We start from the raw sequence: 72,089 nt of genomic DNA, 5'->3' as shown, positions 1-72,089 counted from the left end.
ACATCGAAATTATTGAACGAAAAGCCATTATCACGTGAGCATAGGTCGGAATAGAAATTTTCAATTTTGCTTATCCGAATATTATAATCAATTCGGATAGAAAATCCTAAATGATTGACAACGGCATTTAGTATGCGGTTTATTTAGCACCTACTCGAATGATACGCAAATAATTTAATAATACAAAAGACGTGACAAAATAAAATTCAAATTTACCGAGATTTACTCTGTTGCTGGTAATAAATTTTCCACCTTGTTGCTGTAAAAATAAAGAACGGAAAAAAATAACTTGAACTTGGGTTAGCAAATGTATGCAGAACATAACGAAACCCTTAAATCAACTTGTTTCGTACATTTTCTTTGCATAATAAATATATATTCGCACCTTTCTTGAGTTTCATGCACTTGAGCTACAAGCTAAACAACATCCCTTTTACCTTTCGAAGAAACATTGCTCATGCATAATGTATAAAGTGCTAAGATTACACATTGATATTGGGACACCATTTTCTGCACACATTTTTTTTTTGTTTTAAAAGTTTGATCAAGTAAAGATTTTACTGATGCATATCGTTGATGGAGATCTACCTTCATGGCCAATTAAATAGGCGATTGAATTAGCTAGAAACATTTTAATTGCCCTTATCGTGCTTATCCCTAATCGCGTTGAAATGAAGATGTTGAGTTAGTGTGTTAGTGAGCATGCAACTTCAAAGAACGATTGGCGCACGAGCGTGATCCAGGTTCTACTTTAAGAATTTTTTCTTTAGATTTTCGGGAATCGTCAAAAATTCTTCAAATTCTAAAATTCAGGAACTTTTAAGAATAAATTTCATGAAAATAGGCCCTGTGATCCCCAATCAATTAAGCTACCGTGCGCACTTTTCACTTGTTATTGTTAATGTATATGCCGTGGTCCTCCAAAAACTCCAACGATTGATGATATATAGTTAAGAGACTATTCTCATCAAACGATTGGAACTGCACGAGCAAAAGATTTTTTTTACTACCCGTTTACGTACATCCCGAAAAAGTTATCTTATAAATTCTCCATGTGGCAGACTGGCAGACAACACGTAATCATTGAACTTCATTTTTATAATCGTAAATGTTCAGCACCTACTAAGGTATGGTAATCGTCGGCGGATGCTTCAAATAAAAAATTATAATAAAGTGGTTAGGGTTACAGGAATGGTTAGATGGAAGTACAAATAGCGACGTTGTAAACCAGATATTTTATAAGCGAATATTTCTCGAAGATAATAAAAACTTTTGACAGCGACATGGCGACGAGACACGAAGTAAATAAAGTATTTCAATTAAAAATTTTCTTTTTTTTTCTTCTTCTTCTTCATTCAACAGTGTGTTTTGCACATCATGTGAATTAATTTTATTTTTCTTCCACACTTCAATCAATTATTCGGCATATAAAAAAACAGCCAACCCTTAGGGATCCTATATATCGGAATTGAGAAATTGATACACTTCTAGATGTGTAGAGTAGACGTAGGCATCCATAGACATAATATTTAAATTCGGATAGTGAGTGGAATATATAAAATGTAATTCCCACTGGTGACTGACTTTTGTCTACCTTATGCAGTGGAAGTAAATAAAATTTTCGAAACTTGAAACCAAAACTATCAACGAAAGACTTTCGGTCTTTTTCAGCCAATACAATTTTTTCAGTACAAATTTGAAAAGATTTTTTCTGACGGTTCATTAGCCGTTGAACAGACTAATTTAGAAAAATTATGTTTCAATGATAATATGTCTGACGGGGGTACATCAGAAAAAGAAAATCTGCACTTCAGTGTTGCCAGAAAAAGTATTTCCACGAGAAGTTTAATTGATGCTATTTCGGGGGGTGTTTAGGGATCGGCCATACTTCAGACACTTCAGAAAAATCATATTTATAAATGATTTAAGACATGTATGGCAACACTGATTGCGGAAGTCCTTTCTGGATGTCACTTGTAGTGCATGTAAGGTCGACTTTCAGAGCAGATTTGAAATATTCTCAAAATCGCCTTTGGAAGCATTTTTAATGGAAATACCTACAAAATGATCCATAACAACAAAATGTCCACTAGTTTTCCACTATATTTTTGAAGTTTCCAATTTGCTCGGAAATGCGACCATCGGGAACTTTGGTTACATTGTCACATACCAAAGTCAAGCTTTTACTTTTTCCAAACTTTTACATTTTATTTTGATAAGTGTGTACTGTTTAGAGTAGAAATAACAAAAAAGGGACAAAAATATCTTAAAGCTTTTTTTGGTGAACGTGAGAATGAGACTGGTCCAATGCACCGCTACTTAAAAGTTTTCAGTTTTTGTTTTTTCGCCATCTGAAGTTGTTCCATAGAAAGTGATTTTTCAGTGTCTATGCATCACTCGAATTTCTCCACAGAATCGACCACTCCTTGAAATTTCTATCAAATCACACAAAGATAATGAAATATTACACTTCGGTGTGGCTGTTGTGATTTTACAATGCCGGATACCCTAACGGCTATGTGTGTTATACATCAAAAAGCTAATGAGACCCACCTTAACTTAACCAGTTGTTATTTATATATAAAAAGCTATGTCCACACACAGCCACACATACACACACTTCCTCCGTTAGTCATGTCGTAATTTTGTTCTTTTTTTCCTTTTTAATAAGTTTATATGACAACCTGATAGAAAAAGTAACTTCATGAAATGTGATTAATGGCCACCTCCGGAGTGTACAATGTCCCAGATCCCTGAACACGTATGCAGTGCTCATAAAAAAATTATTTTTCTTTTTTAACCTGCTGTCAGCTTTTTATTATCAGGGGATGTGAGTAATAAAATTTTTCTTATATGTTTATGGTTTATAGGTCTCAACGTTGAATGGGAAAAGGATACATATAGGTATATATGAACTATGGGTACCTAGATTACAGGAGATATGAGTATTGAGTACACGGTGCTGGTGTTTTGTTCAAACTATACAATGTCCTACAATGTGTCGACGAATGTTATTAAATTTCCTTTTTTACTTATCCAGTCAATGGGTAATTAAAGTGTGTACGCTATAGGAAGAAGAACAAATGTGTATAAGTATATATACGAATCGTGTAAGCATATTGCTATAGCGACTTTGTTTTACGCTTTTTTGTGTGTACATCAACCCTAAAATTATAAAATTTATTCGAAATGAATGAGCAAAAATGTAAAATAAAATATCGAACAAAGGTAAAGCATATATCAAACGAAGCGACATCACAAACCAACAGATGAAGAAACACGTCAAATTAACAAGTGGTGGTAAAGATATATTTATACGTACACATAAAAAAATGAGAGAAATTCTGGCGTCAGGCTGACGGGCACTATATTATAATGCTTTACAAGTTATAAGCTGTATGTATGGATATATCTGTATACATACATGCCTTACTGATAATATTCAATGGGATGGTATATTATACTTTTGACAAAAGAAAGCATCTAGGTAACCAGTAGTAGTGATGCGGTATATAGCGTCAATATGGTGAAATGAGAAAAGATGGAAGGTCCATGATAGGGGGGTGAAAATTCGGTATATGACTTTTTGTATGTAGGTGTAGGTGTTACATGTGCATATACATGTCCTATGCGCCGTAAAATATGAAAAAGGGGGGAAACTAACCAATAAATTCTTAATTTTTATTAGGTAAAGTAAGTTCAAAGAATGGCGCATATGCTTTTGTGATTCACTCTGATTAAAACTGCTGATTGATGGACGAAAAATTCCGACCAACAACACAGAGTCATCAAAATCAATCCAATCTCAATGGTTATTGATTGCACGCAAGTAAGTCTAAAGGGGACAACCGGACATCTGCAAATCAGTGTTGCCATACTGAATTCCATGATAAGGGATCATTTATACATTACGTCACGTTTTTTTTCAGTGCTGTCATCAAAATTAAATCTTAAATAATTCGCAAAATACACGAAGTTCACTTTATGTTCTACCTCCCATTCTTCAAATTCTAAAATTCAGGAACTTTTAAGAATAAATTTCATGAAAATAGGCCCTGTGATCCCCAATCAATTAAGCTACCGTGCGCACTTTTCACTTGTTATTGTTAATGTATATGCCGTGGTCCTCCAAAAACTCCAACGATTGAATAATTCGCAAAATACACGAAGTTCACTTTATGTTCTACCTCCCATTAAGTGGAGTGTATTGGGGATTCCAATATAGTCGCAGTGAGATTCTAATTATTTAAGATTTCATTTTGATGGCAACACTGAAAAAACGCCACTTAATGTATGATTCCTAAATCCATAAATATCAATTTTTAAGGTGTCAAAAAACTTCAAAAAAAAAACAAACATATTTTTCCAGTTATAACTCTGTCTGACCTGACAACACAGAATTGCGAACGTCATTTATGGATGCACCCAAATCTGAATTGCATACTACTGACAACAATCTAACTAATATTTCGATCCTGCTTAACGCAGGTGACTGTCCGTCCGTAAATCCTAAATCGGAAATTTCTTGAACAATAATTCATTTTTTTTTAAAGTCTGTTGATAAATGCGTTGTTGCCACCGCTTTTGTATGGGGTGGTGTGTGTGGAGTACATATAAATAGATAGATATACGTAAGGACATATACGCCGAGTAACGGTTTGAATGGACAAATGAAATTCCCACCAGTGAATAGCAATTTGTATTTTAGTTAGATGCACTCGAGTATATGTTACAATTGTAATGTGCATTTTATGGGTAAATGAAAATCTAACTCTAAGGCTTTCAAATGCTTCTTGATTAACACAGGTATTTGTAAAACATATGGTCGTGATGGCCTGTCTGTCAATGTTTTGTTCGGGTCACATATCTGGCTGGTGTTTAATTACATTTTATGTCCCTTTTAGTGACATTTGGGGAAGAGTCGTAAAGCGCAAAATGTGATGAGTTTGAAATGTAATTTCTACGGTGAACTTGCTGACGATTACACATTGCATTTACCTATTTTCATAGACGGTATTTTGTACCATTTATGCTGCATTTAGCAGCATTCGCTTCGACTTTGCATTTATTTTCTGGCAAAAAAGGGATCAGTTTTTTGTGTGTGTAGGAAAAAATTGTCATGTTATCAAACGGAAAATTAATACTTGGATGCCATATACATACAATGTGCCAACACACATCCCATCTGACACATTCACTTCAAAAATGTTCATTGTGTAAATATTTTGTTTGATGTTTTTCTTGTAGACATGAATGTTAAAATGATAAGGCCGAGATTTACCTTTCAGATTAACAATTGGGGTTGGGAAGAGTACACTGCTTTGTGTTTATTTGATGAATTGTCTTTGTGCTGTTAACACTACGAAATATACCTTCAAATTGTGAAAGCAATTTTATAGAAATGTTTCGTAACGATAAAGTCACATAAAGGGAAACCTCCATCTCAATTTGTGTTTGGAGCTTAATGTTGTTCGCTGCATAATGTGTAGCTCCTCAGAGCTCACGCCAGACTCGTGTAAATTATAATATTTTGAAAACGTTGTAAGACGCACAAAAGCACACTGACAGAGTAAATCAGGGTAACAATAAAATCTAGGACATAGGAAATGACTTTCAGTTCACGGAGAACGGAAATCGGCCTACAAAACGTTATAGTGGTTCATTGACCGCAAAAACACTTTTCAGGCTATGATCTGAAAAAAAAGTTTGTAAAAGCTCCTTTTTTGGTGAAGGTGAAAATGGTCCAATGGAATCGAAGATTTTCATTTTTTTTATTTTTCGCCACCTGAAGTTCTTCCAGACCATAGTCTTAAAAGTGTTTTTTTTTCTTCAATGAACCACTATAATACTTTGTAGTCTCTTTCGTGCGCCTCAGCATCGACCACCCCCAATTTCCAGTTTATGGAAAACTGTTTCGATTTTAAAAGTGCGATAATGCAATAATGACGTCCACGCATTTCCCTCTACCTTCCTTGATATTGTTTCTGTTTCTTTAACCTGGTCTGCTTATCATATTATTATCATTAAAATTGAACAGCTCAATATTTCAATATTTGTCTATAAAATCCGAAACGCCATTCGTACTTCATACCGCTCTCCATATCTCTTTCTTATGCCTCACATCTCAATATTTTCAAATCTCCTCACACCAAATCACGGTCTAATTTCAAACAAAAAGGAAGCAACTGAACGTCTACTACTTCATATGTTAAAAGTAATATCAAATCTACAATCACACGATACGATCTACAATCAAATGAACGATAAAATAAACGAAATGTCTAAAATCTATTACCTCCCAGCATGTAAATCAATCAAAACTAATACACGAATTGAAATTGCCGCACATTGGAAATATCTAAAACGAGATACGGCAACTATTCATTCCATAGTACATATTTGAGTACATTAATGAATCACAGATTATCTTGTATGCTTTCTGTGGTGTTTATATATAAATTAGAGGTGTTAGGTCAGGCAGTATAAACCAGATACCACACAACGTGTGCACAGCGAATTTTCATGAAAATGTGTGCCAATATTGTTTCGGATGTCGTGTGTGGTTTGAAACAAGTTAATTTTGGTTGACAGGTCATATTCAAAGTGAACGGTAGCTTTTTAAATCGTTCAAAGCGCTATTAAAGCTGTGCAATCATTCTTGTAAAAAAAACGAATCTATGAAATTGAAAGCGAAATTGAATTATTGTTCTTGAATGAAATACCTTGTGTCTTAATTAAAGAATTTTTCGCATACGTATAACATGTCTGTCCTCAAAATTGCTAAACCTATTTTGTGGGTACTTGGTTATACCTTTTCACAATTATATCCTTTGCCATTAAAACGTTAAAACCTTTAACACTTCACATGTACGTATGTAGTATAGTATATATACATTGACCAGACCTTTGTAACACCACTTTGCAGCAGTTAAAATCTAATTGCAGCGGGAATACTTTTGACCACAATCCACATACTTTGGTTGATTATTTTAGTTGAAACAATTTACTTCACCAAATTTATAATGTGCGGAACAATAAATCTCATTTTCTATTTTATTATCGTATATACTTAATTGTGTAGATAGATAGACAGATAGATAGATACCCCATACACCACCATATATACCATACATTTATAAGAGAACATCATGATTCCCTTAAAGAGATACATATATATTGGGAACGACAACACAGCAAAAAGGACCACGTTTCTGGGTGAAACAAAAGTTAAATTATTTTCTGTGTATTTAGTTTAAGATAAAAGTTTTCATGTTGTCATTGTCATTATGTTACACAAATATTTTATTGTCATACAAGGTTGTTCGCATGAAGAATAAGAAAAGTTTGTACCTCAGCAAAATTGTAGAGATATGACGATAACGGGCTGGACATTGTTCGATAAATCACCGCACACAGATAACTTTCCGTTTCGAAATTTTCTCGTTTTTTTATTATTATTATTACAGCGAAATGGGCAGCGTAAGTGCGAAGGCTATGTATATTATACATGTTCGTATATGTCCGGTTGATATATGTGATGCTAAAAGTTTTTTGATAACGAAATGCACCTACAGACGTGCGAGCTGTTGAAAATATACTGGCGGCATTTAGACAATACAAAATTCTTGACAGCGGTTGCACTATCCGCTATCGAATCTATTACTTCTTTTGATTTTGAACAAGGATTTTCAGAGATACGAAGACTTTTCATTTACTTAGGTTTCGTACATTGATTGTCACGCACTCAATACCTCAATGGTCTGCTTAACACTATGAAATTGAGCTGCTAGTGCTAGGGGTTTAAAAAGCCCACAAATATTGATACATATAAGCGTGTACACTTGCATCTATTGTCTGTTTTAACGCACACCAAGAAAACATAACTCATGTCTTAACGAAAGAAATGTACAGCCTATTCTGATACCATCAGTTTCTATGTTTATCAAATATTTTTTTTTTATTAATGCAAAGAGCAATTCCACTTTGAAGTCTGTAAAATTTTTCGATTTAGTCACAAACTTTTGTTAATTGCATCTTATGGTAGTGATAGTTCAAATACAATCAGCGCCTATTGTTCAGTCGGTGCCCTTGAAATAAGTGACGCATTTTGTTTCAGCTGATCCACCCATACAAATAGAAATATTACCCAGCGCATGCGTGTAGATTTTATAAACAAGCATTAGCACAATTGTTTGTATGAGTGGATCAGCTGATAAGCAGCTGAAACAAAATGCGTTACTTATTTCAAAGTCACCGACTGTAATTTTTCGAAATTTTATTTTGGGAAAAATGAGTAAAAATGTGAGAAAATCTGGAAAGAAATGGAAAGAAATGGTAACATAGACCCTGCAATATATTGCATATATTGTACGTACATGTTCATGATACATGATTCTTTTGCAATATTTCCATTTGAGAGGCAGTGCATTTTGTGGGAAGCAGAGATTGTAAGCTTTACTGTAGAGGAAAAAAAATCATAACGCAGTCGACAAGAGAATGGAAGCGAACTTCTTATTCATTCAAATGTTGTTATTGTGGACAACAATAATTCAATGTGAAGTCTCGACTCACACACTGCTCTATTCTTTCATTGGAACGTAGACTCTGATTCATATATTTTTTGTCAGCGCAAAATATGTTGGATTTGAGTTGAGTGAAATATAAGTTTGGAATCCATTATCGGTGTGTATATCCTAATTATCCGTAGATTTATTTGGTTGTGAAAGACCTGAAAGATGTTACGTGAAACAAAGTGCGGCGGTGTATATTTGTAAATTTGATCATTAATCATTTGTGATGTCACAAAATTCTGTTTAACCAGTTTAAGTCTCTTTTATAATAGAAAGGGTACATGGTGAATACACGTTTTATACGTTCACTTTTATATTACCATTTTGCCATCACCTTTATACACTACACAACCAACATCATATGCTTTTACATCAAATTTATCTTTCTGCCAAAATTTAGATAGAAATCATAAATGGATCAGTTAAATAATACCTTAAGACATTTACACAAAGAATGTAACCCCCATTAAGCAAGTATGTAATATACGATCGAAAATGGCTTACAGTCTACCATAAGCATTATGATAAAATCATTTATATATTTACCTAAAATATGTCTATGGAAGTAGAAGAGAAAAGTTATGGTGAGGTACGTCATGCGAATCATTTAGACGAGAAAAGATGAACGTAACATTGCTCTTTAGTCTCATTCACTGGTAAACGATTATTATGTCGGATAATTTAGCAAATTTGGAAGAAAAATCACAAAAAGAAGGGAACTTAAAAACTTTTCTGTGTGAACTGTAAATTTAAATGATGGTTTAAGTAAAGACAGGTGTTTCAACTCGATTACCTTGATGTGCTCGTCGTATTTCTCGAAAAAAACTGTCGGGGAGATTTCTTTAAAATCTATCAAAAATGTTGGAATCCAATCGTACATTAGCTATTGATTCATTGCTGATAGTGTATTCGTGAGAAATTTTCATTGACATAAATGTCAAGCCACCCCGTCATGTTTCTCAAGCATGTAGAAATATGACATGATTGATAATCAAGTTTGTGGTCTGGATATGTTTCAGCGCAGAGTGTAGGAAAATAGTGAATATTAGGTGTGAGAACTTTATAAATTCAACCCATCATCTCGTCGAATAAAATCGTGGAACTGTATACGCGCGGTTAGGGTGTGCGATGGTTCGGAAGGGGTACACAAAAATTTCTTGTCTTGCCCAGATGTCAAAAATAAAAATCATTAAAAACTGGCACAAAATCAAAGAAGTAAGATTTTACAGTTTTCGTACCCTTACATAAGACTAAAAGAATTTAAGACCATTTCAGCAATAATCGTATAGTTTTCGTTATCGATTTAAGAACTTTAACTTTAAGATTCACACAATTTTTCATGGCTGGCGAGCTTTGACGACTCCCAAATACATACACAGTTTCGACATTATATCCAAATTCAATATTTTCAGGTTAAATAGGAGTCTAATTATGATATAGGTGATGGCTCAGTTTGCTACGTACTAACATTCCAGCAAAATGATCCGGGTTCGATTCCCGTGTCAGACAATTCCACATGGAACTTTTTTTAAGCGATTATATCGCATTGGTAACGTCCTACTAAAGTTCAATCAAGCTTCATAATTTGGGTAGTTGCCGTGTGTTTGGTGGCTGCAAGGAAGTGCATTCTGAATGGGACGACCCAACGCAAATACGAGGAATTTGTATTCATATGTGTAGCCTACATTTAGGCGAGATATCAATTAGCACCTACCTTTCCTCGGAGAGTACTTGCATACTTTGAGGTGTGATTCAAAACTGCTTTTTGGTAGAGGTTAAAATGGAAATGTTTAGTGGAACCGTTCCGATCCCCAAACTATCGCACACCCCTAATACGCGCCATATATGATGCATGCTCGCCTTTTGAATGTTCATATGTTTGTGTAATGATAAGGCGACCTTTTCACAGCTAATACTAGAGTTTAACTTGTTAAACAACATCAGACAGAAACAAACAAACTGTTTGGTGGGTGTATGTTCACTTGTAGTTCAGCAGCGACGCAACGTATATTAAAGGAAAAAAAAATAAATTCTTGAAGACATAGTGGTCATTTCCTGCAATTCCGTTTCATCCTTTCGTGTAAGTTACATCACTTTCTATATTAACGATGAGACGATATATTTTCCCTAATACGGCCATTATAATTGAAAGAAGTGGTCTTTCAGACGTTCATATATGACTCACGACTTTCGTAGCGTAGATGTACTACTTACATTATAACCGAACACAGTGGACAAATATTTAACTTTTTTTTTAGCAACAATCCATTAATGTACGTACATAATACCAAGTATGAAAATACCTATAATCATTTTTCTCGCTGAAAAGAAAATACAACACACACATACATACAAAAAGGCAGTTAATGATTTTCGAAAGTAAAGTAAATCAGAGTTGTTCAGCTAAACGATATATTTATTGAACATTAATGTGTGTGGGAAACCGCCATACATCAAGTTAAATGTACACATGTGAAACATGAGAAAAACATAAACGAATCTCGAAGGGAAAATGTTGTACAGCACAAAACGAACGAAAATTGAGGAGAAAAACAAAGGTGACAGCACAAAACGTTGCTTTTATGCTACACACAATGTACCGTACATGGATTTGTATGATTTGGATAATGTTCAAAATAAAAGTTTTTCTTTTTGTCGGATATGTCGGACGTATTTATTGTATCTTCAAAAGCGATATATTGTTGGTGAGTATATTATTGTGTACCACAGTACATCATCAAGAATCGCAACAGTTTCCACAACAGTTGCAGGAAAACTTACAAATTCCGTTGTAAAAACCCCAGAGCTTCTTTTCACTGCCGTTTTGTACTCAGGTAAGATATATCCGGTAAAAGAAAAGTTCAGTTGATTTTTATAGTGTATTTCCTTTCCGAAAACATCTAAGACTCCACATACACGTAACTTCCACTTTCTGTTTCGTATAGTCGAAACTTTCTCGAATGGAACTATAAAAATATAAGAATTTTTGTCTCTACTCTCGTACATACACTTTGCTTTGTACATCCGTTTCCGAACCGGATGACGTATAAAGAAAATGTACAAAAATTCCTTGTTCAACATTTTTATGGCTTTTCTTTTTTGGGTACCTTGAAAAAGATTTTCTTTTTCGATAAAATGAAGTTCTAAACAGAGGCGGTTTATTTAGATGTTTGTCAATTTTTTTTTTATTCTCCCCCGTTTTTTTGCTGGATGTACGCCAATAAATTTTCGAATTAATTGTTGATGTTTAAGTTGAACACATACATTTCTTGAGTTTCGGTAGATGGATACATTTTGATGATTGATTCAACGACAATAACACAAATTTTGGAATCTCATTACGGAGATGTAAATTTGGTCATATATGCAAATAGACCTTTGTGACTTTGTGACCTTCAACAGAAAAAAAAAAATTTGCATGGGAAATTCGAAGAAGTGGGCGAAAAAATTCGAATCAATCAAGATTTAAATCTTTTACATAATAAAGAGCACGTGACGAAATCTTTACCGGAATTACAATTTAATCCCCTCAGGAATTACTTTTATTATGCATTCGAACTGGTAAAACTACATTTTCCACGAAGGGATTGAAATACGTTTTCAATCTCTAACCGTCCCTATAAAATCGAAAGTATTACCAAACGGACCTAAAATTTTAATCGCAAATTTTTATATGTGATCCTTAGACGACAAGCATATCGCCAGTATAATTGTCTTTTTCCAAAAAATCAATGCAAACCCCTTAAATTCATTAGATTTAACATAAATTTTGTTAAAGAAAAGCGAAAACCAGAGTTCATCGTTTAATGTCGACATAGCTGTGCATAACAAATAAGGGGTTATTCGTAAACTATGTCACGCGTGCAAAATGGATACAAGATATGGTTTAAACGAAAATAGCCGTTATGCGTGATATACTTTACGAACGATCCCTAACCGCCCATAAGTAGTTATCGTCACAATTAAATCTATCTGAAAGAATCGTAAACGTTAGTGAAATAATTTGGGCAAAAAATTTTAAAATCTACTTTTCACCCTGAATCAGGTCATTAGGAATTAAATTTTTAAAGATTCCATAAAATTCTTTTAAAGAAAGTTTAACGAGGAGTCTTAAGGAATTTTGTAAAAATATTTATGGAATTTTTAAGAACTAATGGGACATTTTGGTGTAAAGTGTAGAAAATATAGTAGAAAACACCGTATGGCAAAACATGAGCTATCACGGCCTCATTGATTGAAAGTCGATTGAAAGAATGACTTGGTCAAAAAACTGTCTCTAACGTAGACGATCCTTTAACATTTCAGAAGGTGTAACTTTGATTTAATGACGAAGAAACGACAGAAACGGCAAGAAATACAACTGAAAAGCGCAATGCTAATTTTCATTTATAATATTTGTTGCTGATAATAAAAAATATTTCCCATTTAAGATACTCATTTTCCTGAATTTAACTATTTCTCCAAATTTATTTTATATGATGAACAATTTGGTGGAGTGTAGTGTAGTGAATGTGAAATGATCAACTTGTAAATAAAAGTGTTTTTTTTTTCGCTCATCCTGTTGGAGATGTCGACAAAAACAACAACAACAAAAAAAGTGAAAAAAAACCTAGAAAAATGTGCACACACAAAAAAAGAACGTAAATGAATAAACCATTACAATGCATACCTCTACATTTCCATTTGAAAACGTGAAAAGTACAAACAAAAGCTATAAAATCAAATTTTCAAAAGCTCTTTGTTATTTTTCAATCGACCGCGTCAATAACATTATGTTCAATAATACAGGAAAATTCACCCAACAAAACGCATCACCAATGTAAAATGTGCATTTTATTATTGATTTATGGTGCAATTGAAAATTTTATTGAGGTATCCTTTTATATTCATTTCAGAGCTATATTTTCGGCATATTTCGACATTTTATACACTTCAATCCAGAAATTATATAAAAAAAGAGAGTACAAATCCATTTATATAGGATCCGTAAATTGTACGACAAGTACTATATGTGTACGTGTATTATATGTGATGTGTGTACAGTGCATATACATGGCGTGTACTTAAACATTTATATTTATAAATACACAGATATTTAACATTCAATTCTTTTCCTATTTTTCTCTCGCAAAATGTTTGTACAATAAACATGCAAGCTTTTATAGAAAAACTTTAAGCAGCAAAATAAGTTAACTCTGGTTAAGTCAAAAAGCTAAACGTTGTACTCCCCGTGCGAAACATATAAAAACCTTTTGGCACCGAACAACTTTCCTGTGTTGCACAGCAGACATTAATGCATTCTGCTTGCTCACCTAAGAAGAGCATTTCGATGTCGTACACTTTTTTATTTATTTTTTCCCCATACATTTAGTTATCGATTCGGAAAAACAACGATGTTTAAGGGTGGTAAAACATTTCGGTTACATTGTCATATTAGCTTTAACGTCGGACCAAAGTGGAGGTCATAAGGTGATCTCATTTAATTAATTTCATATTTTTTCTATTCTTTTTTCGACGTTTCTGTGAACGTTATATTGTAGGTGTGTATGTCAGATTTTGTTTTTTTTTCACGTTTCGAGTGAAAACTTAGAAGTACTTTTCGGGAGTGTTGCTTTATGTTAGATTAGAGGTGGTACGAGACGGAGCGAACCACTACCACATACATTGTTGACCGTGTTAGCAAAACATTATACTCGCTATGCTTTCATAGAAATTGTTTGCTATAAAAATTTGGACGACGAACCGACACTATCTAAATGTGTCGTCGAAAGGGGGTGAATGTTTGCTGCTTATAATATATCAGTCAAAACACCCATAAAATAGTAAAAAGTGACGCAAGTCCCTGTGTATACTTGGAAAGATGGTGAACCATGCGGAGTGATGTAATTCTAGGAACGAACAAACTAACACCTCAATAATCCGATAAATTTCAGAGGAACCAAAAAAAAACCGAAAATTCTAGAATTTTACAGGTGCGAGCGGTGTGAAAAGTAAAACTTTTTTTTGCAATTCTTTCTCATTTGACCTCCGGAATATAGTTTCTACGAGAAATTCCTAAAATAACAAAATTGTTTGTCTCTTCCAACCCTATTCCCATCTCACGATGAGCTGAGAATCTACTCCATTTGGCGTCTGTTCTCCTCATTAAACTTTCTACCCGCTCCTGATCACCAAACACGTACCTTGAAAGTCAACAAGCTGGGAATAATTTCATCCTTCATTCCCTTGTAATTCCGAATTTCGGGAACAAGCTTATTGAGGAGAAGGGATTTCTCCACGTTTCAGAAGGTCCTCTATCCGAATCTGCAATTAAAAATGTTTGAATGCTTCCCACTCCATTGGACCTGCGTCCTGATCTACTCTTGACGCTGTGTTTGATTATTATTTGTTTGAGGAAAAAAAAAACTGGCAGTCTGCATATTATTGAGCACTTTCAACACAACATGAATTACATTTTAATGCATTGATAATTTAGTGAATATCGTTGAAATAAAAGAAAAGAAAATAATATTCTTAAATCGCAACCGTCAATATAATTAAGATAGTTGAATGGAACCGAATCGCTTTCATAATGCTACGATCAACCCTTTACGCTAATTTAACTCTCAAGACAGCATTTCATGCAAAACTTATAATAGAATGGTGTACTGGGTACTCTGTGTGTGTGTGAGATGCTTGGCTTTCTGCTAAAAGTTAAAATAAATTTGGTGAAAGAGTTATTCATGTTTAAATCAAAATTGAATTCTTTGCTAATTTATATGCATTCTCAAGATGAATAAAATTCATTTGCGAGCACAGAGCACAGAGCTGCAGATGTTTTGCTTTTCTATAATTTTTAATTAAAATTTTAATGATTTCATAACATAATTCTTATCTACAATTTCCTTTTTGGGGCTGAAAATAGAGAACCGAGATTTGCGGTTTTTCTTAAATTAATTTACAGTTTTATCGTTGTATACATACCCTATCTTTGTTCCATCTTTACCTGCCAATTATATGCTTTGTTGGAACGATCCGATTTGGATGAAAGACCATATTTAGCCAGACTCAAATCTTTTGAAAGTTCTTTTTTTTCGTGTTGACTGGCCTGTTTAAGGTTTAATTGTTTATAACCTGTTTAGATTTCGAAGACGAAGACGGTCGTAAAAATGATAAGAATATTGGTTGTAAAAAATAAAGTAATAGATTTGATAGCTATTTTTCAGAATTCTTAGATCCAATGAATTAATAAATCCGATAGTAAAACTGCTGATATTCTTGCCGTCTGCGAAAGGTTAATCCTCTATTGAACTAACAAATGAATTTGTAATCAGTTAAGTTAGTGGGCGCCAAGTTGTTTCCAACTATAGTTTTGAATAAGCAAAAATTTAAAAAAAAGACTGCGAACAAAGATTTTTGATGAAATGAATAGTCTTTTGCGAACGAACATTTGCCGTCAGCCACTTTACTATATTTATTTTTATGATACCTTGAATTTCCGTCCCTTTTCATAATATGATGTCGAATAAACGGTATTAAAATGTGCATTATACACAGTCCCTTGAATAATCAATTTTCTTCATGCGCTTGGCATTCATATATCCACCTCTACTCTATATATACCTATACATGATACGAATTTGTATGGAAAATCAACATTAATACACATAAATATTTCGAATACAAAGTGCAGATGTTACATCTGTGTTATTTGAATTGACGCAAAAAGGTACACATTTCTACATTAGACATAGAAAGTGGGTGGAAAAAGGGGTATAGTGAAACATGCACCATAGTTGTATATTGTCTCCTTGTATTTGACATTATCTGTACAATACGAATATACATAGGGACAACATATATATCCCAGTGGAAGACCACACAAAATAAGAATATAATTTTCGGATTTGCATATTGCACATATACAACCAAATAAAGCCTTTAAATTGGTGCTGACACAGAGGTAGAAGAACAAAAAATCGTCAACATTTTTGTACAAACAAAATTTATTTTTTACTTGACTGTGTTCACAAAATGTAACTTTCGTATACAAAGAAATATTTTGTACACAAAAAAACACTTGATTTTGTACACAAACTAATTTTCTGGTCATCAAAGCAATACTTTTTTTGTACAAAGCAAAATTGATTTTGTACATAGGTGAAAGCTATTTCGTCCGCAATCAAAAACGGTTCTTGGGCACCGAAGAAATATTTTTTCATCAAAATCAAATTTTTATGTACTAAAATTACGGTTTTTATGTACAAAATAATGGTTTTTGTGTACAAAATTCAGCAGCATTTTGCAATAACCATGTTTTAAAGACATTTTTTAAATGGTAGAAACTTGCTTATTACAAAATGGTGTAGTGGTTAATAATGGTTTTTATGTACAAAATAATGATTTTTAGCCCCGTACGAAGTACAAAGGGGCTTATAAGATTACCATGCCGTGTGTAATTGATGGAATTCGAAGCAGACGGTAAGGGCAAAGTGTTTGCCTATGTTCATAGATGACGAATCCGCAATAAAAATTTAAATTAATAAAAATCCGTCTGTCACGTCGATATATTGAGTAAATCAAATCCAATTTCAAAATAATAAAAAAAATCTTGAAACGTCGTACGGGGCTTCGTAATTGCGCTATGCACAATTTCTAAGATGTACACATTTCATAATTTTACTTTAACTACATTAACGGGCGCAATAGGCTTCCGGTCAAAGTAGGGTGACAGACGCACTAGGGTCACGTACGCAATAGATATACGGGTTTGTACGGGGTTCTGATGGTTCGTTTGTGTACAGAAGTCATTTTTTCTGTACTAAAAAAATTAAACCGATATTGTGTTTTCGTAATTCAAAAATTGCAATCCGAACACATATCATCTGACTTCAGTTTTTCTCTGTTGAAGGACTGGAGCTTCACTTTTTATTTTCTCGTTTAATATATATTTTTGAATGTGTGATCATGAATCTACCACGCGAAATGCAAATGTTATGTACGCAAAGCAACACACAGAAATAAAAAAGAAAATCTTCGCTTTTAATAATAATTAATAGCAAACCATAACGTATCATGGAGAAAAAAAAATATTTTTAATCTTCTTCTCATCAAAAGAGCCTTTGATATTAAAACCACCAACCCTATAGAGCGCACAGCTAACCTATGTGAAAATAGAAAATATAAGAGCATCCTCTGATATTAATTTTGTTTTCAGCTGGACCAAACCCGATACCTCTACAACACTAACGGGTTCTATATCATAAAACTTTAATATGAAAACTTTCTCATTCTCCGGTATGATGTTTATGATGAGAAATATAATATGATGGATGCGAAGTACATATACCAGAATCGTACATACATATATCATGTTTAAATTGCTTTCAGAATCAGTGTTGATGTGTGTATTGAGCGTTATCGCCGTGGTACACATATTCTCGTATGAAAATATTTTGTACGAATGGCTGATGTTACACGAATCTATCGATTCGGGCTACCTTAGCAAATCAAAAGTAAAACTGTTTTTGGAAGTTGCACAGCGTTCAACTTTTGTGGTTGATTTTTCTTCAAACTTTTAAAATAACAACCGTGGGTCGTTAATTACGAACTGTACTAAATGTTCAACATGTGAATTTTTGACATTGTTGGGTTTTAATTCCACCATAAAACTTCTTAGTATTCTATGCAAATAACCATCGCAAACATTAAGTTTTCTGACATTATAAGGGAAATAATTGCCCAAATTACTCAACAACAACCTTTTCTCTTTCTTATCTAATGATGTGTAATCGTTGAATTAGGTTTTATTCTTTTAAAAAAATTAAACATACAAAGGTCGGTCTGCATCCTTTACGACAATTTTTCTCCATTTTTCGGATTTTTTGCAATCTTTGGAAATCGAGAAAACAATTCCATGATACTGTTTTGCACCCATAAATTTAGTCACTTTGTCTCAGCTGTTCTTCTTCGTTTCTCTCTAATTGCTCTCTTTTATAAAAGGAAGCAATCAGTAAAAATAGTTATTTTACCAACGCATGCTAAAATGCTTTTTTAGCGAATGAGAGTTCAAGCCGGAGGAGAGTGCTGGAATCGAATTTGCTAAAAAAAGGGCCTCTAAGCATAAGTTAGGAACAACGTTTTTCCTAATCGACGTGGGAAATAAGAGATGAAGTTGCGATATTTCAAAACTACAATCGCTACATCAAACTGGTGTACATACGTTATTTTGCACCAGCTGGTCACATACAATTCCAAATGGGACCAGCTGGTGTCCATTTGGAATTGTATGTGACCAGCTGGTGCAAAATAACGAATGCGGGGCCGACCCGAATATGTCCATCTTCGAACTTAGCCTCACTATTTCAACTACCTTTCAGGAAAAAAGAAATTTTTAGACCCGTACGAAGTACTGGGGTCTTATGCGTTTACGCATACATCCGTAACACGTCGAATTGGACTCCCTGAGTAAGGGGAAACCTATTATGTGGTTGTCTAGAGATGCCAAATCAGTGAAAAAAAAATGTCCGTCTGTCCGTCTGTCCGTCTGCACGATAACTTGAGTAAAACGCATCCGATTTTGAAAATTCTTTTTTTTCCCGTTTGGTAATGTCAAAAGACAGGCTAAGTTCGAAGATGAGTGATTTTGGATCGACCCTTCCCGAGCTGTGGCCCAATAAGTGCTTTACGGTTTTTTGAAGATATCTCCGGACATTGAAACGTTACACTTGTAACTGATACGTCAAATAAAAGGTATTTACAATACAGATCGACAAAAAAAAAAGTTTATGGAAATCGGATGACCGACTCGTGAGTTAGACCCAGGCACAGGGCGGCAAGCAGTTTTTGCTTGTAGGTCGGCCACATTTCAACATATTTCGTCTGTTTTAACTTTATTAGATAGGTATTGAATCAGGGAAAAAAAAGTTTTTGAAATTATGTTCTCCGGAGCGTGAGCTAGGTCTCTTGGAGTGAGCTCTTATCTGGCTACTCGGCCGTACAGTGAACGTGGAGTATTTTGTCAATATCTCGAGTAAATTTTGACCGAATTTCATGAATTTTTTTTTGTTTGAAAGGTATTAACGAATATAAAGCGTCGGTAAAATTTCCGGTCTCCTAACAAAATGGCTGCCGGTGGCCATATTGGATTTTAATAAAAGTGATATATATTGGGAAAAATGGTACTTAGAGTGTTTCTGTTAACATGGAAATAATTTGTTATGTGTGTGGGGTGTTTCAGGCATTACATATATGGACATCTATATATACCCATATACAGCTATATTGAGCTATATACAGGCATATAGATCTATATAATAGCATATTCATCTGTGAAATGTTTATTTATAGGAAAATATAGGTAAATATAGCGGTATATAGCTGTTTAAATAGGAATTTATGAAAGTTGACTTCGTACGGGGCTGTCTATATTGCCTCCGGCAATTTATTTGTATATGCTAACAAGGCAAAGAAAGATAATGTAAGTGATTTTAAAGGGCGAATAGCTTTTCAGTAGAGAATGAAGTAAAAGAAATGTAGAGTTTCACAGTAAAGGCTTTTGATACGAATAGGTGTTTCGTACGGGTCGGCGTTAGCTATGTTTGAAATCGGATTTGATTTACTCAAGATATCGACGTGACAGACGGACAGACAAAATTTTTATTGCGGATTCGTCATCTATGAACATAGGCAAACACTTTGTCCTTACCGTCTGCTTCGAATTCCATCAATTACACACGGCATCGTAATCCTATAAGCCCCTTTGTACTTCGTACGGGGCTAAAAAATACTCCAAGTTCACAAGAAATACCCTAGAGTGAGAGTACTCATCTTTAAGTTGTGTTTTTCACGGAACTATTCGAGCGTCACCAAAATTAATGTACAATGCAAACACATTTCCACCAGTGCACACGTCTACGCAGACATAATACATTGCATTCAACGAAAGGAACAGACAATAAAAAAAAAATATTTCTGCTCAAAATGTGGACACGTGCGGATGCTAGTCGTAATGTAATTATACTTGAGGAAATGTTATTATAATTTAATTATTGCGAATCGTTGAAATAGAAAATTAATATTAATGAGTGAGTATTCGATTGAAAAGGGGTTAAAACGAGTGAACACAAATAAATGTCTCGCGGGTTAACCTTAAGAGTCCATTTTTGCTGTTATACGATTACGATATATACATCGTTTCGTCGACATCACCACATTCTTACTTAATATTATGATTGATAGAATGCATTCGCAAAATGATGATTTTCTTGTATTTAATGAAGAACTTGTATTGGATGTAATATATTGTTGCTGTATGTGCTATGAAAATAAATGGAAAGATTTAGAGCTTCGGAAAGAGTTTATAGTCCAAGGTGAAATTGGAATGGTAAAATAAACTCGTTTTTTATAAACAAACAGAAAATGGTCGATTAAATTAATAAAACATCAACAAAAACAATAAAAAAAAATTATTCTAGTTTTATTTCACCTTAGGCTATTAAATTATTCTTGTTTATATGATTGATCATACCAGTTTTGCAAAACACACGCTTCAAACAAATTTTTTTCTTTCTTTTTCTTTAACACGTTTTGTGTGTGTATGTTTTTGGTACGATTTTTTTTTCCTCTAATTTAATATGTATTTTGTATATAATACAGAAAACGTTGCTATAAAATTGTTAATGTAATAAAATTGGAATCATAACATCCTGCGAAATCTGTTTATTCGTCTAAATTTGATCAATATATTTTTACGTTTTTCTTTTTTAGAAAATATATATAAATGTTGTACTAAGACTTTAAATAAAATATAGGTTAGTGTGTTCTCTGCTCCTCTTGATGTTATTGTTGTTGTTGGTGTTAACTTTATATTTTATCGTTCAGCTTAGCCTAGATATAATAGATCGGAAATTTGTTTCGTATCATTCTCTAACGTGGGAGCAGAGCAAATTTTTTAGATATAAATTCAATTAAATTCCAAAGATTTAAAATTTAAGAATTTTAGAAATTTTAAGAGAATTAATTTTACCAAAATTCTTAAAAATTTCCAAAGGTAAAAAAATTTGCAAATACTCCTTAAATATCGAAAAATTGTAAAAGAAATTGTCAAAAATAGGTCCCGCGGGCTAGAAGGTTCTTATTTTCCTAAATTTACCAAAAAAAAGAAGTCTATAGACAAGTTCCACATTCAACAATCGGTTAAATTCAAAAGGAAAAGATCGTTTTTGTGTCTTGGAAACTTTGCAAACTTCGTTCCTCCCGAAACTCTCCTAAAAACAATGGTTTGGCATAACGTCATTTCGTGGATTTCCGTTTGACGACGCGTGAACACTTTTTTGTCCCCAAAATACTGATAATCAGAGTGAAATGAAATAATTCGGTTTAAAATTCGGACTAAGACAGACCGAGTATTGTCTCATGATTTACTTAGTTTGACTCTCTACGTGCTCCATCCTCCGATGACTTCGACCAAATCTGTAAATTTGTCAAGCCGCTGTATAAATGTTGTAAATTTACGCTGTCTACTGTTTACGCTGTGAAGGAGCTGGGGGAATAACTGATGAACGTCCACTGTCCTAGGGTTCCTCTCCGTATCTATGATTTCTCTTATTTCGTTTGCACCAGGTAACTTGTACAGAATTATACTAAATCTGTTTTGATGTTTCATTTTAATTAATGACTTAGATGAATTGACAATGAATTAGACAAACGATACGCGACTGATATCGACCCGTTGCCTAAATACTCAGTTGAAAAGGCTCACCTTACACTCTCGACGTAAAATCAAAGTAATCGAAATCGTTAAATTGAAATGTTTACACTTCGAATGAACACTGTACCAGGGTTGGGCTTTTTGGCTTGAAAATTTTTGATATTTTAAAGCCAAAGTTTCTACTGACGTTCAAAGGCAAAGTTGTTATTTGGAACTCTCACTAATATGATTTTCATAAGACGACGTTATTCGGAAATTCTTCTGTCAACCGGAAGTTTCGATTCGCGCGTTGACGGTAAATTTATCATTAAGGCGGGTTCAGCCAATTTGCGCCTGCAATTCTCTTTATACCATTACTCCATCTCTCTGGTGGTCTACCTCTAGGTCGTGTTTTAGGTGGTCTCCAGTTCATGATCTTTTTGGTCCAACGTTCGTCCGTCCTTCTTGCAATATGTCCCGCCCAGCTCCACTTTAAAGATGCTATTCTTTCCATGACATCAACGACCCTGGTTTGTTGTCGAATCCATTGATTCGTCATTCTGTCTCTGAGTGTTATTCCAAGCATACTCCGTTCCATGGCTCTTTGTGTCACTCTCAATTTATTTTCGGAAGCTTTTGTTAACGTTAACGTTTCCGCTCCATATGTGAGCACAGGAAGGACACACGTTCAGCCAATATATCTGTTAAACGAAAATGTTATTGAAGTTGCAAAGGAACTACTTTGCCTTTGAACGTCATAAGAAATCTTGGCTTTAAATATCGAAATTTTACAAAACAAAATAGAGCACAGCCCAACCCTGCAGAGTACATACATAAATACCGAACAACGACAACATCAAACAACAAAAAAATCATAAACTAATCGGCTATTGCAAATTCTCAATTTTTCCTCCTTCAAGGAAAATAGTGAACTTCAACTCAACGGAAAAAAATTTCATTAGCATGAAACAAGAGATGTATTGACAGCAATAAATAAAAGTTGAATCAATTGAACCATAAAATCTAAGAAGATTTACTGGAGTTTTAGAGTAGCAATTTGTTTATATTTTGTCGCTATTGCTCAAGAGACTGAAAAATACCGTGCGTATATTTTGTATATACACATTCAGGATGCTACAGAATGGCACGACGATGGAGGATGTGTGTAGGATCAGTCATTGAAAACTTTTGGGTAGGCGAACATCTTAATTGATTTTAGACTTTTGCCAAACATGATGACAACTGTGTCATGTAATAAGATTAATGTGTATGAACGTTCCAGGCAGTATTGTAAAAGATTTTTTTTGTTCAATTTTCTTTTTAGTTCACAGATTAAAATAGGAAAAAATTGAGAAGAAACTAATAAATAGTCCGGCGACAGGAACGACAGAGAAAGAACGAATGAGAGAGATAGAGAGAAAATATATACACCAGGCAATTTATAGACTTCCCACAACGACAATTACATTTTGTCACTTCATCTTAAGTCGCATTATAGATCATGAATTTTGGTTCACCTCACCCACTAAATCATTGAAATATATTTCCAAGGTGCTAGTCAAAATTTATTTCTTATGTAGAATGCATGTGGCAGATTATGAAACGCCCTTTTGTAAGCTAAGTCACATACATAATATGGGGAAATGCAGTTCAGCTTTCCGTTTATTTCCGTTTTCAAAATTAAAGTCGATGTTAGTTATAGATTTATTGCATTGACCTGTTATGAGCTTTAGCAAAGAGAGAGGGAGGGGGGAGAGAACTATCGAAAAATATGAATGGCGCTTAGATTATGTGTGTATAATGCAAAAATGATCACGGTGTGACTTTATAAATCGAATTATTGAATATATGACAATAGAGGTGTGCAGTGGTTCGGGAATATGAGAATGGAAGAGGTGTACAAGAAGTTTTTGGATTCCCTAAACAAATAAACAAAAATCATTTAGAACTGGAAGTAAAATTTTCGAGTTTTACGAACTTTTTTTTTTGGTAGAGGTCAAAATATGGGGCAAATATTTTTTGAACGGTATTATTGTTCCTGACGACATTAAACTTTGTAGAAATGTCACCTCTCCCGAAATATGTGGACCCCTTCTGTTCCGATTCTTGAAAAATTTCACACCCCTACTATGACAACAATTTTCATTTTTTTTTATCTCTTTCCTCTGTCGAATTTTCTTTGATTCGCAATCTTCTATTTGATTTATTGATAAAAATTTAAATGAAAAAAGATTTTTGTGCTCTTCTGTGTATATATTGTGTGTGTACCATCTTCGCATCAATTTGAGTTCTCTTCATAACGAATTGCTTCAAGTAATCCGAATTCACCTCACGAAAAACAACGGCAAATTGTCAACTAAAGTTAGTTTTTTATTGGTCAACCCCATCTATAAACTCAACGTTTCAAACATTACCCCCACTGCCATATACAATGTATGGAGTATGGACACGATACGAATGCCACATATTGTATGGTGTGTATACAGAAAGATTGTTTTGGAATTGTAGTTATACATTGGATTTGAGGTATAAAGTAAGAAAAATGTTTTCGTTTTTGGCTGAATTATGGTGAAAACGGGAATGGGTTTCACAATTCGACAATTTTCCGCCGCAGTACGCCCGTCTATCATGGTTAATTCGAAAGTATATGTCCATCTCAAGAATACAAAAAGTTGTGAAGAAGTCATTCGTTTCCAACATTTTTGGTATACCTAATAGAAAGTTTAGTTGCCGTTTACACGAAAATGTAGTAAGATGATTTTGAACTGGACTGGACTGTATGTAGCGTAGCACACATCAACTTTTTTTCGCAACAGAAAAACGGTTTTGGTTTTACAAAACTAGAACCCATCGCGCATTTTTATTCATTTCTCAGGCTGTTAACGAAACCTTTCAGATATCAGATTGATTATCTTCTTTGAGTTATCGTCTAAACATACCCACTACCTACTGCCACGATTGACATTTTTTAGCTTCTCCACTCCACTCAAGAGGCCATTTCGTTGACACTTTGTCGGAAGACAGTTCGGAGGAGAAAATGTTTATTTTCCCGCCTCTTATTTTGACAGAGGGCAACAATGGACATTTGTTTTTGTTATGAAAAATGGCGCAACAAGTTGATACGGAGAAAAGCACATTTGAAAAACGTTGTCGCAGGAAATTCCAACTTGAGCGGCTCCATGCCATCGCTCCGTTCTGGCCACAAAACTTTGTTCTTCTTCGAATTTCCTATTTTCTTCTCTCGGCAAACAAATAACTGATACTTATCACATGGTTGCCTCATTGAATTGCTTTTCTTCAAACAGCGTTGTTGATCACATAGCAATCGACAAAATGTAATCCAAAAAAGAAAACGAAAAGAAAAGCCTGAAAGACCATGCATAATGTAGACCAACGAAAGTTTTCCAGTTCATGCTGAAACGAACTGTGAATTTTCTACCGTATAGCGCCATTTGACCATTCTGACATGAACAAACTGAAGGTCGTCTGAGATAGGATTATAAACGATTTATTTTGGTATACAGGTTGAATATAAAGACTTTTCTCCTTTTTCTCATAAGACGAATGACACAAGAAGGTACTTGACAAAAAGAATTGAGAAAGAAAATGGGGAGGTAAAAATAAATTTATTTGTATTGTGACATCACTGGAGATGTGGATAAAAAAAAATTAATGTTGATTTACTGGCAATTGGACCCAGGAGTGAGGCTAACGGGAATCCATATAAAATACAGAATGGAATGTAATTTTGTTTATATGTTTTCGAGATAAATGAGATAAGCGAACGTATAGGTTAAAAGGTTTTGGGGCAGGTTGACTAAGTACCCAAAAATAAAATATCGTTTCGAATATATACAGTAAGAGACAATCCGAATGACTTAAATGCGATCCATTATGAAATATAAATAAACAGACTGAACGTATAATGGAACGACAGCGGCGTGGGATTACATTGTCATTAAATCGTCATTACTTTGCAAATTCACACTGTCATTATGATTTTGAGGAGGGAATCAAGTTTCTCTGGGTTACATCCAACAATAACGTAAACAAACATCATGCACTTAACATACACGCTTGAATCAATGGTATATTAGGAGGATATTATGAAGAGACGTCTCAGTCAGCAATACAACACGATTTCAATTGGAAATGTTGTTTTTGTTCGGTCCAGTTTTTAGATTAAATAATTGTTAACTTGTCACCTGTGATAGCTGATTAGAATTTCTTGTATTTTTTTTTCGATTTTGGAAGGATAAATTGTGTGAATAACTTCGCGATTGTGATTAACTAAATTACCAAACATTTTGGTTTAGTTTGTGGAACAATAAGGCGTTAAAATCTAGGGATTCTGAATTCTTGCCGTAAATAAAATGATAAATTGATTAAAGGGGACGTCCATAAAGGTCGGCCACAATTCAGTGTTGTCAAACAGAGTTATAGCTCGAGAAGTATACATTTTTCGAAGTAAAATTCATGAGCTGCCTCCCATTTAACTCTGTCTAACAACACTGATTTGCAGATGCGCTTTACAATTCTGAAATTCATATTCATGTAGTCATCAATGATTTAGGGCCTTCATGGAATTGCGGACGGGGTTTATGTATGTCCTCCAGCAGACGGTCGTAGATATCGCACGAAAGTAAACGAATTAGTAAATTCAGACGTCCCACTGATTTTCGGGGTGTCCAACTTAAAACAAGTCGGACATTTTTCTTGAAAAAGTCGGACAAAATCGGACATTTTCTAAGGAAAAGTACAAGTATTTTTTTCAATAAAGTACAACATCGGACTATTTCTCATCGATAAACGTCGATAAATCGTATTTATAAATCGAATTTAAAGGCCTCAGGAATGAAGTTCATCTAAAAGATAAAAAACACCTCTAGCAAATTTGCTTCGCTGCAAAAAAATCTCCAATAGATCCTGCTTGGGGCTTATATCGCAGGCTTTTTAAAGACTATTTTGGATTTCTGTATGAACTTTATGGACATTTAAACAGATGCATGTCAGTTCCTGAAGTCTTATCACTCAATCATGGTTCAACAACCTCCCTGTCGACCTACAACTTATAACTTAGATGTCGGTAGGAATATAACTTATAAATTCGATTGTCTGTCGATTGTAAGTTGATGTTATGTATATAAAATTGTAAATGAGAGATTCTTTTGAAAAACAGCCTACCGAAATCGGACGCATTTTCCAGAGGACTTTTTTATGTGTGCCTAGGAAGATATTCGACCCTAGAGGCCAAAACCACTTTCAAAAAATTCTTCGACGTTTGCGTGGCTGGTGAAAGGTGATCAAAAACCAAAAACTTGCACTTTTCTTACAAAAATTTCTTCAGTTACACGAGCCGCACAGTGTCGTGTGGGGTGTCATTAGAAAGGTAATCGCACGTACTATTGAGCCGAATAGGGACTTATTGGTTTTAAAATTAATCCACACTGAAATATGTGCAGTTGAAGTTTTCAACAGAAAACTTGCACTGTTCTTACTGAAATTTCTCCAAGTACACAAAACGTACAGGGTCGTGTGGGGTAACATTTGAAAGGTAATTTTATGGGCTTTTGAACCAAATAGAGTCTTATGTGGTTTGGATGCATCTACGATGAAATACAAGTTGAAATGTTTAAGTGTCCATATTTCATCAGAGATGCTTCTATAGACCCTATTTGGCCCAAAAGCACATAAAATTACCTTTCAAATGATACACACGATCATGTACGTTTTGTGTACCTCGAGAAATTTTAGTAAAAACAGTGTAAGTCTTCGGTTGAAAACTTTAACTGCACATATTTCAGTGTGGATGAATACCTTTCTAATGACACCCTACACGACCCTGTACGGCTCGTGTAACTGGAGAAATTTTTGTAAGAAAAGTTCAAGTTTTCGGTTTTTGATCACCTTTCACCAGCCACACAACTTTGAAGAATTTTTTTGAAAGTGGTTTTGGCCTCTAGGGTCGAATACTTTTCTAGGCACACATAAAAAAGTCCTCTGGAAAATGCGTCCGATTTCGGTAGGCTGTTTTTCAAAAGAATCCCGCAAATATGTAGGTCCACATAGCTAGTCAATACAGTAATATATTTACTGCCTTAATTTTATAGGTACATGTACAATGTGAAAATGTGTAACCAACTAAATGCGAGCGGAGCGAACGATTTTTTTCTCGTTTGCATTAGAAGCATTTAATGTTACTAACAAATTTTATCTTGAAAAAGTCGGACAAGTCGGACAAATCGTACAAAGTCGGACAAATGTTGAAAAAGTCGGACAAATCGGACAAATCGGGCATGTGGGACGTCTGTAAATTGTAAATTGCTTTAAATGACACGGGACCAGTGTGTGTTGGATAGTTCAATCAAATATCATTTTATTTTTGTTATGATTCGCTATACTATAACACGTATAGGATTATGACTAGAAGTGGCAGTTTAGTCATCATATAGCCACTGTAGCCATGGCAGTCACTAAACAATAGTTCGTTGGATCGAAACAGTGTGCGATATGTTTATTTTGACAATTGGCAAGTTATGTACCGAGCTGAAGGCCCATATAGTGGTAAATATGGGAGAAAAGGTGGAAAATGTACTTACTCTCGTATTCGTTTTCCATCATTAGATAGATACTTAATCTACTAGCAACCTACAACTGTAGATGAATAGAAGAATTACCATTCGTGCAACGAACTAATTTTCTCCGATTAGTAATTGTTTCCAAAACACAACAAAATCTATAAACCAACCGAAACACAAATAAAGAAAGAAAAAAGAATCAAATTTCAATACAAAAACCATGCAGTACTTTCATTAATAGTTGATTCACACTAGAGCTACTTGAATAAACACTCTGTCCGTAACATTAAGAAATGTCCATTTCATTTCAAACAAACGTGGATGTTTCATTCCGATTTATATACATATGTATTTAGGTGTTCTAAAGCGCTTGATTAAATTCTTGAACGTCGTTTAACAGAGGAAAAAAAAGAACACAAAAATCACAATAAATGTTATTCAGATTCTCACAATTGAAGAGCTATTGTTTTTCTGTATACAAATCGATTATATAACCCGGGAGTTTTCCTCTTGGTTTTTTCCCCGTTTTTTTTTTTTGCATTTCCGCTAGCGTGAATATTATACACCCAAATGGCAATAACTTTAAATTTCCCATCTACAAGGAAACATATCCTGTCGATTTGAAATTCTGGAATTTTTATTGATTCTTTTCCTTTTCAACGAGATATTATGTGTGTGTATGTTTTGGAACAAATTAAATTTTTTTTGTCTTGATTTTACGTTTACTAAAGACAATTTTCGATATATATGCCGTGATGTGTGAAATATCTGCCAGCAATGCTATATAATGTAATGGATTCTGTTATGCATGCACATCTATAGATACATTTTAGCACGGCGGTACACTCGTTTTTATGTAAATTTAGAAATTTCAATGAGCGAAATGATCGTTAACAAAGTTTTCACGCAAATTTGCCTAATTGCCATGGGAGTGAGTACCTATTTGATTTTAAATGATGTATCAGATTTCAAAATTTCTGTCACAAAAACTCATTGATATAATATCCGCACATGTGTGACAGAATTGTTTAAATTGAACTTTAATCATTCTAAATGTACTGTAATTTTCTATTTGGGTTTGTGTGTTGTCCCGGGTAGCAAAAAGCGCGCTGCTAATTTGTTATTGATAGGCTAGGTTCTGGCTCTGGTTTTTTGGGGGGTATTGGTTCGGGGCTTTTTTTTTCTTTTCTCTCGGTGTATCAAATCAATAATAAATGTAAAAGTTTTCCACATTTTCACCAGAGTGTTATTGCCCGAGAATCAGTGTCAAACCTATATTATCAGACAAACAAACTAACACCTCGCTACCTTGTGCCACATAACCAAAGCTGGCTGCAAAACACACTAATTGACTAATTGATTTAGAACACAAATAAGTAAGAATCACTTTGAACAATGGCAAAATGAAATGGAAAATTCTCTAAAAACTCTTGTGCATACTGTCAACCCATTTATCATTTTCTGTAACTGTAACATACATTTTCCGTCCCACTTGAAACAAAAAAAGTAAATTTATTATACTTCAATTTGAAGTTAAAAGTGGGAACAAAAAAAAATCTAAAATAAAATAAAACAATGGTATTTGGTTCACATAGTTTTAATGGAATGCTTTTTATACATGTGTGTGCATTTGTTTTTTAAAGCTTTCACAAAAATACTTTAGGCATTTATGGTGTTGAAACAAAAAAAGAACAACAACAACCAGATATCGAATTTTGTATAATTCTACTTTTTGTATTTAGTTTTCAACTAAATTTTTTTTTCTCGAATGTTATTGTCAGTATATATTTAGGCGTCTTTTCGATACGAATACTAGAAATAAATTCCGCATTTTTGCAACTTATCATCCGAGAAGTGAATTATATTACTCGATTAGCAATCTAAAATCTATTACTTCATTTATATATATTTGGTGTAGTACCCGGCTTTGCTTGGGTTTTGTTTAACGTAAAAATATTTACGCGTCCAAAACATTTTTTTTTCACAAGTGAAACAAAATTTTTCTGTCAATAATACATTTTCATGCGTTGAAAATATTCTCACGCGTTATACAATTGTTAAAAGTATCCAATGTGCAGAATGAATATCAGCAGCTGGATCTACTAACACACACTTATTGTATGAGAAACAATGAGTTTACATTCATACGAGTTATGTGCGCGCATAGATGACGTTAACGTTCGAATGCACTGTGTATTGGTTGTCTTTGAATTGTTTACAATACAAAGTGTTTTTTTTGTACACCAGCTGGTGCTCATTCTGCACATAGGAAACTTTTAGCAATTGTAATTGACTTTTCCCCAAAATTTCAATCGTCAAAGAAAATGCGTTAAAAATGTTTCACGCGCCAAAAAATTAATTGTCCTAAAAAACATTTCACGCGTCAAATAACGCTTGAAAGTGAAAAAATTCTTGTGTTCTTCCTAACTTTCCCTCATTAGTCAGTATGTCAAGTCCCAAGTCTCTAGGACTTTCCGTCTGGGCTCTTATAGAGAGACAAACCAACAAACAACCATTAAACTTTATATTATAGCTTGATACACCATCTATCACTTCAATGTTTTTCGTAATTGTTATTCTTGATTCTTTCGATTTCTAAATTGTCCTTTTTTGCAACTTGGTTTGATGTGGCCTCGGTTCGATAATAACATAAATCTTTATCGCTTTCTTTGCTATATTTTGGACGGTGGTTTCATCCGGTCCTTTACCCTATTTTCCTAAATATTCCAGAATTTTCCTACAAATAATTTTTTGGAAACGTTAGAAACGTGAGAAAATATTTTCTATAATTCCACAAATTACATACAATCAGTAAATGAATGTCTTGTGCAGAATTAGCATCAAAATACTTTCATTTACCGTTGCTGAACTTTATTGCGGAATTAAAATTCTTTTTTCATCACGCATGAAAATTTGTTTCAGATCTTATCCAAATCAATAAGTTAATCAATAAAAAATTGTAGAAATTGTAGAAATTGTAGAAACGTTGAAGATTCCAGTATTAATGAATGCTCATATGGATAAACTGTTATTGCTAATTCTCCTCAAGAAATTCATTAAATGGAAGTACTCAGTTATCTAGTATTTCTGGATCTAGATTCTAGTATAAATACATGTTAATGGTATGACGTTTCTCAACTCAGTGACGTAAAGTAAAACTTTCGTTGCCTCTGTTGTACAACTGAGTGATAAATGCTTTTTTAGGCCGTAGGCCGAGTGGGACAATACACATCGTGTTCCTAAAAAACATTTATCATCGAGTTGTATACAACGTTTTTCGCAATAAAGGCAACGGAAAGTTCTACTTTTCGTCACCTGCTGCGAAAACAAAATAGTTCAATAAAAGTAAATAATAATTTTACGTTTCATTATTAAAATGTCCTAAATATCCTAAAAATATCGTAATAGTCTTGAGACTCTAGATAATCAATTTAGTGTTGTTAGAGCATCAAGTTATTTGTTTACGGTGAGAAGAAAATAAGAAATTTGAACAAGAAGTTTTGCGACAAAATCGATTGTTTTATTATTTGAGAGCATTTGTCGTTATCCAGGCTACAGGTGGACAAAAAAATCCGAACGCGCTCTTTATAGCCCGATTTCGCGGGAAACTGCTGCGGTCTTCCAACCATATGTCCGTGGAGTGATTAACAGTTTTTTCTACGAAAGAAAAACATCAATTCGCTAAATCATTTTTTTAAAACAAAAGCAAATGGGGGGAGGAAGAAAGTTTCTTATTTATATCCTGCCAAAACAGAAAAGCGTAAAAATTAAACGTCAAGAAAACGTCATTTTTCATTGACCTTTAGATTATTGAATGCTCAACAACCAGTATTATGAATTACTCGAATCGACAGTTATTTGGTTATTTCGTGAAACCCAACTAAATGTTCACACACACAACTTACTTCGATTCCTTTTATTTTTTTTTTTCAATATAAAACAAGCTGTCCATATATCGATGTCATCCATTTATGGTTACCTCATATTTCATTGTCGGTATTGATAAGTGAATTTCATATTCCTTAGGTAAAAGTTTTTCCATCGGCGAAAATAATGATTTTTGTTTCTTATTCTTCCATATAATATATCTACCTAACATTTAAAATGCCTTTGTTTAGGCACGGGGGTAGTACGTTGAACTTACTCCGTCGTCGTCATCACATCAGCAGCAAAATTGAAAACCTTAATGTTTTATTACCTTTAAAAATCGTTTTATCAAAATCAGCATTTATTACGATATATATACAAAATTAGATTTATATATTCTTACGTTTACTTATATACATATTTGAAATGATTAATGGGAAAATTAATATCACCACACAATGTATCAATTTGGCTTTTCATGAGAACATTGAGAGCACATCAACCAACCCGTCACATACATTCAACCTGAACAAGATATTTGGAACAATTACCATCAACGTTGAGATTTATACCAACACACATATCTTTATACTTTATACGTATAAACGATGTTAGAAAGCATTAATAATTACATCATCTCACCTATGTATATCAAATATTCTGAATCATCATTCTCTTTAATTCAATCCACATTTCAACCATGTCATGGAGGGCGAAAAGCCAGCCTTTTATAGATTACACCGGAGGTTATTAATTACTAGCGATGCCAAAAAACCGTACACTTGAAAATTGACGTGTTTAAAGGAGAGTAATAGATTATTTTGATATGATTCGCTACGTGAAACCAGGGTAGATGGAAATTATTTTATGTGGGGGTGTGCGGTGCGTGTGTATAGACAAAAGGTAATGTGTGGTTAAAAGTGTCTTAGAAACGACACGTAAATGAATCATATAAGGTAAAATGCGGATGATGCTGCTTTGTTGGCGCTTGCTAAAGGACCATTTGTACTTTTCGACTATTATAATTTGTTGAGATATGGTAAGAAGGGGTTCCGGAATTTTTTAATTATAAAACACCGAAATTACAACACATTATGGCAATCCCTATGATGTGCCCTGCAATATTTCATAGATTTAAACCTTTGCCACATCTTTTTTTTCAGTTCATAAAGAGACATGGAGAAATAAAACAAATATTCTTCCTAGTCCATATACAGTATGCTATTAGGAATCCGATCAGTCGGGTGGGCTCATTCCCATTAAGTATATTTAAGCGTTCTGCCTTTTGCTAGAACAATTATTTGTTTCAGTACGACATTTGTGGTCAGAGCGAGTGTCATAAAAATCACTCTAGATGAAATTGGCTGTTTCTACCAAATAGTCATTTTCTTTCCTCTATGCTGAAACTTCGGAAGCCCTTGTTAAAAAAAAAAGTTGTATTTTCCTCGGAAAAAGTTAAAAAATACATTTTCTCAGGTGATTTGTGTCCCTTGAAATGTAATATCCAACTTATCTTCCCCCGTTGTGTAGAAAATAGTAAGTTACATTGAATGATGTGAACGGAATTTAGTAACTTTTTCGACAAGTGTAGAGTTTGTTCTTTCGAACCGTAGGCCACCACACTTGAAAGTTGATTATATCGGAAGAATTCAGGTAAAGTGAACCGAAAACATCTCTTATGTAAAGGGTCATTTTCGCAAGGAGGAAACTGCCATGTAATGGTCAAGTTTCGAATGGAGCAGTTAATAGAACTAATTTGGTATCCATTCAAACTCGGGGATAAGACACGAGTTACTCAATAATATTTAGTTAGGCTTATAACGTTCAGCGGCAATAGCAATAGTTCACTACTATAAGACGTTCACATCCAGCAAGTACTGATATGATTTTCTCTTCAACTCGAAAGCCTTTTTTCGCCAATTTTCGTTTCTCACTTTAAAAACAAATAAACGAACGAAAAATTCGATATCCTATAAACAATTTAATTAGAAAATATGATAAGGTTAAGCAACTGTGAACTATATGAATAATAAATTCCATCCAACATTATCCGAAGAAAACTGAATTTGTTATGAATAAACGCTGGCAATATTGGAAAAACTTTCAACAATTCAATTTTCAATGATTTATAGACACACTTTCCCATATCATGAAAAACGAAAATATAAAAAAAAATCCACTTTTCCTCGTGTATTAAAAGGTAATTTTTATATTCGAAAGTCTATTCATATCATGTTCAAGTAGAAAAAAAGTTTTTTTTTTTTGAAAAGGTATTGATTGATGCCAGTCAAACTTTATTTAAAGTGTAACTTATCCGAATAACATCATTTTATAACGCTGTAGAAATATGTTGACGAAAATTTACCTTCGTTTCAGCACCTCAGCAGCTACTACACATCTATATGAAACAGAATGTGCGCATAATATATAGAACGAAAACGTTTAGCAAAGTAAGTGATTTAACGGAATTGGAAATTTACGATCGCAAAGAATCTTCAATTTTTTAGTAGGACATTTTATTGGGGAGGAAAATGGCACCTATTTCTACTAAAATCGTGTTTATATGTTCGGTTAGTGAATATAAACGAAATTTTTCGTTTAAAATATTAGTGCAGAAATTACGTCTAGTTTACAGAGCATTTTAATTATGCCATGAACGTTGAAATTAATTTTCTTAAGTAAACTTCTTGGAATGTTTAAATACTTAGTTCAAACATTTAATAGGTACAGTAGTGTCCTTTTCCATAAAATATAAACCCATATGACTGTACCGAGACTACTGACCACCCATGAAATTTTCATTTACAACGAACGTATCACTATACATCTATAGTGAAACCATACAGCAAAAGATGTTGTTTATTTTCTCATTTTCATTTTATATGACCGAATTCCTTGTTTAAATGAAAATTTAACTTAAGTTGATGTCGTCCAGGTTTTTTATGATTCTGTATTTTATCATGCATAAATGAACTTATGTATAGTAACGTTATACGAAAAGCAATTTGTTAACTATGGAATTTTAAATTAAGATTTTTATTATTATCATCTTTTTCCATAGAAACATTTTTTTTCTCTGTTAAATTTAATGTCCATGACTGCAAAATGGTAAAAATGTGTGAGTGTGTATGTTTGTGTACGTCAATGTTTCACCACATAGTTACATTTCAGTCGGGATCCCGGTGCAATTCTGTTCAGGTTCAGGGACTATTTGATGAAAAAACATTTTCCCATATTTTTCCAAATTTTCCGATTTTTTTTTAAATAAGCAAAAATGTAGAATTCTCCTTCTGTTTATACGTTATATAGGAACCAAGGCCTCGATTTTCATGCCGTTCGTAACTTTAAGAAATCATAGCTTGACAGTTCTTATGGGATTTCATACAAGCAAATGTCAAGTTACGTTTAGGAGTTATGAAAATACAAGAATCGTCATCGAAGTTTGCTATTATTGGGCCGTTTCGCCTGTAGTTGACGAGCAACAAATGATATCTTCCAAAAAATTCATTGGAATTACTATACACTTTTTACACCTATAACATCTCGACCACAGAAAGGCATCAGTTCTCTTTTCTCAATTCCACCTGACAATTCGGCTTCCGGCCAGGTCACTCAACTGTTCATCAAATCAAAAGAATCATCAACATCATCAATGCTAACAAGACGAGCAGAAAATCCACAGGAATGGTACTTATCGACATGGAAAAAGCGTTTGACTCGGTTTGGCACGATGGGTTACTCTTCAAGCTGGAAAAAGTTGGAACGCCTTCCTACCTGATTAAGATTATTTCATCATTTCTAAAGGACAGAAGCTTTACAGTCTGTGTCAATGGAGCCGAATCTTCACCAAAATCCATCCCGGCTGGACTTGCTCAGGGTTCGGTTATTTCGCCATTATTGTATGCTGTTTACACTTCAGACCTGAGAGTACCTTTGAGTTGTCAGAGTGGATATTATGCCGATGACACCGCTATTCTCTCTTCAGCGAAACAGTCCAATACAGTAGTCAAAAATCTCTCAGACGCTCTATCGAAGATCCACAAATATTTCGTTAAGTGGAAGATCAAGATCAACTGTGACAAGACGCAAGCGATTCTTTTCAAATTTAACCAATCAAGGAGACGAACACCGTCAAGGGATTTGTACTTCAATGGTTCGTTAATCAGCTTTAAAACGGAAGTAACATACCTCGGGATGGTGATTGATCACAAACTGAATTTTACGAGACAAATTGAATCGTGCAGAATGAAGGCGCTAAACAGTTTCAAAGCACTCTACCCGCGTCTCTGTCGGAATTCATTGCTATCAACAGAGTCAAAGTTGACTTTGTATAAATGCATCATCCGCCCTAAAATGACTTACGCATCACCGGTTTGGATCGGCACATCACGAACGAATCACAACAAATTGAAGGTAACTCAGAACAAAATTTTAAAATGCATCCACAATGTGCCGAGAATGTTCCCTACGATTGCACTCTTGGAAAGGTCCGGAATCGACTCTATCGTCAACTTGTTACAAGAACAAGCCAGTGTTTTCTTCAACAAATGTGCAATATCTGAGCATGAATTGATTAGGCGTATAACGCGGTGATTTTTTAGCTTGTTTTCCTTCTTTCTTTCTTTTCTATCTTTTAATTTTATGAACTCTAAATTTTTCTTCTATTTCTTTCCTTCTTAATGATAAAAATAATGAAGAGGTTTTTGATTGCCATAATTTTTGCCTCAACGATCTTATCAGTGATATTTTGTTCTTCAAATTTCTAAATTGTATTAAATTCAGTATATGACTTGACTAGTCGGTGTGGAATCGATTGATTAATCACGACGATAATTTGTAACTGTGTATGCATACCAAAGATTTATTGAATAAAGGCTTACGATTAAAAAAAAAAAAAAAAAATTCCACCTGATATAGGACGGTCTGCTATTTTTCAAAAGATGTCAACAGTGTCAACAGAAAAATAATTAATCTTTTACTTGTCGGGTTTTAGTCAAATGAAATGCCATCGTATAGAGCATGACCTTACGACTTTGGAACAGTAATTAGTTCTTAAATCCGGCCAAAATCGGCTTGGCGATAAAAAATCTTAAAAAGAATATGAGGAAAAGATAGCAAACGTTTTTTCAAACCTCCAAGAAAATATAGAGAACGATTGATAAACTGTTCCGGAGTCCGGAGGCGAAAATCCGTCGAGTAAAAGATTAATTACTTTTCTGTTGACATTTGCTTTGTTGCAGCGACATCTTTCAGTGAAATAGTGAATCGTACTCTTTGGGAAAGTTGACATAGAATAGAGGAAAGAGGAATTGATGTCGTTATCCCTCGCCAGCTTTGCTGGGTCTAAACCACTACTTCATCTAATAAACATTTTCGATAGTTTGAATATGGCGCACCCCCATTCCACATTTTGATTTCCTACTGTATGTGGGAGAAGAAAACTATATGTGATTCTTGATACAGCTGTTCACGGCTTGCAAAGTAAAACCGTTGCTGGGGTGACAGACGAAAAACCTGTGAACTGCAATGTTAGCACGGCCCGCAGTTTGAAATAATTTAATCAAACAAATGAACTTATTGTGTGTTTGCCTGTATGCATTTGCACTTACTTAGGTAAACTTGTTTATGGACGAAAATAGATATTTGCTTACCGAGTAGATGCGAATTGCTCGATTTGGAATTTCCCAAATTTTTATCTTAATACTTGAACTGTCATTTGACAAGGCGTCAAGAAAAATTCATTTTTATGCGCGCCTTGTGTTTTGTCTTATTTTCTCCCCTAAATCGCCCATGAGAAAATTGCGTTTTCTTGACGACTGGTCGAATGACATTTCTAGTGGCAAAAGTGCAGTACTTTGTCACCGTGACTTTTCTCATTCGAACTGTCGCTTTGTTTTTGTTTTCAAAAATAGATGCAGAATCGCTGTTTTCCACTCTGGGAGAAATAGGAAATTCCACATCGAGCTTAATTGCGACCATCGCTTCGCTCTAGTTGGAATTTCCTATTTTCTACTCTCTGCAAACAAATGACTAATGATATTTTTAGTGGAGAAAATTAAGTCATTCACGCTGTATGACTTAGTTATTTGTTCTCCGAGAGAAAAAAAATAGTTGGAAATTTCATTTAGCCACGCTCTGTCTGCAAGTCACGAGAGAAAATGAAATTTCCTCTTTTTTCCAGAGGTCAACCTAGCAACGATGACTATAGAAGTTCCCGAGATTGCGGATACGAGCCGAAGGCGATTTTGGCAGCACATCGCATGCGCAAAAACCCAATTTACTAACGTTTTAACAACAAGATTTTATGTACAGTAGTGGGCTCATCCCCGTTTTTACAGACGTCAATTTACGCACTGATGCTTAAATAAATAAATGAAAATCCATTTACGCAGTCCTTCGATCGCACTGCTGTATATAATAACTATTTTCTCGACTGCGTTGCGAAAAAATTGTAGTTTAGAGTTCCAATCACACGAAAAAGTGATAATTTTTGTAACGTAAAAACGCAACTACAATTGTTAAAAGTTTCCTATGTGCAGAATGAGCATCAGCTGGATCTACTAACACACACTTATTGTATGATAAACAATCAAAACACATTCTTAACAATGTGTTTACTTCATTCATTCGTGTTATGTGCGCGCATAGATGACGCATCTGTGTGTAGGGTGTCTTTGAATTGTTTACAATACAAAGTGTTTTTGTTTGTACACCAGCTGGTGCTCATTCTGCACATAGAAAACTTTTAGCAATTGTACCTTTCTGTAATTTACTATAGTTCTCACTCTCCCAGTCGTATTGAAAGAATGAAATTAGCCATTTACAGATTGGTTCTCTGAACTTGGTTCGTGCAAAACAAGCTTGTACAAGCCATGAAATAAATAGTTACTGCGTAGTATTTAGACTAGGGTGTATTTTTGATAAATTCTTTGAGAAATTTGAGAAACTGATGTCTAAAACTTGTCCTTGCACTGGTCTATCTAAGTTTATTAAAAGTTGATGTGCTGTCTATATTGTCACAGAATTGGTTCCATCAAGGAAACATATAAAAGTCATCCGACAGGCATACAAAATAGTACAAAATAGACAAATCATATTCGCAATAGTAAAATGGAGGAAAATTGAAAACTTATTGATATCATCACGTAAGTCGTTAAATCTTCCTTTTTTTCGCCTCTCTCTCTATACAAATCGTACACTAATAATTTATAGGTTTAACTGAAGTGTAGAAAGACATATTCTCTTTTCAACGAACAGCAGCAGCACCAACAACAACACAAAAGTCTCATTATTATTATTATTATTCGACGAGATATTTTTTTTTTTTGAATCATATGTGAAATTGTGAACAATAATTTTTTTCTTTGATCTCTCTTTTAAGCGACAACGTTTCAAATAGATATATATTCAAAAATATTAAAATAAATAACGGAAAATATTTATATATGCAGTGTACATAAACGTACATAAAGATGTTTCGTATGAGAATATACTTTTTATGTCATTTCATGTTAAACAATAAATTCAAATAATGACATTTTGAAGACATTGCGAAAAACATATAATACGAGAAGTCAAATTGTTCGGTTGAATTTGCCAACTTTTCCGTTCTGACAAGCCGTTACTGTTTGGTAATTTTGTATTATATTGTCTTGTGAATCATTTATATAAAAGTTGAAAAATTGAAGATGCTTTTTAATGGTTTCTGGCATATTTTCCATTCGATTTTATAGCTGCTGCTGCTGCTGTGCTACTTCAAAGTATGTGCCGCAATTACTGTACCTCTACACGAACAGAGCATATTCACTGGGTATAAACATTTGATGTTTAACTTACCATTTTATACTAAATAATGTACGTTATTCACAAAAGACTGCAAAATTTACTCAACGAATAATGAATTTTTGTGATTATTTTACTGAAGGATTTGTCTTCGTTGATATAAATGGTGCACGTTTATTTACTTTTCATGGGTGAAAAATGTTTAAATATATGGCTTGTTCAATGTTATAACGATCCGTTTATTACCAAGTTAGACGAATGTACGTACATATTAAAAAGATTTTGTTCTTAAAGTGGGATCCGTTTTTTTTTTCAAAGTTTTTATTCCATTCGGTTAAATTAAAAAAAAAATTCTCTTACACCGTTTCGATTATACTACAAACTTTGTGATTGAGGTGAGGCTCTTCATCTAACATAACAATTATCCAGATATTTACTCAACTCTTACCGCACCGACCAAATATCATTAAATTTTAGATTATTCAATTTTTACCAGACTACACCCAGATCTCCCTTATTTTGTCCGATTGGTTACTGACAGGGACTATTTTTGTGAAAACGTTGTTCCATATTTTGCCAAAAAATGGATGTTTAGGAAAATTTTGGAATATTAAGGGAAAAAAGTCCAAAATGATTTATAAAAAAAATAGCTAACGCCGACCCGTACGAAACACCTATTCGTGTCAAAAGCCTTTAGTGTGAAATTCTTTATATCTCTTACTTGATACTCTTCTCTACTGAAAAGCTATTCGCCCTTTAAAATCACTTACATTACCACTCTTTTCCTTGTTATTACATACAAATTAATTGCCGGAGGCAATATCGACAGCCCCTTCGAAGTCAAATCTCATACATTCCTATTTAAACAGCCATATAGCGCCATAATTACCTATATTAAATAAACATTTCACAGATGAATATGCTATTATATAGCTCTATATGCCTGTATATAGCTCAATATAGCTGTATATAGTTGAATATAGATGTCCATATATGCAATGCCTAAAACACCCCACACACATAACCAATTACTTCTATGTTAACAGAAACTCTCTAAGTACCATTTCTTCCGATATATTTCAATTATACTAAAATCCAATATGGCCGCCAGCAGCCATTTTGTTGGGTGACAAATAGCACTGACGCTTTACATTCGTTAATACCTTTCAAACAAAAAAAAATCATGAAATTCGGTCAAAATAAATTTACTCGAGATATTGGCAAAATACTCGAGGTTCACTGTACGGCTGAGTAGCCGGATAAGAGCTCACTCCAAGAGACCTAGCTCACGCTCCGGTGGACCTATTTTTAATCTTTTTTTTCCTTGATTGGTACAGTCAATACCTATCTAATAAAGCGAAAGTAGTCGAACTATGTTCAAATTTGGGCGCCCTATAAGTAAAAACTGCTTGGCGCACTGTACCTAGTTCACACCAAGGGGTCTAACTCACGAGTCGGTCATCCGATTTCCATAAACTTTTTTTTCGTCGATTGGTATTGTAAATACGTATCACTTACAAGTGTAGCGGTTAAATGTCCAGAGATATCTTCAAAAAACCGTAAAGCACTTATTGGGCCCCGCTTCGGGAGAAGTTGATCCAAAATCACTCATCTTCGAACTTAGCCTCTCTTTTGATATTACCAAACGCGGAAAAAAAGAATTTTAGAAATCAGATGTGTTTTACTCAAGTTATCGTGCAGACAGACATTTTTTTCTCGCTGATTTGGCATCTATGTACAACCACAATAGGTTTCCACTTACTCAGGGAGTCCAATTCGACGTGATACAAACGTATGCGTAAACCTATAAGATCCCAGTACTTCGTACGTACGTACGTAAACTTTTTTGGCATGTGGTACAAAACCAAGTATCTTATAATAAGGTTCTCCATCGATAAAAAATAAGAAAGAATTTTGTTTGAAACTTAATTACTACTTTAGCAGTGTTGGATAAAGAATCTTCATAAAATTTTGCATAGGAAATCTAAGATGACTTGACATAATATTGAATAATTTCGAGATTAGTCACCCATCCAAGATCGTCGGAGGTTTTCTTGTAACTAAAGAACGTGGCGCGAGCTGCGAGCTTATACATTGCAATCTAAAAAGATTTTTCATCTTCTCAAGATCCACGTCGGCATATTTATTGGAGGGACTACTTTCGGGAAAACACTTTTGCATGTTTTCTTAGATCTTCCAATATTTTCATAGATTATCCCAAAACGAGCCGTCAGAACAGTCGGAGCGTTTGCTGCGACTGAGCCCCATACGAACCCGTACATCTATTGCGCACGTGACCCTAGTTCGTCCGTAGCCCTACTCTTCCCGTAAACGTTGGTAAAGTAAAATTCTTATGAAATTTGTACGTCTTAAAAATTGCGCATAGCGCAATTACGAAGCCCCGTACGATGTTCCTTTCAAACGTAACACAAATTTCAAATTGACCTACAATTTCCTCAGTCCTATATTAACCTATATTTACCTATAAATAAACAATTTACTGATAAATATGCTAGTATATAGCTCAAAATAACTATCTATACCGTTATATAGCTCAATATACTATATATATTTATATATAGATATCCATATTTGGGATCCTTGAAACACCACACACACATAACCAATCACTTCCCACTGATCAATAACTTTGTAAGAATTATTTTCACCGATTTATATTGTTTTTACAAAAATCCAAAAAGGCGGCCGACGGCCATTTTGTTAGGGGCCATTCACAAATTACGCACGCTCTTAAGGGGGGAGGGGGGGTTTGACAAAAGCGTACGCTTCATACATTTTTGAAATTTTCTCCATACATTTTCGCGTGCAAGGGGGGAGGGGGGGGTCTGAAATTTCGAATTTGGTGCGTGCGTAATTTGTGAATGGCCCCTTAGGAGGTGGAAAGTAGTGCGGCTGCTTTACATTCGTTAGTACCTTTCAAACAAAAAACGAGCCATCAGAACAGTCGGAGCGTTTGCTGCGACTGAGCCCCGTACAAACCCGTATATCTATTGCGTACGTGACCCTAGTGCGTCTGTCACCCTACTTTGACCGTAAGCCTATGTGCCGGTTAAAGTAGTTAAAGTAAAATTATTATGTAATGTGTACATCTTAGAAATTGCGCATAGCGCAATTACGAAGCCCCGTACGACGTTCCTTTCAAATAAAACAAAAATTTCAAATAGCCCTAAAATTTTAATTTATTGAGTATAAATACACATAGGGCCTAGTATCGGCCTCAGTCCGAGGATCCAAATTTAATTTTTTTTCAACTACATTCTATTCGGCCTCTGATTACCTTCCAAATGAAACAAAAAATACGAAAAACGGATGAAATTTGCTCGGGTTATATGTAAAATACACATAGGGCCCTAGTAGCGGCCTTAGTCCGAGGACCCAAATTTAATTTTTTTTCAACAACATTCTATTCGGCCTTTGATTACCTTCCAAATGAAACAAAAATTACGAAAAACGGATGAAATTTGCTCGAGTTATATGTAAAATACACATAGGGCCCTAGTAACGGCCTTAGTCCAAGGACCCAAATTTAATTTTTTTTTCAACAACATTCTATTCGGTGTTCGATTATCTTTCAAATGAAACAAAAATTACGAAAAACGGATGAAATTTACTCGAGTTGTATGTAAAATACGCATAGGGCCCTAGTAGCGGCCTTAGTCCGAGGACCCAAATTTAATTTCTTTTTCAACAACATTCTATTCGGCCTTTGATTACCTTCGAAATGACACAAAAATTACGAAAAACGGATGAAATTTACTCGAGTTCTATGTAAAATACACATAGGGCCCTAGTAGCTTTTCACTTCTAAGGCCCTAACTCACGGTCCACTCACCCGATTTAAAAAAAACTTTTTTTTCCTGGATTGGTATTGACAATACCTATCATTTGCCGTGTCATTTCCATCGTTTATTTTGCCATAAATATCACCAAAAGACCTTAAATCACTTAGGTGGCCCTCACTCACGAAGGGCCGACCCGAATATGCCCATCTTCGAACTTAGCCTCACTATTTTGACTATCTTTCAGGGAAAAAAAAATTTTGAAATCGGATTTGATTTACTCAAGATATCGACGTGACAGACAGACGGACAGACGGCCCAAATTTCTATTGCGGATTCGTCATCTATGAACATAGGCAAACACTTTGCCTTTACCGTCTGCTTCGAATTCCATCAATTACACACGGCATCGTAATCCTATAAGCCCCTTCGTACTTCGTACGGGGCTAAAAATTCATGAAATTCGGTCAAAGTTTACTCGATATATTAACAAAAAACACCACCTTCACTCTACGGCCGAGTAGCCTCATATAAGCTCACTCCAAGAGACCTAGCTCACGCTCCGGTGAACCGAATTTCATGAACTTTTTTTCCCCTGATTGGTAGGTCAATACCTATCTAATAAAGCAAAATTCATCAAAATCCGGTCAAATTTGGCCAACGTTCATGCAAAAACGGGTTGCCGCCCTGTACCTGGTTCACACCAAGGGGTCTAACTCACGAGTCGGTCATCCAATTTCCATAAACTTTTTTTTCGTCGATCGGTATTGTAAATACCTTTCATTTGACGTATTTGACTTACAAGTGTAGCCTTTAAATGGGCAGATATATCTTCGGAAAACGTTAAATCACTTATGGGGCCCCAGCTCGGGAGGGGTCGACCCAAAATCGCCCATCTTCGAACTTAGCCTCACTATTTTGACTATCTTTCAGGGAAAAAAAAAATTGAAATCGGATTTGATTTACTCAAGATATCGACGTGACAGACAGACGGACAGACGGCCCAAATTTTTATTGCGGATTCGTCATCTATGAACCCTATAAGCCTCTTCGTACTTCGTACGGGGCTAAAAATATGGGAAAGTATGGAAAATCCGCGAAGTTAAACCTTGTTGATAGAGAGCCTGAAAAGTTCAAACTTGAGTTCATCGGAGGATTCGATACAATAGAATTTCGGGGAGAATATAGCCAATAATTTTCGATTTGACCACTAACAATTTACATCTCATGTACACGAATATATTGAACATTTACAAAGACATTCAGTCCAATAGAAGAACAAAAGTAGTCCATAACAGTGTCACGTAAATTTAAATTGAATTCGTTTGCCGTCCTCGCCACCTCCTAATACTGTCATAAAAATGATTAAATTATCGATTGATCGATTCTAACTGTTAATGTCAATTAATGCCATTAATCAAAATAGAAACTACTTTTTTTAAGGTGGTGAAAGTGTCAAGTAGCATTTGGATTTTACATGTAAATTACAGCTATTTAGGTGTGAATTTGATACAGAGAGCTGAGAGTTTGTTTGCTAGAGAGAGTATTGCTCGGTGCATACAAAAACTAAAGAGCTTCAGCTTGAACATTTTCATAAAATGAGTTACCGGGTTTTCTATGAGTAGTTTACCCTGTCGCCCCTTCATTACATTAGCATAAAGCAGTGAGACTGCTTCGTAATTCGTTATATTACAATCGATGTAGAGAAAAATTGGATAAATTCGTGAAACTTGTTGCATGGCTCAATAACATTTTTGTCTGTCTAAAATGTTCAATTTATTTAAATAAACATTTTCGTTATGATGACTATGTTAGCCTTCTTGCCTATTTTAAGGTTGACTTGCTGTATATTATTGTTCATTTGAAACCCAACGACACGTTAATTTATTCCTCTTCAAAAACGGCTTCGATGACACATGTTTTCTCTATTAAGTTAAAGTGCCCCCTCATACTCAACGACATCCCATCACCACCACCATCGCCACCATTGTTCACAAACACCCATATTACTCGAATACATTTTCAAAACTAAATTGTTTCGAATTCATACATATAATATGTTACTGTCCTTGACGTCTGTCTGAAGCAGCCACACATGTAATCAGAAAATGCTTATGTGACCGTAAATGATATTCCATAAAGTTAACTCAGTTGAAATAATATTAGTAAATTAACTCAATTAAATGAACTTTAATTTCGGTTTTTCTTTTTAAGCTTTTTTAATAATTGTTTTCGGAATCTGTTGTGATAAATTTAATTTTAATGCGCTTATCTTGGTCTTAGACATCTTTTTCTATACCGTCTTAAATTACTTTCGTTGTCCCCATCTCCAGTGTGTATACTGTTGAATAAAGACGTAACAAAGAAAATTTGCAAAATCGCATTGGATTTACGAACGGAGCGGAGAAGAGGATGATTCTTAGTGTAAGCCGGTGCACACAGTAAGTAGACGATGTCGTTATATCTCTCACATCTTTCAAAAGTAAAATAGAAAACTCGTTTTTGTAACATTTCGCTGCGTTTTTTTCTTCTTCTGCCAATCCATTTTTTTTTGCTCCTCGCTCTCTCGTCTATTTCACTTCTCAACCTTTATATCAATTTTAAACTTACCTAAATGAAAAGAGAGCACAATAAAAACAAAAACCGACCAAACAAAAACAATTAAATGAAAAATACCTTGCAAGCGTGCCAAAAAACTATATCATGCCTGATATCCGAAACATTGTCTAAATATTTCCAATTTCCAATGAAACCACATTTGCAGGAATTTAAAGTATTTTTAGAGATTAACAAGAGTATCGTGCGTTTTGCTATGTGTAAATTGTTGGTAGGAATACACACACAGGAGGAAAAAAAACATTTTTTGGTGACTACAATGAATGAATTCAGTTTTTGCCTAATTTATTTTTGGTGACGAGACGACTCGGTTATGCAAAAAGCAGATTATAATATGTATATGATGTAAGAGGTAACGTGACAATAAATGAAAACACAAAAATGTGTAAGTGAAAAGTTGCGTCTCGCGATCATTCATAAATTACGTAACGTTTTTTCAGTGCTGCCATTGAAATTAAATTTTAAATAACTCGAGGAATATATGCGCTCTGCGAACTTTAGACTAAGTTTTCCTCCATATATCACATAACTTTGTTTCAGTGCTGTCATCAACTCAAATACCTCGATGAATACGCACTCTGCGAACTTAAGACTGTGTTCTACCTCCAAAATTACGTAACGTTTTTTCAGTGCTGTCATCGACATTAAATCTTAAATAATTCGAGAAATACGCGCTCATCGAACTTAAGGCTATGTTCTCCACCGTAAATCACGTTGCGTTTTTTCATTCCTGTCATCAAAATTAAATCGTAACTAGCTCGAGGAACACGCACTCAGCGAACATAAGACTGTGTTCTACCCCTAAATTAAACCTGAAATAACTCGAGGAATACGCACTCTGCAAAGGTAAAATCGTTACGTAATTTATGAATGTTTATGCCTTGCCTTAGGTTTAAATCATTCAATTTTTGCAACTCAAGTGTGATGAGCAAAATACGCGACAACACCGAATACCATATACCATACACCATACGTTGATCATTCTAAATTTAAATAAATTTTTTATATTTGAAATAACAGGAGCAAAAACCCCGACCAACCAGCGATATTCGTATCAAGCAGTTCCATCTGAAGAAATTTCGTGCATGCATCCAATCTTCAAGATAATAATGTGAAGAAAATCCACGATTTAAATTGACTTCAAACAAGGAAGGTACATTACCACATTGAAGTTTTCTTTTTCTCCCCCATCCCCGAATGTGTCTCACAAGTCCTTGAAAAAGATATAAATCTTTTCAAATGCAGCCACGTAGGAGCAAGGTATACGTTTCGCTATTATATTATTGCTTGGATTTAAATGGTTTTGGTTTCACTTCGGGATATCTAATGCACATAATATGGAAAATTGTGAAAATGTGTTCAATGGTGGATTTAAAGCTTTCTTGGATTTGAGGTTGTGGAATGGAGAGAGAGAGAGGAAAAAAAAGTCCAAGCAAAATTTATTTCTGTTGAAAGGTGAACCAAATTATTATACGATGTTAGAGTCTTGTTGTATGTGTGTTATGCAATTATATGTCGACGGAGAGGAGGAAAAAAAAACTCTGAGAGCAAACGACCAGTGAATATATGTAAGTATAGCCATGAATTATGTAATTTTCAGTGCTATGCAATTTAGAGCTACAAAATCCTACCACTCGCAAACAATAATTACGTTACAAAAGTTATACCTTTTTCCAGGAAATGTTCATTTTAGTCGTTCGTACATATTTAAGGGATTTCCCGTTATAAAATTTTGGTTAAATATTTTAGTTAACACAACATAAATTACGACAAATTACATGAAAAGTTACCGGAAGATATAACTAAATTAATCGGTGTTGGTTTGCATTTCGCCTTTTTTGGAAAATTATGCAAAAATATGTAATTATTTCACTCGACATTATCAGGTAGTTGTGTATATGCGCTTTCCGAACGCAAAATTAAATGAATTGGTCGGAACGGATTGTTGGAAATGCTGGTTTTTAACGGGGTATTTTGACATATTAGGTTGAAAATATGTTATGATTCGTCATGTATCTATCTATTGGCACTTGATTTGCAATGTGGAGGGCACCACAGTAGATGGCGTTACTTTTCTATGAAAAAGCAAAGATCACGAGTTGTCATCTAATTTTTCCAAATATTTTTGTCGTATCATGGGCGCGCGTTAGCATAGCGCCCGTGACGCAAGTCCTATAACTAGAAAAAATTTCAAAAAAAATTTTTTGTCGTAGACTGCAGAACCATATATACAGCAAATATTGAAGTTCTACAGTTCAAAGACAAATGACTCCAAATTACCATTAAAAAAACTAGGCGTCCGTACGAGTTCAACGAGCTATCACACGTTCTTGCAGCTTAAAATTTGGCCACGCAAAAAATCTTCAAAGAAGCCCCATTTCCATACATTTTGGTCAATTTCAGTACTTTAAACGAAATGAAAAAATCCTACGTTACTTTGTTAGTCCGTCCGTCCGTCCGTCCGTGTTTCCTATCTTCTAAAGTCTTCTTTAGATTTTGTTGAAATTTTGGGAGTAGATTCTAGTCGTCATTCTAAGACATTCCAGAAAAAAAAAATTAGGGGGGAACCGGCCTCGTTTCGGAGCTAGGGCTCCTCGAAGTTCCCATATAGGCCCCATATAAGAACACCTTTAAGTGTGTGTGGATGGGTATGGTAGAACAAATTTGTTCGCTTATGGTATTTGGTAAGCTCTACTCGCCTCAATTTTTTTCCTAAATTTAGTATTTTTTAAATTTTTCAAAATTTTTTAAATTTTTCAAAATTTTTAAAATTTTTCAAAATTTTTAAAATTTTTAATTTTTTTTAAATTTTTCAAAATTTTTTAATTTTTTTAAATTTTTCAAAATTTTTTAAATTTTTCAAAATTTTTTAAATTTTTCAAAATTTTTTAAATTTTTCAAAATTTTTTAAATTTTTCAAAATTTTTTAAATTTTTCAAAATTTTTTAAATTTTTCAAAATTTTTTAAATTTTTAAATTTTTCAAATTTTTCAAATTTTTTAACTTTTTTTTTCAATCTACTAATTCTTCCAAAAGAACTGATATCAGTCAAAAACACTCAAAAGAGTAAAAGTGACGCAAGTCCCTGTGCATACTTCCAAAACAACTGATATCGCTGGAGGTGACGCATTCTGCGCTTGTACGCAAAAACTGTAACAGGAAAAATTTGACCAAAGAAATTCTAGAAACAAAATTTTACCAAAAAAGTTTTGCGTCACAAAGTGGCAGATGATTCGGACGTATTAGGACGTATTCTTGCCTATTTTAAAAAATTTCTTAAAAGTACTTTCCTCAACATCTGCCACTTGTGACGCAAAATTTTTTTGGTAAAATTTTGTTTCTAGAATTTCTTTGGTCAAATTTTTGCTGTTACAGTTTTTGCGTACAAGCGCAGAATGCGTCACCTCCAGCGATATCAGTTGTTTTGGAAGTATGCACAGGGACTTGCGTCACTTTTACTCTTTTGAGTGTTTTTGACTGATCGTGATCTTTGCTAATAGTGTTTCCAGCCTACATCTAAAATGCCAATAAATGGAGTTCATTTTACGCTTCTCTCAATTTTCTTTGCGCTTAAAAGTCTCACATTTGTAGATCAGATCTTCTAGATCTAACAGTCACGTGGTTGGTGTCAGGTTTCAAGTGACCATAAGGTGAATTCGGGCGATTACCGATGGGCCTTTTGAATTTTTGTATGCAAATTTTTATCTTTTAAACACATAGGTGGAACAAATATTTGACTAACGAAAATGGATATTTATCGAGTTATTGATGATTAAAATCGCTGGCAGCACTGAAAAAAGCGAACGACATTTTTGAATAATGATTTTTGGAAGAAGGTTTTGATGATACCTATAGGACAAACCTATTTTTATCGAAATGGATATCTAACACGAAAATTCTATTCGCACACTGAGCAAATACCCACAACATTATAAAGTGACTTTTCGCACATTCAACCGTTTCTTCGCTATTACCACTCACCATCATAATAACATCACTGGGATACGTTTCTTTTGAAAGTTTTTCAGTGATCCTTTCCTAAGTGTTTGTTTGGTTCGTTCTTAGGGTGTGTATCCTTTCACAGAATTAAAGGCAAAGGTGTAGTTTAAAGGTTTTTCATTTGATTTGCAGGAATAGCGAATAAAGAGATTCCACTTGCGAAACGTGCGAAAGTATTGCAACGTACCAAAGTATTGCAAAAAGACTATTTGCACAAATTTAGACAGTCTGATGGCTCGCAAACTGTTTAACGTTTCCCTAACATTCTCATATTAGTTTGTGACAAAAATTTCCGACGCTTCGGATACATTTACGATTCGTAAACCGGTGACTTAGTTTTTGTTTCGGCCCACATCAAACTATTAATTTTTAATGTTTTATTATAGAATTTAATTTGCTTTCTGTAAAAGAAAACTGCGATGAGACGGAAAAAGAAAATTTATTCGAGACATTTTTATGTGAAGTGAAAAGTAATTCATTAGCGTCGTGAAAGAGAATTTATGTTCATCGTTCATCGTATTCAAAATTCGAGTCTGAAACCCGTTACACATTCATCTCCAGAAGTCCGATTAATATGTGTTAATTCTTTTAATTTTACAATCTTTCATTCATCATTTTGAGATTTATGAATGGAAAGAGTCGGGAACGGGAAACTTTAGCATATTGTTAAATCAGGTAAATATTTTCTTGCATATTTGATCTATATTCCCAGCTAAATGATGTTGAAAACAGAACTTGGTAACATGATATGCTCCACCAAAACGTACGAAATATCGCCGAAATATTACATTCAAGTAGAAAGTTTTCTTTATTCTATTAAAATCTGTTATTCGGTTGTTAAACTATTTGACTCGAGATTTGACTGATAATATTATTTTAGTAAAGTGCATCATATGTACACACGATGCTTCAACATACACCGAACTGATCAATAAAATTTGTCATAAAGTTGTGGAGGTTTTACTTTAAAATGTGTACAATCTTCTTTTCATCCATCACCAGCGTTGTAACATTAAACATTTTTTTTTATTATTACTCGTTCCCTTGATAGCAACTCTTCAACAATTTTATATTGGGTGGAACGATTGGTTATGTACATACCCGCACTGTTTCGTGAGATTCTACGAATGAAGACAGAAAATTCAGTTACGGATGAATTTCTGCATGGTGGGCAGTAGATGTACTAGATTTTTGTGGTTCATTCGTGGATCGTGCACTCCAAGTATTTCCGTTTTGAATCACAGTGTGATTGAAGTGCCTGAAACAATTTAACTACTGACCTTGCAAATACTATAATGTTTGTCGTAATTTAGGCCAACAGCATGAAAATTCACATACATATCTGTTGTGAACGGTAGATCTTAGGCTCTTTCGCATGTCGCTACAACTCGTGAAATTGCCTAAAATAACTACTTCACAACTACAACTATGTTCATTCAACAATGAAATGCAGCTCTATTCATCGTACTTTTTATGATCGCCTTATATTCTTATGCAAATAGTGATTTGGTTACTGAGGAAAAAAAAAGAAATTCCAGCGCGGAGCGAGTACTGTGAACAGTTCGATTTAGAATTTCTTACCACTTTTTCACAACAACAAAAAAGGTGGCAGTTCAGTGTAGAAATTTTTTATTTTCTACACTGCCAAAAAAGGGGGAAGAAAATAGACATTTTCTCACCCGAACTGTCATCAGACAAAGCGTCAATAAAATGTCATTTTCTCATGGCCTTCAAAATGGAGAAAATGAGGCTAATCACATCTCAGATATGAAAATGTAAATGTCTGTCGCCGTCAGATGAAAAAAAAACAAACGGTTGAAGGAAACGTATAAATTTGCTCGGGCAAATTTCATGAGGGTATAAAATAATATAAATAAATATAATGTTCGTAGCATAAGCGAAAACGGTAAAAGCTCTACGTACGTACAGTACACATTATACATAGTTTGTTAGCAGCAACAGTGCGTGGATTATACAAAACCTTGCAGAAAACATACGTGTTTTGGGATTCACCGGAGGAGGCCATTAATCACATTTCATAAAGCTACTTTTTTCTTAACAGGTTGTCATGAAACGTTCACTTTTTTATATATAAAATAAGGAAGAAAAATTACGTCAGACATACACATTGTTAGGTGATGTCTGCTAAAATAGAAGAGAGATGAGAGTTGCGATATCCATAAGAATAAAAGGTTTTCCAGCTGAGTTCAAAATGACTTTGTTTACGTTGTATATACACTGGCTGATGAAGGGCACACACAGTGAGTCAATGAGTGAATTACATGTTTCTCTTATTTTAGCCGTATACCTACACACACGCACACGTATTTTATTCTAATTCATTTATTGTCGTTTTGGTTTTCGATATCTTTGTACTTAACAATCCCCAGGGTTATTTACCTCCAATGTACATTAATCAATCAAATTTCATATATTACGGATTATGCTGTGTATTGTATTTCAGTTTATTTTGGGGTAAGATTTTCAACGAAAGCTTCATTATTACATTGTGCATACTGATAAAAGGACAATCATATCCCTTCAACACACTTTACTTTGTTTCCGAAAAACCTTTTCAAATCCTCCTGTTAGAGGCTCTCACATGCAATGCATATATGAATGTATATGTATATCAAGGGGGAGTTAAACCAAACACACGTGTTCGCAAAATATCTACACATTACTTTCAGCACACAAGGTATTTAGTTTTTGTAAATGTTAAACGAAGAGACTACGTTTTATTATCATTCCGATTATGTATGTCAACGGAACAGATTCATCTCGTTTAAAGAGTCAAAGATGACAATTAATTATCGTACGTCATGATGATTTTATGATTCAGTATTATGACCTAATTAGGCTTTAAACGTTTCAACGTTTCAATAGCATGTGGAAATTCGTCTTCTAAAAGAGAGCGTGAAACGATCGTTCAGCCACTTATGCGGAAAGTGTGTTAGAACTGAGTAGATCGCAGCTACACTCTCCTAGGAAATAGAATATAGCGTCCAGAAGAAATCGCCTCTATTTATATTGCAAATTTTGTGCTTTAACATTTCACATTCCAGATTCCTGTTCAACTGAAATCTAGTCGCTCGACATGCAGGACTGGAATATTCTGCAAAACTACCCTTTCATACAAACAAGGCATCAGAACAGTCGGAGCGTTTGCTGCGACTTAGCCCCGTACGACCCGTAATCCTATTTCGTCCGTAACCATAATATGTCCGTAGCCGTAATACGCCCGGAACCCTAATACGTCTACAATCCACTAATGCGTCTGTTACCAAAATGCAAGTCAAGTTGGGCATGGTCAAATTTACTGAAAGTGTTCATTTTTAAAATTGCGCATAGCGCAATTACGAAAGCCCGTACGAAGTACATCTCAAATAAAACCAACAATTTACGACATTATTTTAGAAACCCAAAATTTTTTGCCAACTTTCCATTGGGTATTCAATTATCTCTCAAATGAAACAAAAACTAGCAAAATCAGATGAGATTTACTCGATTTATGTGCAAAAAACACTTAGGGCCGAGTAGCGGCCTTAGTCCAAGGGCCCAAATTTGAAACTTTTTTCGACACGTTCTTTTCGGTATTCAATTACCTTCCATAAAAAACTAAATCTTGCAAAATCGGATGAGATTTACTCGATTTATGTGCAAAAAACACTTAGGGCCGAGTAACGACCTTTGAGCCCTCCCAACAAGCCCGCGTTGCATCTTACCCAAAAACGATGTTCAGCAACTTTGTTCTACTCGTCAATACCTTTCATTTGATATATCACAAGCAGCTATTGCGTGCGTATTTCGGTAGATATCGTCGAAAGACTGAAAAACACCTATAGGGCCCTAGCTCTGGAAGGGCCGACCCTACCATGCCCATTTTCGAACTTGACCTTACTTTTGTCGATACCAATCGGGAAAAAAAAGAATTTTGAAAAAAGGTTGTGATTTGCTCAAGCTAGAGGGGTCACAGACGGACGGACGGACATTTTTTTTATTGCGGATTCGTCATCTATGAACACAACCAAATGCTTTGCCCTTACTGTCTGCTTCCAATTCGACGTGTTACAAACGGCATATTAATCTTATAAGCCCCCAGTACTTCGTACGGGGCTAAAAAGTATTTGGCAGCTGTCGACTATGATCACTTTTGCTTGAAGTGCGTTGGTATTGAGCAAACTCTTCATGAATCCGAATGCTGATCTTCGATTAATCAAAGAAAAAAGGGAGAAAAGTATCGACTAGCACCCAAATATGATAAGAACATAAGTTGTGACCCCTCTCTAGTTACGAGCAGTGAACGATATAGGTTCGAGTGATGTCAGTGTTTGAGTGAAAGATACATAACAGCGACTCGTCACCAAAAATGAGCACTGCTCGGAACTAACCTTCCTACCCTCTTGCCTACCCTATGATAAATAAGATTAAAGTTTTGAACCATTTCAACAATCGATTAATGTTTTATGATCAATAAAATCCCATGAAACGATGAAACCATGAAACCGCCTTATTAGTGATAATCCGAAAATGATTTATTTCTGATACAAAGACATTATTTACTGCATAGAAAACTCCCCCATCGCAATATATCCCATCCACTCTAAATTACAATTTTACAATATACACCACGATTTACCTTGTTCCACATTACGGCCAGAAGAAAAAGAAATATCATTCTGTTATAGTTATGGAGATGAAGATAAACCATTTTATATATGCTGCTCATTGTATGGAAACTTTTTGCTGACATCAAAAATCTTTTATGGAGCCCATGACTCGGTTATTGTGTGTACCAAAGATAAAATTCCTCTATTTTCAGTCTTGACTAAATAGGTGAAGTCAGGTTGGAATATATCGAGAAATATTTTATGTTTAAGGGAGTGTGTAGTGTCGACATTCGCATATGTTATATCGGTCGTGAATCTGTAACCCGTATATGAGAAAAGCATTAGATGGTCCGGGAGAAGAAGAAGAAGAAATTCATTAAGTTGTTTTTGGCGTTCGGAACGACGTAAGCTTTATTCACCTACGAAAAATTTTACGGATATTTTGCCATTCGTTTAGGAAATTAAAGTCAACGAAAAACATGAAAATGCTCCATATTCCGATGCAAATTTCATAAGTTTTATTATTCGGATTGAACACTTTTGCTGACGATGTTTAACCTTCCGAAAAAAAACTTATTATTTTCAAGGGATTGATCGTTTTGTTATAAAGTTTTGTCGAACTTTTTTTTGTTGTATTTCGTTTGTGGATTATTTTTGGACAGTATGTTTGGGGAGTTCATATCTATTCTCCCCCATTTTTTTTTATTCATTGAAACGTTATAGCACCTCCGATTTCATTTTACCATAAAATTTGAAATGAAATACATACACAGAGGACACACAGAGCCGAATAAGTATACACGATTCACTTCAAGAATGTGTTATGGTCTTATGACTTTGTTCGGTGTCGAGACACGTTTTTGGTATTAGAAATAACGGTTTGTTTATTCGCATTTACTGAAACAGACCGCGACCCTTGTTCCTATGTCTAATTATTGTTGCAGTATATTGCCGACTGCCGACTCGAAGAAAGGGATCATTCGTAAATCACGTAACGTCTTTTCAGTGCTGTCAATAAAATGGAATCTATAATAACTCGAAAAATACGCACCAACCTCATTTAGAGATGTATTTTGGTTGGTTGGAACATATCAACTTCGCAGAGGTCGTATTTTTGGAGTTATTAATGATTTAATTGCGATGAGAACACTGAAAAATCTATGGAGATGATATTATGTTATACCATCCAATGTGCCCCTCTGAATAAGGGTCGAACATAGTTTTAACTTTGTATTTCTCTAGTTTCAGTTTATTCACCTTTAGAAAACAAGTCAATTGAGTGATTGCCAGTATATGATATTTTGGCGCAACATATTTGAATTCTCTAAAGGATTTTCAAATTTTTTGCCAAAAAAAAACGTAGAGCTTGTGCAGACATCAACAGCTGAACATCTCCAGCTGGCCGACAAAGACAATACCTTTGTATCGAAAACAATTCAAAGGCAAGCTCCATACAGTGCATACATACGTTAAGGTCGTCTATGTGCGCACATAACGCGTATGACTGTAGTAAACTCGTTGTTTAGAGTATGTTGTGATTGTATATTATACAATTAGAGAGTGTTTGTTATTCAGCTGGTGAAGTTCCGCTGTTGCTGATTCTGCACAAGCTCTACGTTTAATAATTGTAGCCCGAAAACACTTAAATATGTTCAGAGCTAAAAACCCACCGTACATATTCAATTATGATGACAGCACTGAAAAAACATTACGCACGTTAAGAATATGTGTGTGGGGGGATCAGGGACCAGCCGGTAAAACAGTTGCAGCAAACTCAAAACTAAATTTGGTTGACATTCACTGTTTCCCTATCTGCAACCGTAATTTTCAAGAGATAAATTTTCCCAAAAATTGGCTCTGGTACAATCCGTAGTTTATGTGTCGTTTATTCAAAACTGAATCAAATAATCGACTCCTGACATAAAAATTCCCATAATATACACAACCGGATCCAACAGTCCCTTAATACATGAATAGGGAATTCATTGACTACACACTAGATTTAGTGTGCCTAAAATTGTTTTAGAAAATTTTCATCCGATAAGCAACATATGCGAGGTTGGATATTTCTTCAAGCACCATATGTTAACGTTACAATCTATCTAAAAGGACGATTTATCTGTATTTCCCACCTAAATTTACCGTCAATTCACCTGTCACTGTTAATATACAAAGAAAAGTTTGACACCGATTCGACGCATTCAGGCAGAATCCTGATAAGGGTTGAATAACACTTATACATAATAGTCCTGTTCCTGTTTGGCATTTTTTTTTTTGCTCGGCTGCTAAACAGGCATGAAGAAAAATGATTTTCATAATAAGAAATATTTTAGGGAAAAAAAGTTTCAACTTCAACGGCAGAAGAATGAAGAGTAGGAAAAAAAAACATTTCATCTTTTTATCCCATGTTCGGTTCGTGTATGAAAAGGTGATAGTAAAAACTTTTAAAAAGAAAAACGATGACGAAAAAAAAAAGATTTTTAATTATATAGAACGGAAAAAATATTAATTTTTTTGGGTAATTTTGCTCTGTTCTTCGTGCAAGATATCGTGTTCGTAATATAATTTTGAAAATGTTGTATTTTCGCATGAGTGCTCAAGAATTTTCTTATTATTATAGGCGCATAAAAATTGCATGTTAAGTGATTGTGTGCTCATACGTTAAAAATGAAAAAGAATCCTTAACGGTGATGTTGGAAAAGTTTTTTAATTACAAGTATCTCAAGTGTATCTTAATCCATGATTCTAGATGATTAAAACCATGTCATATGGACGGCGTAAAAAATAATGGCGCAATGTTGACGATTATACATACGGACGGGAATAATAATTCACTGGTCCTTGTCGAATCACCAAATGTCATTCAAACGTAAAATTGGTTCTTTTCATCAAATTTCGACAGCATCAATATGTAAAATCCATTACAAAACTCGGGATAAAAGAGAATAGTCACATTTTCATGTGTTTATTCAACTCGCCTTCGCCACGGCCCAACAAAAATCATTTGAAAACTGGACTTTTCATCTTTTTATCCCTTGATATTTATTTGACTTATGTCCGCATCCTGAGGAACAAGTTAATACCAACTAAATTTGTGTGTTAGTTTGTTTCATCTCGCATAGTTTGGTTAGCTTATAAGTTTATCTTCACTAGCGCGTACGTGTGACTAGAAACCTTGTACAAAGACTTCTAAGCTGTGTGTGAGTGGACCAACTGGAAAGAAAGGGGAAGCAAACTGGATAAAAATTTGGTTGAAATTGACTGTATTAGTAAGGGATCTTTCGTATTTTCAATCTATGTTATATATGGTGAATTAGGTACGTATATTTGAACCTTTTTGACATTTGAATCTTTCAGATATTTTTAGAAAATAATTTTGTCAAAATACCAGCCGCTAAAACTTGACTGATAGTCAAGTGCGAGTTGTCCAAAAAAGACGTTTCGCTCATATTGAATGTAAAAAGCGATTTTATGGTTGATTATCGTAGATGGATCGACCAGTAACTCAAATCGCGATGTTGCCAAGCTGGCATCGGCCTGGTTTGATCTAGGGAGCCGACGTTGCCTAACACTTCTTTTCGCTCTATGAAGTTTTGATTTTTGAAAATTTATTTAAAAATATAAAATGAAATTTTTGACATGGTTCCATGGGCGAAATTATTCCGAATGGTGTCTATTTTATGTTATAAATAAAAAACATTAATTACTTTAAAAAAAGCATTTACCGGATTTTCCAGATTTGCACATTTTTTGTATTGATGGTCGCCATCTTGAATTACAGCGCCACCTGCATATTTTTCTCGCATGCAGAAAGGTTCAAGGAATGCAAGATTTTTTTCCCACTCAATTCTGATCAAAATTCAATTTTATAGAGTCGAAAGAAGTTTTAGCTGACGGCGGCTCCCTGACCCAAACCAGGTCGATCCCAGCTTGGCAACATTGCGATTCGAGTTCGTGGCCGACTCACCTACGATAATCAACCATAAAATCGCTTTTTACATTCAATATGAGCGAAAGGACAACTCGCACCAGACTAGAGGGCATTTGTAGCCACGAAAATAAATAAATAGACAACAATTCTTTTTTGAGTTGTCCGATAGCTATAACTATGTGTTTGGCCACATTTAACATTTTGTGGCCATAATACTAATTCAGTATGGTTGTGGTAGTGGATTAGATTAGAGTTTTAGTAGGGCATCCTTTGTTCTCTACTTCATAGCCATACTTCCTTTATCGGGGACGTTTTCGCTAAGAAGACATTAACCTGTTACATACGGCAAGCATATGACCAGTATCTTTATCTGGTCTGTTACTTCCATCGATCCAAGTATTTTTAATAAGTTGATTTCAAATCTGGTACTTCAATTTTTTTAACATTAATTTTATTATACAAGTGACCATATTTCCAGAGATTGTCATCATTTTTGTCGTCGTTATCGATAAAAGATGGATATTCGTATGTGACAGGTTAAGTCGCTTGCCTGCTCGTCGTAGAATTCATAATACTCGAAAGGGCAAAACCTCAGTTTGATGTAGAGTGGACAATCCCTAAAAATGTGTACACCAGTCTCACACCACAAAAGGATCGATAGATCGATCCATTCTGTGAAGATGATCGTTAAGGTTCACTACTTCGCCGGCAATTCCGATCTCGTGAGTAGAAAGTAACATTTTACTAAGAGTGGTTCTAGTCCCTAATTGCTACATGCGTTTATTAATTGACAGTTCTGCTGCGTTTTTCGTTTCGATAGGAGGCGAACTTATTGTACAAAAATTTCCTTTCAACTGCCACAAATATAGGAAGACAATTTTTCCGGTGTTGAAGTCAAAGAGAATCTACCATTTCTGCTATTATGCACCAAAAAACCAAAATAAACTTTACAACTTGTGAAATTTGCTTTGCATTGGAAATTCAATGCTTAAACTTTTGAAACATTAACGAAACATTTATAAGCACACAAAAAAGTGATATAACCTTAGTTGCTCACTGTAGCGCAGCGAGCTATATTAATAAATCAACTTTAAAGCATAAAAATAATTGATTCAATTTAAATAATTTGTTTTCGCGTCCCTTTCACGTTCCGTGAAGACATTTTTGAAATATTATACACATACCATAAAGCCATAACCATTAAAAATACAAATAATATATTTTCCGTTTTCACTGAGATAATAGTCAAGCCATAAGCAATTTCATTTATTGCATTTGAAGCACAAATGAAATGAAACAAAAAAAAATACAAAAAAATGGAAAGTAAAGAATCACCAGCTCAATGAGTTTACTTTTTAAAAATTGATACCATAAAAATCTCCTTTTTAGACTGATTTTTAATAGGCACATAATGATTGCTGAAACGAGAACTTTAATTACAAAATTGCCATTAGATACCCGAAGGGCTGTTTTGATATTAATCCCTTGTGGACGATGAAATCAAATTCGTTATTCTGTTAATATCCGTTGGTATATAATTGAAGATGACTTCAATTAATAATTGTATGGTTGATGTATTGCAGGTTATTTGAAATAATCGGTGACCATATTGCCGTATCTGTATTTTATCAAGATTCTTAAAATCAGACAAATTCAACATTAATATTTTGATGAGTATGGGTGGTCGATTCTGCGGGGAGTGTGTCCACAATAGTCATTTGTTAAACGATGGAAGAAAAGGTGGAAATTCCATTTCTAGGGTGTTGTCACAAGTCATCACAACGTTTTTCACCACCAAGGCTTCCGAAGTTTCAGCTGAGGGGAGATAATGGGTATTTTCTCGCCTGCGTTGTGAAAAAAATTTTAGTTGTCCATACCCCGAAATAGTACATTTCGTACCTAGGACTAAAAGTCTTTTTTAGTGTGTGAGAAGTTTCCTGACAGAGACGAAAGCGAGATCTGGAATCGAATACGCTAACAAAGACTTTAAGTCCGTGGCACGAATAGTATTTTTCATATTGGACGGAGGCTGGTCGTAGGTATGAAAAACTACTTTTCAGAATATGGTCCGGAACAACTCCAGATTTCGATAAATAAAAAACTGAAAATGTTCGAGTAGCGGTACCATTCTCACATTCACCAAAAAAAAAGGTTTTAGCTATTTTCGTCCTGTCTTTTTGTTTATTGTACTATCCACATAGTTCATGATGAAAAACGTTTAAAAAAAGGAAAGACTAAACCTTAATAGACCAACGTTCCCGATGCGATGGTTGATTTTTTAGAGCAAATTGGAAACTTCAATAATTCAAAAATGTTGTCGATAATTTAAAGGTATTTCTATAGAGATGCTAATCAAGAGAGATTGTGCGTCAAGCAGGATTCTTCAAATCAGCAAATTCAATTCGTACAACAACATTTTGTTGACAACACAATGTTTTCTTCCCTTCGCAATCACTACCAATAAATAAAAATGTTATTGCAACATGTATACGTACATACCTATTCACCTGGACCAGCTTTACATTATTTATGAACGTACAATTTAATCCTAATATTATGCAAATAGCAATTTTTTGGGTATACATACATTTTGATACGATACAGACATTTCATTCAAACGTTGATTGGTATGTACACACACACAGTCGTTTTTGTAGTCAAAGGGGAAAGGAGTCAAAAGTAAAAGAAACAAATACGAAACGTAAAATCGTATCTATATACACATGCATGAAGGTTGTGAGTTTTGGCTCCAGGCTGGCGGGCTCTGAAGAGAGGTGTATTGTGTACAATATTAGACAAAAGAAACGCGCTCAGCATCTAAAGCACCTCATCTCATATGTTGTTGATATTAGTGTACAGTTAGTGAAATGGGGCTTTAAGAGGGTTTTCTACTGTATGTTGTTTGGTAGGTAAAATGTAAAAGGTGGCTACACGACATTCATTCGGTTTCGTACGTATAATAATATAATTCAAACATATTTTCACAAAGAAAAATCAATCACAGTTGAATATGAACATTTCATCTTGGTTTTTATTTGAAGATTGACGCTTGATATTTTCTCTTAGCTAGAGTGTATCCACAATACAAGGGTCTTCTTTTGAATTTCGACAAATCAAAATCGACAATTTTTTATCCATCAGGTGAGCGAAAGCCAAAGAAAATTCTCAAGATCGTGGGAATGCTTCCCCAGAACGGTAATATCATAGGATAAAAGTGCAAACAACTATCTTCTGCTGTAATACGAGCCCCTACTTCAATACGAGCCCTATATTGTCTTTTCTTTTGTTCGTTCGAACTAGCAAAAGGAAAGAGAATCGAGGGTTCGTATTACAGCAGGAGATCGTTTTTGGTGATTTTACCCCATAATCTTAGGTCAGATTTAACTCAAATAACCTTTTATATTATTGGATGCTATCAATTATGACTTGATAACCAGCCCAAACATCACAAGACTAGACGCAACACCGTGTTCAAATCGCTATTGTCGTAAGGCTAAGTCTTAGCTACTAAGATTCACATACAGAATGAACAAATATAATTGTAAGACGTTCACCGAGGTTTCATAGATTTTGAGTATTTTCTTTGAAGGTGACATTTTCTGACGTGAAGCTTTTGAACTTAATACTTGCCTTGTCCTAGGAGTACTAGACCTTCAGCTTTCCGATTAGACCATGGTCATCCATATCCTACTTTTCCTACGGAAATTTCTTTGCTACAAAACGAGATTTCTTTGATGTTTTGAGCGTAGGCCACAAATGGAAGATAGAAAATGGATTCGATCGGATTTCGAAGCTTGGCGCCCAATTCAGGCATATAAAAATCAGACTTCTTAAAAATACTGCCGATTATGATGGATGTCAATGTTCTGTGAAAAAGGAACTGATGAAGGCATTGATGAACGTAATTCGGATTTACTAACGGAAATAAATTCATCACTCGAAAGAATGTATAAAGAGTGTATAAAATTTGTCAGGGACTCATTTTGGGAAAACTTTTTCTCATATTTTCTTGAATTTTTCCACATTTTTCTAGAATTTCCCATATTTTCGTCAATTTTCCCGAAAAACGTTTTTGGAAAAATCTGGAAAAATGCAGAAAAATTCGAGAAAATGTTTTCTGAAAAATAGTCTCTGCAATTTTGGCACCCGTGACTGAGGATCGCTCTCAAAATATCGGTGGAATAGAAGGAGCATCAGCGGCGTGAAGAGTACAGATAGAGAATGACCTGCAATAATTAAAATACGTATCGACGACAGATAAACAGAAGAGACAGAACATTTTAATTAAAAAATTTCGACGAAAAACTTATTACGCTTGAAGCCATTATCACTGTAATAAAGCAGAAAACCGATGTGAATCCATCCACTATCATAGTTCACAATTTTCTAATTTATTTTATGTCTGTAAGTCTGCGGATCAAAGAGAAATGAGTTATTTATCTTAAAAAAAAAAGAAAAGGAAAAAAGGAACACGACGAAACGTATAAATTTAATATTTCCTTGATTGAGGATAAAATAATTCATTTCAGACAATCATGATGACAAACATTAATATGAACTTATATTTTCCATGAATTACACCCGAAAACGAAGTTAATGTGTTTTGGAAAGAAAAGTAAATCAAAGTTTTCTTTCACATTAGTTTCTTATAACCATAGCAGCTCAAAACGATATTATTTATTTATTGACCATTAATGTGTGTACAAAATAACGATAAAAATCAAGTAAATGTACACATATGAAGCAGGAAAAAGAAATATCACACATGGTAAAAGAAAAATGTTATGTCTGAATATGGTACATGTGTATAACCTTTTGTTGATTTGTGTACAAGTGTACACACCATCTATAGGCCATTGCAATGTACTCTATTTCTCTCTCTCTCTCTATATATATATATATATATATAGAGGTGTATATTCAGCTTCATATCTTATACTGTATACGAAGAAGAAAAATTGAAAAGGTGGAAACAGCCGTAAAAACCGAAATTGTGTTTCCTGGGTAATCAGCATAAACATTTTCTTCAACATTTCCACTGTTGAACGGAATGTAATGGTTAGACATATATACGTACGGCAATTTAGTATTTATGTTTATTTGTTGGGAACACTTTTTTTTCACCTTTTACACCAACATTCTATTAATATTTCTGTATATTGTCGCAATGTTACATTACCCTCGTATTCATTTTGATTTTATTTAGGTAATCAGTGACACACTGGAGCATCAAGTTATTATAGACAACATACTTTTACAGATTTTATTTGCATATAAAAATAAAGAAAAGGTGCGAGGAGTGTAAAATAACTGAAAATTATGACTGAACCGTTTACGTTTACGGAAAATTTGAAGATAAGGGGTAGTTACAATTATATTGGTCGAATAATGAAAACGGCTTCTTTTTAGCAAATAAGCGGTTTCCAGCACGAGCCGGAGGCAAATTCGCTAAAAAAAGTCCTTTAGCATAAGTTAGGAACAACGTTTTGCTTCTAGCGTGCCGGTAATGAGCGACGAGGTCGCGATATTTCAGTACTAGATAAACAAAAACTTCACTAGTTTTAACAAATGATTTCCTACAATAAGCAAAATATTTTGGTCATTGTTGTTGATAGCAAATGATTCAGTTGTTTCGAAAAGGCCGGAGTCCTTCAACCAGCTTCTATCAACTTGTTCTTCGTCTAATTCTAATCTAATCCATTCCACATAAGATATTAACGTAAATAGAATAGGGAATGCAATCCCGGTACCAGTACCGGAAAATCTCAATCCCGAATCCCGGTATTGATCAAAAAATCCCGAGATTAGTACCGAAATTTAAAATTCAGTTTTTTCTTTACAAAATGTTGATATCGATCAACTTATATGATTCAAACTACTATGGCAATATAAGATAAACATTGAAATAAAGGATTTATTAACGTTTTTCTCTCATGTGTGTGAATTGTAGGGTATTTTTGACCCAACATGATCATAGTCGTCGGCTGCAGAAAGTACTCTATTTTACATGGAAATATTTTTACAGTTTGTTTACGTTTGTATAATACACTGTCCAGTTTCACTACTCTATTTAGAGTACCACCTATGCTTGAAGTGCGTTGTGGCTAGCCAAAATTGGTCAATAAGTGTTTAAAATCTTTCTGACAGTAGTTGAATTTGTTTGAGAATGGAGACAACCTCAGCCTTCTTTTATCAAAAGCATATGGGTGTCTGCCGCTCATCAAACCAACGAGCGTTGTCACTAATTAACGCTCTCGGCAAGTCGGTCTTCTGTCACTTTACACGATTTATATTTTCAAAGGCAGCGTGCTTGAAAATTTAAATTACCTAACAAATCAATTAATTTTTAATCACAAAGCACAAAAATTTGCGATTGTGAAGACAACAAGTCCCACAACCTTTACGTTCAAGATTGAACGATGACACATTGAGTGCATTGCGCTTTCTTAGAGCATTTTCCAAAAAGAAAATTGAAATTTTCAATGTGACATCTACGCTGTTGCAAGCATAAATTTAAGTAAGTTACCCCAAGGCTGTATACTTTGTGGAGGTCACGCAGATCGCCATTTTATTAGATACGCGGGAACACACCTTTTCTATACAAACAAATTCACCAAAATTGAATTTGTATGGCGTGGTGAATTTTTTGTATGAAACGTGGTGTGTAACCCGCGTATCTGCATCTGCGTGACCTCCCCAAAGTATACAGCCTTACTTAAATTTATGCTTGCAACAGCGTAGATGTCACAGTGGCCTTCACACAGCGACCTAAGTTTTCTTTTGTCCTAGCGTCAAATTTGATATTTAGTACAAAAGTAATTCGATACGTCTTTCACTGTGTGTAAGCACACTTAACTGTACCATTAAAAAAACTAAACAAAATGAGAATAAAAAGAAAATAATTTCTTTACTGATAATTAATCGATATCTTTTCAGTACCGGAAATCCCGGTACTGGTACCGGTACTGAGTTTCGCAATCCCGAATCCCGGGATTCAAAAATCGGTACGGGATTGCATTCCCTAAAATAGAATCAGTCAAAAACACTCAAAAGACTAAAAGTGACGCAGGTCCCTGTGCATACTTCCAAAACAACTGATATCGCTGGAGGTGACGCATTCTGCGCTTGTACGCAAAAACTGTAACAGCAAAAATTTGACCAAAGAAATTCTAGAAACAAAATTTTACCCAAAAAAATTTTGCGTCACAAAGTGGCAGATGGTTCGGACGTATTAGGACATATTCTTGCCTATTTTAAAAAATTTCTTAAAAGTACTTTCCTCAACATCTGCCACTTGTGACGCAAAATTGTTTTGGTAAAATTTTGTTTCTAGAATTTCTTTGGTCAAATTTTTGCTGTTACAGTTTTTGCGTACAAGCGCAGAATGCGTCACCTCCAGCGATATCAGTTGTTTTGGAAGTATGCACAGGGACTTGCGTCTCTTTTACTCTTTTGAGTGTTTTTGACTGATATCAGTTCTTTTGGAAGAATTAGTGATTGAAAAAATTTAAAAAATTTGAAAAAATTTGAAAAATTTGAAAAATTTGAAAAATTTGAAAAATTTTGAATATTTTTAAAAAATTAAAAAAATTTAAAGAATTAAAAAATTTTTGAAAATTTTAAAAAATTTATAAAATTTTGAAAAATTTAAAAATTTTGAAAAATTTTAAAATTTTAAAAATACTAAATTTAGGGAAAAAAATTGAGGCGAGTAGAGCTTACCAAATACCAAAAGCGAACAAAGTTCTACCATACCCATCCACACTCACACTTAAAGGTGTTCTTATATGGGCCCTATGGGGGAACTTCGAGGAGCCCTAGCTCCGAAACGAGGCCGGTTCCCCCCAATTTTTTTCTGGAATGTCTTAGAATGACGACTAGAATCTACTCCCAAAATTTCAACAAAATCTAAAGAAGACTTTAGAAGATAGGAAACACGGACGGACTAACAAAGTAACGTAGGATTTTTTCATTTCGTTTAAAGTACTGAAATTGTCCAAAATGTATGGAAATGGGGCTTCTTGGAAGATTTTTTGCGTGGCCAAATTTTAAGCTGCAAGAACGTGTGATAGCTCGTTGAACTCGTACGGACGCCTAGTTTTTTTTAATAGTAATTTTTAGTCATTTGTCTTTGAATTGTAGAACTTCAATATTTGCTGTATATATGGTTCTGCAGTCCACGACAAAAAAAATTTTTTTAATTTTTTCTAGTAATAGGACTTGCGTCACGGGCGCTATACTAACGCGCGCCCATGATGAGTTGGACTGAAACGGACAGAACAACAGTAAATGGATTTTATGCCACTCAGCATCATAATATGCACAATTTGCAGACTTTAAATGCCTCTGTGGCATAGAACGTTGTATGCAACTCGATGCAAAGTACTTTATTAGGCTCACGATATATAATATTACACACGGTCTGCGGCCTCGTGTCATAATTACACTTCTAGAGCCTAATAAAGTACTTTATGCAATTCAGTGATGATATTTGTAACTTACGCCGCCTGTGTGCAATCTCACTATCGCACTCATGCGATAAAAGCCACGTGCTACTGAAGTCACACTAAGATTACTTCGGTATTTATGCGATTTTCTTCATTGCATAAAACGTTGTATGCAACACTAATCGTACGCTGGTATATTATCGCTCACGATGTCTTGCCGACCTCGGCTTCGTCTCGGATTGGCAATCTGGCATCTAGTGCGATAATATACATTCATACGATTCTTTTTAAATAAATAACTATTTCACCTCGGTTGCATAAATTACTATTATTAGAAATGCCTTGTAATCTCACAAAATTAGAATAGTATAGCAGGCGGTGGCAGCTGGATCAAAAGTTCTGTTCACAAATCGAATAGCCGTAATAATTTTGTTAGCATATTTAGGCATGAAACTAATACATTTTTCCTATTGAGACGGTATTAAAAATGAGAAACGATTTCCGAATGATATAAAAATTGAACTTTTACATGTGAAACAATCATCATTCATTCGTGACAGGCTTTTCAGAGTTATGTTTCTAAGGGTTTTCTTTTTATGTCAGTGTAAAAAAAAATCCCTTCAGCATAATATGCTAATTAACATGATGACAAAGAGGAGTAACAACTTTAGACATGAAAAATCGAGAATTGTTTTCTATTCTTATATTCACATATTTTGCAGATACACCATTCCGTTCGTGAACTTTATATATATATATATCCAACGTATACTCTTCTTACGTACCAGCGAATATATGCGAGTTAAATGTGGCATAAAAATCAACTCTATTAAATTCTACGTACACATTTATGTGTGGTGATGGATTACGTTTATTTGTCGGAAGTGCATAACATTAATCTTAAATTTACTTCCTAGTAAATGCTATCCTTAACATTACGAAAAAATCACATTGATTTTTTTGGAAGCTAATGACGCTTAGATGAGAATTTAGACAAATTGTATTCGTCATATAGACAAATTCTTTTCAAAGAAAAAAAAAATGGTTCAAGCACAATTTCTGGCGGAATATGTACTCTCACGTAGAGGTACGCCTTTTAAGCCCAACGAACCAACTTTGTGTGAACACTTTCTGGTCTCAGGTGTAGCGAAGTGATAATCCCCGACCGGTCCACTCTACGTCTAACGTTAATGTAACTTCGTAAATATTCAAGAATTAATTCGGATTTTTACTTACCGCAGGCCGAGTGTTGCATACACCATTTTCCCCACAAAAGAGAACGAAAATCTTACTTTTCGTCACCGAGTTTAGAAATAGTAGTTTGACAACACACGATGCGTATTGTCACACCCAGACTACGGACTCGATAGACAATCTTACACCTTTAATGCATAAAAAAGCATTCGGTGGCTTAAAAAATTTTGTTTATCCGAGGCGAAGCCGATAACACCGTGATTTAACTTCATTTTCCATTGGCTTAGGTTTCACCTCGGAGTAAAAATAAAAGTTCTAGTTTTCGTGTGCTTATTGACATTGGGTTCGCCTCGGATGAACATAACTCACACCTAAACGAGACATTTAAATTGTGTGTCCTTACACTAATGTAAATAACTAGGAAGTATTGCATTGGAAAATGAACAGATGCCCAATTTTGAGGTTCCCGGACTGTATCCGATTCAAGCAAATTTAATTCTATGATGAAATTACCCAAAATACACGTGTAACCCCATCCATTGTATGGTTGTTTGTTTGTTTGTTTGTTTGTTTTTTTTTCTTTTCGTGTTTGTTATATATATGTATTTCACTGTTTACGTAATTAAAGCACAAGTTATTTTTCAAAGTTCCTAATTTGCTCACAGACTTGACTGCTGGTGTTGTTCGTATACGTAGATGTAAAGAGTGTGGTACGGTTATTACTTGGTGCTACTCATTAAGTATATATATGCAAAAGCTAAAATTGGCTAGGTGTTAAAAGGATGGAACGAGACGATATTTTTCATTTCCTAATGAGATGTCGGCAGTCATTTTTTTAAAGTTTTTTTTTTTTTTTGAAAGGGAAGGAGAATTTGTTTTTTCTTCTCTGTGTAATTAGTTATAGGACGTCTGGTTTTAACAGCTAATTTTATTGCGGTTTATTTCTTGTATACAATTTTCCGATCATTTATACGTTTAAAAAAAATGGTTTTTTTAAACGTGGCAAGGATTACGGATATAATTGTCATCCGTACTGTCCGTCATGCAAAAATGTCAACAGTGTTTGGCATGTAAACGAACTATATTTAGCTCGAATGCCATGCACAAATTCACTTTGCTGGCTGTCGAAATTGATACACACACAAACGAGTGCCTATTAATTAGGCCCAGCATCATTGTCACATCGTCTTGGTATATTAAATTGTTTATTTTGTTGGCCATCAGTGTGTTAGCACATCCATTCAGAAGATATGGTAATTTCAATGAAGATATGCTTAGCCATGTATTTGATTCGTGTTAATTTCGCAGTGTCACTTATATGTAATCGAAATATTGTATTATTATGGGTGTGTGGTGTGGATGGAAACTATCTGGGGAATGTGACATGAAAAAGATAATAAAAATCATTATAATTTTCTTAATTGTATCAACGCAACTCTCACTCTCTGGCTGTGTGTCTATTATACATATGATATCACTGATATTCAATGATTTTTTATGGGTGGTACTTAACATTTTCATGTCGTTTAGAGAAAAAGCTTTGTATATACGTACAAATACGCTGCATATGTACATACGTTAGGGGTGATCGTTTCGTTGAGCGAGACCAGTTCAGATCGGTTGATATTTCGTTGTGATGGGCTTATTTTAAAGCTATTTCGATGGCTTATGCTGATACAGAAAGACTTTGAAAATATTTTTTGATCGAATTATGTCAACTTTGACCTTTTTCAATTAGTTGTGAAAACATTTTTTTGATTTTTATATTTGGCTTCAAAAACAGTATTTCACGACAAGCGAGGCCGAAAACACTTGTCCTCAGGCCACTAATAGCATTTTTCGTGTCTTTATTGACCTCGGCTCAACAAAATACACAAGAAAACTCCTTTTTCATCTTTTTATCACTTGTTGTGTAAAACCTTAATGCTTTTGAGCTTAAATTCAATTTACTTTTCATCCCTAAGGTTGTACTAGTCATTTACATGTGTTTGTGACAGTGAAAATGCACTTACCGTACAGATGCTGTAAAATATCTTACGTAATTGTTTGTAAGTTATTGTTTTGGCTTGTGTGATTACTCTACCGACCTTTGGCTCGTTCCGCAAAGATCACACCTGCCAAAACAATTAACTTACAAGCAAGGATGTTGTACACTATTACATAGCAAAAGATGAAAAATAGAATTTTCGTGTGACATTCGTGGATCCGAGGCGTATCCGAATTCAATAAACATACAAAAATTATACTTTCAATTTTATCCCGAGTTGTGTAATGGATTTACATGCTGAAGGTCGGACGTAGTGCTTGAAACATGAAAAGTACAGTTTTCGTCGCATTTAACATGTAAAAATAGTTCAAAAAAATTTCAATCCCAAAAAATGTAATATTTCGACCAAGATCAAAAATATTTTCAAAATCTTTCTTTATTAGCAATTCCTCCAAAATACCTTTGAAAATTAGCCATATCAACGAAACATCCACAGACCTTCGACGATATTTTTGAATTATTGAAGTTTCCAATTTGCTCAATCGACCATCAGAAAAGTTTCTGGTCACACATAAAAGCAAAAAAAAAATCATTTTATTGTGATAGCATACCAAGTTGAAAACCAAGAAACGGGCGAAAATATCTTGAAGATTTTTTTTTGGTGACAATAGTCCAATATTTCACCACTCGAAGTTCTACCAGACCTGAAAAGTGGTCTGATCGATTTTTTTGTGTGTGGACCAGTTTCATTCGCGTCCCCAGAAAATGGGCCACCCCTAACATAGATATTATCATCTATCTTATGAAATAAAAAGTTATGTGTTCATAAAACACATATTTCATCGTTCCGAAGTGGTGTATTTATGTTTTCATGGTAATAAGGTAAATAAATAAAATTAAGTATAAATTTAATTAATAAAAAAGGTACTAAAGCAGACGCAATTACTAAATCAAATAAACTTAAAAACAAAAACGGATGGAGAAAAAAATACTTTATTGAGAGGTTAACAGCACAAAATTGTTTCCTTTCCGTCCCTTC

The 72,089-nt window shown here is 34.4% G+C and overlaps 2 long non-coding RNA genes across 2 annotated transcripts in view; both read left to right on the top strand.

The window, feature by feature from the left end:
- The first annotated feature begins 14,845 nt into the window (after window positions 1-14,845).
- On the top strand, window positions 14,846-29,926 carry LOC119067094. The gene is made up of 3 exons (XR_005085863.1): window positions 14,846-14,887; window positions 20,090-20,096; window positions 29,916-29,926. It is a non-coding gene; the product is annotated as an uncharacterized LOC119067094 (long non-coding RNA).
- Window positions 29,927-58,774: 28,848 nt separating this feature from the next.
- Window positions 58,775-72,089, top strand: part of LOC119067095 — an 18,392-nt gene continuing 5,077 nt past the window's right edge. The window contains exon 1 of the long non-coding RNA XR_005085864.1: window positions 58,775-58,789. This is a non-coding gene — a long non-coding RNA (uncharacterized LOC119067095). The remainder of the gene's footprint in view (window positions 58,790-72,089) is intronic.

This window comes from Bradysia coprophila, assembly GCF_014529535.1.
Source record: "Bradysia coprophila strain Holo2 chromosome X unlocalized genomic scaffold, BU_Bcop_v1 contig_117, whole genome shotgun sequence".
Lineage (NCBI taxonomy): Eukaryota > Metazoa > Arthropoda > Insecta > Diptera > Sciaridae > Bradysia > Bradysia coprophila.
Note: the sequence above shows the minus strand (reverse complement) of the source record. Positions and strands in the feature narration are given on the sequence as shown.